General features: G+C 40.2%; 1 pseudogene and 3 gene segments (V, D, J or C); all 4 read left to right on the plus strand.

The window, feature by feature from the left end:
• Nucleotides 1-1,140: 1,140 nt before the first annotated feature.
• On the plus strand, nt 1,141-1,939 carry LOC132360120 (T cell receptor alpha variable 12-2-like). The segment is given in 3 exon segments: nt 1,141-1,199; nt 1,412-1,700; nt 1,879-1,939. Coding segments are annotated over 3 exon segments (402 nt in total).
• Nucleotides 1,940-6,455: 4,516 nt separating this feature from the next.
• On the plus strand, nt 6,456-15,727 carry LOC132360121 (T cell receptor alpha variable 8-6-like). The segment is given in 3 exon segments: nt 6,456-6,501; nt 6,631-7,001; nt 15,638-15,727. Coding segments are annotated over 3 exon segments (507 nt in total).
• Nucleotides 15,728-21,945: 6,218 nt separating this feature from the next.
• Nucleotides 21,946-25,026, plus strand: LOC132359570 (T cell receptor alpha variable 17-like; the record flags this gene model as incomplete). The annotated part of the segment is given in 3 exon segments: nt 21,946-21,997; nt 22,179-22,451; nt 25,010-25,026. Coding segments are annotated over 3 exon segments (342 nt in total), but the record flags the coding sequence as incomplete, so codon positions are not given.
• Nucleotides 25,027-57,503: 32,477 nt separating this feature from the next.
• Nucleotides 57,504-58,228, plus strand: LOC132360122 (T cell receptor alpha variable 8-4-like; annotated as a pseudogene).
• The last annotated feature ends 13,861 nt before the right edge of the window (nt 58,229-72,089 follow it).

Below are 72,089 nucleotides of genomic sequence, written 5' to 3' on the forward strand. Positions count from 1 at the left end.
TGGGAATCCATGTTGAACAGCTTCCATGGATGGTGTCAAGCACAGCAGAATAGTCCAGGACAAGCCGTATTCATATGAGTTTTTCTGTTTTCACAGACCATATGGTTGTTCTGATAGGCTGCAGTGCTGGGTCTAGCATACAAAGATGGCATTAATCCCTGTCCCTGCCACAAACACAAACTTTCCAGGGTCTAAGTTTCTCCCTTCCTTGGTATCAGGGCTGTTGCTCTTTTCTACCACCACAAAACTGGTGTGACCATTCTAGCCACTATAACTTTGTCATTTTTTCTAGTCATTTCCTAATCACACTCAAAACTTTTGTATAGGAGGATAAAGAACAAGAAGGACAAGGGCATTTTCATGCCATTTACAGAGACCAATTATATTCACCACCTTGGGCCTGCTGGGCCACGGTAAGGAATTCTTAGAGCGGTGTACTCACATAAATGGTGGTTATCTTCATGATCTAGGACCACATTTATCCAATGATCAATCATGATCATGCATAGTCATTTATCCATGATCTAGGAGCAGCCATTTATTCTAGATGGCTGTACAAGAATGAAATTTTAATGCCATTTTGACTGGGCTACTACCAGTAAGGTGTATTAACCAAGCTGGTCACTTGATATAACTGCTTTTGCTCACACAAGCATTGCCATTTGATGTAAAACACATACACATCCACGTCAAGCTCTCCCCACACACATTGACTTGGACCATATGCTTCTCAAATTTTTAATTTAACGAAAGTGGCAGATTTTTACTTTCATCAGTTCCCAAAAAAAGGGTTTATGTTTTGAATATTTCTTTGATCACTGTCTTGAGTCCACAAGATGGCAGTGTCTTCTCAGAGACTCTGAGGAGAGCTCTCATGTATTCCTCCGTGTGTGTGTGTGTGTGTGTGTGTGTGTGTGTGTGTGAGAGAGAAAGAGAGAGAGAGAGAGAGAAATAGAGAGAGAGAGAGGTATATGAGAGGAGGAGCTCGGTGGTGTAACAGGGGTGGTGAAAAGAATTTCTTTTTTTCACTTGTAGAACAGATTCCTTTTATGATTTCTAAGGCAGAAGAGTTAGAAATGTCTGCGTTCGACTCATTTTTTTTTTAGGGTTTAAAATTTGAATCCTCAGTGAACCAGGGGAGGAAAGAATGATGAAATCCTCAAGAGTTTTACTGGTGATCCTGTGGCTTCAGTTAACGTGTGAGTTTGGGGCATTTCTATGGGAACGTAAAGTAAAGTATTTGGAGTCATTCTGTATTGTAGGCCCCTGGATAGAAACATGATGTTATTCCCCTTAAATAAGGGAAGGTAGAGGTGGGAGGCCTGTGGAAAGATGACTTACATTCTGCAGAGGAAGCATCCATTACCCAGCCAATCTTCTTCCACTGACCATTCGTTGTGTCTTTGCACAGGGATGAGGAGCCAACAGAAGGGAGTGGAGCAGAGTCCTGCATCTCTGCATGTTCCAGAGGGAGCCGTCGCCTCTCTCAACTGCACTTATACTGACAGAGGTTCTGATTACTTCTCATGGTACAGACAGTACCCCAGCAAAGGCCCTGAGTTGCTCCTGGACGGATACATGAATAATGACAAAGAGGAAGGAAGATATACAGCCCAGGTCAATAAAGCCAAGCAGTACGTCGCCCTGCTCATGAGAGACTCCCAGCCCAGCGACTCAGCCACCTACCTCTGTGCAGTGAGCACACAGTGCTCCCCAGGCACCTGCAGTCGGTACCCAAACCTGATGGGGCCCCAGCACTGCCTGATGCAGAGCTTAGGCTGCAGGGCACAGCAGTTCTGTTTGCTTTCCAGATGAAAATGAGAATTAAGAGTTAACAGAGGGAAACATTTTTATGATTCTGAAAACAATTGGCCCTGAAGGGAAATTAAAGACACATATTGGTCTGAATGACTGCAATATTTTCCAGTCTTCTCTTTGAACTCTAGTTTTATACCACAAATTTATTCAATGGGGTTGGTGTTACAATGCTCTTATATATGACAACAGTATTTTAATTTGATAACTGAGATATCCCCTCACTGTCCTTAGTCCCCCTTGCTCTTTCCCCATGTAGTTATTCAAGGTGTTTGATATTCATTACTTTAAACAAGTATGGAAAAACAGAAATGCAAAAGAAAGGAGTCTTAAGCAACTACTTTAAAAAAGTTGTAAGTCATGAGTTATGTTCTTTACAGATCTCCCACCCCATCTCCACCCTCAACTGCTACCCCACTGGTGGATTAGATAAGGATACATTTGATGAGTGGATGGAAGGACTAGAGCCAGAAGGTGAGAACTGGTTGAAACAAAAAGCCTAGACAGTTGCAGGGGCTCACATCAGAGAACGCTTATGTTACCATTTTTGAGTAAGGCTGAGTAGAACTCAAAGTTCCTGGCTTGAGGCTTGTGGGAGAGTGTGTTGGTTCCTGTGTACTTGAGTATGGCTGGAGATGGTAGAATTAGCTACAACTATAGAATGTCCCATACCCGCAGAAGGGCATGGGAGCACGGAATGACTTCAGATTTCCTGAGAAGGATCTCTGAGGAGCATCTGGAATAAAAAATTCTAGACACCAAGGAGCTTTGTGATTAAAGACCTACATGGATCAACTGTCAAAGACCATATGGTACTGAGGATGTTTGAGAAAATGTTGATGAGGGGAGTTGAGAACACCAACAAGGATATGAATATTCCCCCTCTTCTGACTCACTTGCACTGTGGAATTGTCCTATAACTTACGCCCAAGTCCAGGAAAAATGTTTGTGGCCTGATGGAAATTCAGCCTTATAATAAATCTAAAACTGAGTTAGAGGGAAAAAAATTAAAAGTCACACTCACTGTAAAGCTGAAGCTGTGGTCTGTTAGACATGACATTGTTTATGTACTCCAAAGAGTGGGACAACTTGGTAATGAGGAATTAAGATTTTTATTCGGTTTTGTTCACATAGTCCCTGACTAAAATGATGCAATCCAATCAGAATTTGCTTCAATTTCTCAGCCTGCAGACTTATGACTTACAAATATTTCCAACTCGTGGAAAAAACATTTGAAAGGCAATGAGAAATGGCATGAAGTTGTGCTGGAAGCAAGATGGTCAAATTCTCATCCCGCTTTTCTTGTGTGCCTTCTGGTGCCACTGGAAAGAAAGTAGTTTCTGGTGCTGGTTTGAATATCTTTTGTCACTAATGAGCCATTTGATTTTAGGCTGTAGTATTATACATATTTCAGGATTGGTTTAGGATTGAGTGAGGTAACATATTGTCTTGAGTTCCTTAAAAGCAAAGTCTAAATTGGGGTTTCCTGTATCCATAATTTTTTGAGAAAAGCAAGTTAAGACGGAAGGGAAAAGGCTAGGCATGGATGTGGCTCAGCTGGACTCTTGATCCAGTGTGACCTCATGGGGATCTCTGGAGCATGTAAAGCATGAAAAGCACCACAGAATTGATCCCTCCCACCGTGAATCAAGGGGGCCAGACAGCTGACCTCTGTACCCCAGAGTAAAGCAGTCATTTGAGCAGGGGTATACCCTACTGGAGAATGGTGACCTTTATTGGCATAGATCAGTTTTCTGGGGAAGAGGGCAACTGTGAGCCAAGTGTAGCCAACACTTGCAATCGCTGGGGACTGGGTACACTGGCCTGGAAAAGGGCATCTAGGCTGGGCACCAGCAATGTCTACAACTAACATGGAACTCTCTTATCACATGGTTTGCATTCAGGTAGACTTTATAATTATTGTATTTAAAATGTTAATTTCTTTCTTCATTTAAGGAGGTTTAAAAAGCTGGTCTTACAAATGTGGAAGAATTGAAATAATGTAGGGTAAATCACTTAAGAGAAAAAAAATCTAAATAAATGTGAAAATTATTATTCAAAGCCAAGACTCAAGATTTTTTGAGAGTAGTGACCAAGACACCAGCATATTATTCTCTTAGTTCCTTTGGTCATTCTCGAAATACTACATTCCCATACTAGACCATAGAGCATGACATTCCACCATAACTTTGGTCCAGGTATAAGCGACTCTGATGATTCACAGTTGAAGACTCTGGGCTTCCAGGAATGGAAAGAGATACCATATCTATACTTATAAATGACTAGTGTTACTTTGTTCTTGGTTTATATTTAAGAATGAAGGGCTGGGTAGCAGGATGGACTCCATATTTCATTGTGTCCATGTTCTCCACAAGGTTTCTTCCTGAGTGGGATGCTTGACCAGTAGTCCGCGCATGTGGACTTACCATGTTACTTGGCAGGCTTCTTTTTAGGATGACTGAGCAGAGAACTGGTTATTAACTTGTTCCTTCTGCTCCCCCCACACCTAATATCAGTTTGAAGGCGGCTTAACTCTGTCAACTACTCACAGGAAAAATTAGCATTCCAGGTGTTTTACTTCAACTTTAGTGAACATCAAATGCCCACGTACAGGCTGGCCTACTATGCTTCTCACGTATAAGCACAGTAGCAGGATGGAGGGTACAGAGGGAGACTAGTATAGCTATTCCAAATATTGACCTTCAATTTGCCCCCATGTTCTGTCCCTCCTGCTCTGCATCATACCTATTCTCTTTCTCAGTCCAGAATCTCTACAGTTTCTTGAGGAGTAAGTTTCCTTCACTTGCATTTGCAATAAAATCTTCTCTTAGTTCATTCTAGGCTGTGTTTTCTCCCTCTCTGTCTCACCCATCAGTATGCTCACATCTACTTTCTATCTTATGGGAACTGTTGATATTTTTCACCTTTTTATTATTTTCACATTATGGATTTAGCATTACCCTGTTTATACTTGTAAATTTTATCTCAGTGGGAACTTTGATAAGAAGGGAGGCGAGTACATATGCTTGATTAGATATTTTGAATCATTTAAAGTTTCAAACTGACCATATGATTTGGTCTTACATGTGAAAGAAAATCTATGGACAGGGTCAAGAAGTGAATAGAAGCATAAGGGAGAAATGATTTCAAGCTGGTAAAAGTCAATGGAGTATTCAGAAAGGAGGAAGTTGTTCTGACCTTGTGAAAAGGACCCCAGCTGGCCAGATTCTCATTTCACCGGAGAATTCTCTCCTTAGTTCTTTCAATTTGAGGTTTCAGTGGTCTGTGTGCTAAAATAAGTTGGGTAGGGAAGTCTTTTCCCTTCAGAGTTTCATCTTACTATTAGACCACAGAGGGAATGTCCCTTGATTGACAGATCTTGTCTCCTACCTGCATGGGATGCTGCTTGCTTCGCTACCTTGAGTGTCACTGTCAATCTACTCCCATGTCCTCTGTACCTGCAGACATTCTTCTTATTCCTGCTCTGCTGGTTGCACTCTTTCCAGCTTTATGGAGTTCATGTAGGTTTCTTTTTCTTTTTCTCACAATTCTTTCCAGAATCTTTTATTTATCTGCCATATTTTCCTTACCTTGAGAATTTTGCTCAGGTTTCTCTGCAGGTACTCCTCTGTTGGCATTCTTCTTAGTGTGAGGTCCCCTTAACTTGGCCTAATATGCCGGTCTATTCTGACCATTGTCAATTGGAACAGGACTCTCACTTTCTCCACTTAAGCATGTGGTGCCCAAGTTATTTTCTCATAGTTTTATCAAATGTCAAAGTTGTTCATCTGAGCTCAACGAGTCATCTTCAGACTTTCTTCCTGACAAAGAAAACTGTTGTTTTCATTAGTTTGCATTGATTAAATAATTAATGTCATGTGTTCCAGGCTGATTTTAAGTAAAAGTCCCTGATCTAATTTGCTTTTTCCCTCTTACCACCAAATAAAGGAATACTCTCTCCCCCTCCCTCACCTGCTATAATGCTCACATCCAGCAGCACAAGGCCATATGAAGCTCAGCTCATCTGAGGCAATTGATCTTTTTCCTTCTGCCTCATGAATGGCTTTAAAAAAATAATAGTCTCTCAATGATATTCCAGAACCTAGTATATGGTCTTCTGTAACAAATTTCTCAGTGAAGTAAACTACTCTTCTGTTACAAGCCCCCATTTCTCATTTACTTTAGGATTAATACCATGTACTCCAGGAGATGACATCGTCACAGATTCAGGAAGGAAGAAACACGTTCTGGTGAAGATTTGATGATCACATCTTTGAAATGCCAAGAGTCAGCTCTTATGGATTATTGGTTCTCCCTCTGGCCTCCAGAGGGCGATGTTCCACAAAGGAGACATTTGTTTTTGTTGCCCATCATCACCATCCACTGAGCCCCTCCTCCTGCAGCCAGCTGCTGTATCCTCACTGATGTCTGAGTTGATAGGAACCTGTGACGAGAACAAGAGGCCAGAAAGGATCCAGACTCATCAAGAGAAAGACTTTCTAACAGTTCTTGAACCTTGTTAAAGCAAGGGACTTGTCCAGCTCAACCTTCCCTCTCCTCCTATAGCTCTGAAGGCTCAGTGACCTGGGCCTTACCTGTCTTACCTGCTCAGGAGCCTGCAGTGTTTCCACTGCTCAGCCATGCTCCTGCTGCTTATCCCAGCGCTTGAGATGGTTTTTGCCCTGAGTAAGTAACATCCCATTCCCTTTTCTACTTTCACAAAAGTGACCATGTTCTAACTGGAGTCTGAATAGAGACACATTTTCTTATAGCCAAATCTGCCCTGCTTCTACTGACACAGCATTGATGTTTCAGGAGGAACGGGAGCCCAGTTGGTGACCCAGCCTGACGGCCGCATCACTCTCTCTGAAGGAGCCCCTCTGGAGCTGAGGTGCAACTACTCATCTTCTCTTTCAACCTATCTCTTCTGGTACGTGCAGTACCCCAACCAAGGGCTCCAGCTTCTCCTGAAGTACACATCTGGAAACAACCTTGTCTCAGGCATCAAAGGTTTTGAGGCTGAATTTAGGAGGAGTGAAACCTCCTTCCACCTGAGGAAACCCTCAGCCCATTGGAGTGACTCGGCTGAATACTTCTGTGCTCTGAGTGACACAGTGCCTGAGTCTGCAAGGGGAACTGAACACAAACTTCCTGAGACCTTGGGACTTTTTGTGACTCAAGAACTCGTGAGAGTTTTCAAGAGGGTCTTTTTTTCTGGGAAGGCAAATAGGGCGGGCTGGGCTGGGCCCTGGGGAATTCTTATCTCTGGAATAGTTGCTTCAATATCAGTGCTGTGCCACATTCAGATAGACTTTATGTGGGATGGAGGTCTTCTGATGAATTTCTCCGGAGGGATGCCCCCTCAGCAACTCCCCTCCCCATCCCCCCACACTGAAGAAAATACATCAGAAAGCGTCAGAGTTCTTAAGTCAAAAAGGTGAAGACTGATTTTTATTAAAAAATCATTCCTAGCATTCTTATGATAATTAGCACAGCCTCAGGTGTTGATCATGTGTGGAAAACTGAAGCACTTGGTTATAATATCAGCTGACAGGCAGTGCCGCATAAATTCTCAGTTAGGGCAACCTGTACAGCATATGTTCCCAACGAGTGCTGTATAGATTCTCAAACCAGATTTGAAGCTTAACTTACAGCACATACATAATATTTCACAGTGTGATACTGACATATTTTAAAATAAATCAGCTATCGTGATACCTAGATTTCCAATTTTGCGAGTGTTACAGAAAAATAATGAACAAACTGAACATAATTTGTAATGTAATATTGAAAATCTAAAAGCCACCCAGTTTAACTGTTTTTTGAAACAGTTATTCCAGTTACTTCCAAAATAAGAATTTGAGGCCACTCCCCCCCCCCCAAATATAACAAATACAATGGATTAAACTACTGGAAATCTCTAAGACATTTTATAAGGAGTCACACCAATTCACGATATAATATAAAATTACACATTCAACAAAAATTTCCAGTCTTTCACAGCACATTAGCGAAGTTATAGGAAAATAGACCTCCACTACCAAAATTCACAATATCAAATATTACATGAATTCTAATAGGGCTATCCAAGAGCGGGGAACATATTCATTTCCTCTGAAACAACTTTACCCAAAAACTGATACACTTAAGATATTTTATATACATGATTATGACTCCAAATTATTATTTGTGATTTGATTCATATGATATGCTTAAAAAAACTGCCCTCCAAAATATTGTAAAAAGTTTCCACACACAGAAGTTAAGCCTCCCTGAGTTCAAAATTTCCTAATTCCTAGTGACAGAAATTATGAAGTGAATGATTTCACCTTCTAAAAATTTTACAATTACCTAAATCTAATTTCTTTAATGAGATGAGATGAGGTAGGATTCCCTCCTTATTTTAAATGTGTCTCTGGAAGTATAAAGAATGAATTTAAAAATAGCTTATAAAGATGATTCTATGAATTGAACAGAAAGGGGATAGGGGGTTTATGTTCAAAGCAAAATGGACTTGGCTTTTTCCTCTATCGTTGCATCAAAAATTCATTGTTCTCACTTTTAGGTTCTTGGGCTGCTGAGTCCTTAGTTTCTAAATCTTAAGGTGTCACCTCTTCTAGTTTTTCTTTTGTTCCCCTTGTCATTTTTGTTTGGAGTTTTTATAACAGAAGATTTGTCCTTTCCTTGTACCTTTTCTAGTCCTTTAGTTTGCTTGGGTCACATTTTCCAGGCACAGGAGTCTTACCGTTCTCTTGGGCTCCTCCTTCGTTTGTCCTTCTCCAGAACTGACCTTCCTCTTGAGCATCTTGTTGAATGTGATGCTCACAGTGGGCATGGAACTGTCTGAGTCCAGCAGGGAGCCTAATCACACACTTTTAACACTCTGTCGCTTCATTGCATGTTTTTATGTCTCCTAACCAAGATTTGAAAATCATTCAGATTGTCTCTGTATCTTAGCAGGAAAATTTGGCTAGTTACATTTGTGTTTACATGCATTTATTGGTACAACTAGTATTTTATTTATTTATTTATTTATTTATTTACGGCCGTGTTGGGTCTTCGTTTCTGTGCGAGGGCTTTCTCTAGTTGCGGCAAGTGGGGACCACTCTTCATCGCGGCGCGCGGGCCTCTCACCATCGCGGCCTCTCTTGTTGCGGAGCACAGGCTCCAGACGCGCAGGCTCAGCAATTGTGGCTCACGGGCCCAGTTGCTCCGCGGCATGTGGGATCTTCCCAGACCAGGGCTCGAACCCGTGTCCCCTGCATTGGCAGGCAGATTCTCAACCACTGCGCCACCAGGGAAGCCCAACTAGTACTTTAAAGTTATTTGGAGTAGTGTCTTAGTTTGGACAAAAGTGTCATAGACTAGGTGGCTTACAAACAACAGGGGTTTATTTCTCAGAGTTCTGGAGGCTGGGAGTCTGAGGTTGGAGTGCCAGCATGGTCAGGTTCTGGTGAGATCCCTCTTCTGGTTTGTAGACTGCTGACTTCTCATTTTTATCCTCACATGGTGGAGAGTAGAGCAGAGAGACAAGCTGTTTGCATTTCTTATAAAGGCACAAATCCCACAGTGAGGGTTCCACCCTAATTTCCCCCCAAAGACCCCGCCTCCAAATGCAATGACGTTGAGGGATTAGAGTTTCAACATATGAATTTGGGAGGGAAACAAACCTTCAGTTCATGGCAAAGAGTATTGATTTGACATTATAGAACACTCCTTTAAATTCTTTATTTAGGTTTAAGAGACCCAGCACTTTCTTGATTTTCTTCCTATATTATCAGTTGCTCCTTCTCAGTCTCCTTTGAGGGTTTTTCCTTCATCTCCCTGATCTCTAAACATTGAAATGTCTCAGGAATTTATTCTTGGAACTCTTTACTTTCTACCAACAATTTATTTCTAACTTATTTAATCCAGTCTCTTGGCTTTAAAAACCGTTTAAATACCAAAATTGATATCTGAAACCCAAATGACTCCTCTGATTTCTGGACTCGTATATTAAATGACCTATCTGACATCTCCATTTGGGCATCCCCTTCTTGGTACATCTCAAGGTGATCTCCTGATTTCCACCACTCCAGCTACTCTGCCCTCCTTACTTCCCACCTGCTTCTTGTGAAGTCTTCCTCATTTAGGCAATAGGCAACTCCGTCTACCAATTTCTCTGATCACCTTGGCCAAAACCTTGAAGTTGCCCTTGTCTTCCCAATTTTTCTCATATCCCCATTTGATCTATTAGGAAATTCAATCAGCTCTTTCTTCAAAGCAGGCCCAGAACTGACTACTTTTCACTACGGCCACTGCTCCTACCTGATCCAAGCCACTCTCATCTTTTGCCTGGTGGTGGCAATAATAACCCTAACTGATCTCCCTTCTTTCATCCTTGCCCCTCTTTGGTCTGGTCTGCACCCAGCAGAGAGATCTTTTGAGAACATAATTCAGATCATGTGGTTTCTGTGCTCACAACTCTCTAGTGGTCTTCCATCTCACTCAGATAAAAAGCAGATTCTTTACTACAACCTACAAGGCTGACTCCATCTGGTTCCCTGCCACCTCTCTGACATCAGCTACTGTCTCCCCCTTACTAACTCTCTCCAGCTTCACCGCACTTGATGTTGCTGTAACACGGCAATCGTTTTCCTGCCCTGAGGCCTTTGCAGGTGTTCTTTCCTGTACCTTGAGTGCTTTTACTCCAGGTAGCCACCTAGCTTATTTCTTCACTTTGTTCTGACCTCTGCTTGGGAGACATGCTCGAAACATTTATTGCAGCATTTGAGGGTGGTAATAGTTGGAAAAAAAGAAATACACATAAAAGGAAATGAAATTGAGTTATTTGTAGTGAGGTGGATGGACCTAGAGTCTGTCATACAGAGTGAAGTAAGTCAGAAAGAGAAAAACAAATACTGTATGCAAACGCATATATATGGAATCTTAAAAAAAAATTAATGGTACTGATGAACCTAGTGGCAGGGCAGGAGTGAAGACATAGACATAGAGAACGGAGGTGGGGACACAGGGTGGGAGGGGGAAGCCGGGGAGAAGTGAGAGTAGCATCGACATATATACAGCATCGAATGTAAAATAATTAGCTAGTGGGAAGCAGCAGCATAGCACAGGGAGATCAGCTCAGTGCTTTGCGATGGCCTAGAGGGGTGGGATGGGGAGGGTGGGAGGGAGGCTCAAGAGGGAGGGGATATGGGAGTATATGTAGGCATATGGCAGATCTGTTGTGTTAACACAGTATTATGAAGCAATTATACTCCAGTAAAGATCTATTAAAAAAACACACAAAGCGTTTCTCAGAAAATGGATACAGAAGCTGTGATACAGCTACTGTGTAGCTGGGGTGTTGGCATCAATAGGTCATCAGGATGTATAACTGAGGACCGTAACTCAAATTGCAAACTGTGTAGTATTATATCTATATATCTATATGTATTTATATAGATATATATAGATTGATTAATAATATATTCATATGTCCTTTAAAATTTCGAAATAAATAACAGAGCAGAACATTTAGCTTCATACCCCCCAACTTATTGCCACATCTCTGTCCATCTTCTACTCTTTTATTTTCATCTAGGAAGTGTCTCTATTCTATTCCCAACCTAATATCTCTACTTAATCTCTTGATAACATTCCTTTCTATCGTTCTCAGGAAAAAGACAAAGTGATTATGTTCTCATTAAATTTTTGTCTGACTGTTCTCTGTTATATGTCTCCTTTTTCCTGGATTCATTTTGTACTATTTGATGTGCCACTTTGTATATGAATACACACACACATATACCGTTGTCTTTTCTATCATGCTGCAACGTCTCGTGAGTAGACAACGCTGCGTTCAGTTTTAATTTTTTAAGATGTAGCACAGGATCTAGCTTACAGAAAACCTTTGATAAGTTGCTGTGGACCTATTTTGAAATAGATTGGAGAAATCACATTCAACCCTGAAGATGCAATTTGACAAAATATTTTAAGATAGTAGGCTCCATTAAATGAAGAAGAAACCAGTTTACTTAAAAAAAAAATCCCCATCCAGCCTGAGAGTTGTTTTGTTCCTGATAATTTGTAGATGGTCCTCAGGAGAAAATGGAACGAGGGTTCTGGGGTTCTGGCGGCTGCTGATGAGCTAGTTGACTTAACAGTTTTAGACCACTAGGTGGCACTGTAGGCTACTCTTAATGAGGAACTTTTTTCTCAGGTTCTGAGATAGTTGAATCTTAGTGAAAATTTGAATGAGGGTTCCTGGCAGTTAGGAGAGCATCTGAACTAGTCAGATGGGGAACAGGGGCATCTCCATATATTCATCTGCGAGGAAGGTCTGTTGCTTTGATTGGTGTAAAGAGATGATTCCTCAGCAAAACTGAGCGTCAAATAGGGCCATGGTAAAACTGGAAGTTCAAGAAGACAACACATGCATTACCTATCTACAGTTTTGATTTCCGTGACTAAAAATTCTAAACTATGAGCCTTTACTCTCACTTCAAAATTATTCCAATGATTTCTACCTTCTATTATACCTCTGTTTCTCTCAGAGGCAAAATCAGGAAAAAAGGAGATGAGAAAATGAAATGGGAGAAAGATGGTGAACATATGCAGAGAAAGAGGAGAAAAGAGAGAAAAGAAAAGAGAGGTTAGGAAGAAAGAAAGAGGACACAGTTATTTGAATTGTGGCCCCTACTTCATAGTCACAGAGCAGAATCAGCCAGGCGAATGGGGAAAGTGCTGCATAGGAGAAGAAGGGCCGTAGAAAGGAGGTCAGGTGGCCAGCGTATACATGTCCTATTTCTCTTTCCAGCAACCAGAGTCTTGTTGGAGACACTGTATTTGTTTATGGTGATTATGTGCCTGAGGGTTACAGAACTGTCCTAATTTCATTTAACTGTATTTACTCCTTTAAGGCGGATTCAATAAATAAAGAACGCATTCAGTGAGATATTCTTTCTTTGTGAGAGCTTCCTTGTAAACGAATTATGTTTTTACTGGAGTGTTGCTTTACACTGTTGTCTTAGTTTCTGCTGTACAATGAAGTCAATCAGCTATATGTATACATATGTCCCCTCCCTCTCGGACCTCCCTTCCCTCCTTTCCACCGTTCTAAGTCATCACAGAGCACTGAGCTGAGCTCCCCATGCTATATGGCAGGTTCCCGCTAGCTATCAATTTTACACATGGTAGTGTATTTATGTCAAACCTAGTCTCCCAATTCATCCCACCCTCCCATTCCCCCCTTGTGTCCACATGTCCATTTTCTATTCCTGCCCTGCAAATAGGTTCATCTGTACCATATTTCTAGATTCCACATATATGCATTAATATACGATATTTGTTTTTCTCTTTCTGACTTACTTCACTCTGTATGACAGACTCTAGGTCCATCCACGTCTCTACAAATGACACAATTTCATTTCTTTTTATGGCTGAGTAATATTCCATTATATGTACCACATCTTCTTTATCCATTCAACTGTCAATGGACATTTAGTTTGTTTCCATGTCTTGGCTATTGTAAATAGTGCTGCAATGAACATTGGGTACATCTGACTTTTTGAACTATGGTTTTCTCAGGGTATATGCCCAGGAGTGGGATTGCTGGGTCATATGGTAATTCTATTTTTAGTTTTTTAAGGAACCTCCATACTGTTCTCCATAGTGGCTGTATCAATTTACATTCCCACCAACAGTGCAAGAGGGCTCCCTTTTCTCCACACCCTCTTCAGCATTTATTGTTTGTAGATTTTTTTGGTGATGGCCATTCTGACCGGTGTGAGATGATACCTCATTGTAGTTTTGATTTGCATTTCTTTAATAATTAGTGATGTTGAGTATATTTGCATGTGCCTCTTGGCCATCTGTATGTCTTCTTTGGTGAAGTGTCTATTTAGGTCTTCCGTCCATTTTATGATTGGGTTGTTTGTTTTTTGATGTTGAGCTGCATGAGCTGTTTTTATATTTTGGAGATTAATCCTTTGTCAGTTGCTTCTTTTGCAAATATTTTCTCCCATTCTGAGGGCTGTCTTTTCATCTTGTTCATAGTTTCCTTTGTTGTGCAAAAAGCTTTTAAGTTTAATTAGGTCCCATTTGTTTATTTTTGCTTTTATTTTCATTACTCTAGGAGGTGGGTCATAAAAGATCTTGCTGTGATTTATGTTAAAGAGTATTTTTTCCTATGTTTTCTTCTAAGAGGTTCAATAAATAAACAATGCATTGAGTGAGATATTCTTTCTTCGTGAGAGCTTCCTTGTAAATGAATTCTTGATCACTGTCAAACTATATGTCCTGATTTTTGGCTAGGGAAATTGGGTCACTGATAATTTTTTCAGACTATATTTTCCCCAGATGAAGCCGTTATTTTTTCTCTGAGGTATCCTTTCCCTTTCTTTACTCCTTCCTGACATGTCTGATTACTGGGGCACTTTAAGTGGAGGCAATGTTGCGAGGGTGGAAAGCCTAGATATTTCTGTACCTGTGATCAGCAATGTAGCAGACAGTAGGGTACTGGTCTCAGCAGCAATGCCAGTACCTTGCTGAAAAACTAGAAGGAAATCTCTTTGCTCTCCAATCTCCTTGTACTCCTCTTCGTTAAGGACAGCTGGGACTCAGCATACCTGTTACTTTCTTCTCAGCTATTTGTGGGCTAGAGGAAAGGCTTTCCCCAAACAACTAGTTTCCTTCTTAAATGTCCATTGATCTGTGCATGTCAAGCTTTCTCTACAACCTATTGTTTTCTGCTCTTCATCCTGGAGTTCCCTGCTACTGACCCCAGATTTATATATGAGCCTCAATGGGACACCTCACTTAAGGTCTGTTGGCACAGCATGGCTGGCTTCCACAGAAGCTCCTTGGCTAAGCACAGAGGATCAGGGACATTTTAAGTCTACTATCTTTCTAGAATTGCCTTCTTCTTAGGTCAAATGATTTTTACTTTGTTTATGGTCTATTTTAAAAAAAACCTGTAGAACTAAAATTCTAAAGGGTCATTCCTGGTGTGAGGAAGGTCAGAATCAATGATGATGAATGGAAAATACTTTGATATGGTAATGTTTACACATTTCATTAACATACTTGTACAGAAGCTTAAATTTCTGTGAAGTCTGATCTATCAATATTTTCCCTTATTCTTTCTGACTCTCATGTTTAGAAAATTCATGACCATCCTAAATTTATAAAAATATGCTTTTATTTTATTTAAAATATTAATTATCTCTATTTGGAATTTATTTCATAGCTGATGTTAAGGTTTGCAACCAAATTTATTTGCTGATCTCTAGATAACTCTCCATTCATGAAGGCATATTTTATTGAATATAGCATCTTTTCCCTATTTTTTGATAACTAAATTTCCATAAATAATTTGTATGTTTGGACTTTCTATTATGTTCCGTTGATATCTCTATCTGGACCTTTCTGGTAACATGCTTCTTCACTTAGTACAACATTACACTTCGTCTTACTAACTGTGGAGGAAATCCCTCACCATTCTGTTTCAGAACTGAAGGCCTCCTGAAGCCCGAGATTATCTGCAGTATCAGATAGGGCCTCTAGAGGAAGATGTTACACAACTTGAACTTGATAGAAAGCCAGAAAGCAGCCAGGCCTTTGAGGAAGTGCTTTTACTTTGCATGCCGTGTAAACTCACTCACTGCTCTGTCACGGTGTCCATGTGGCTGAATTGTTTCCAGGAAAAACCTGCAGAAAGGAGCTTCCTGTTTCCTCACAGCTCAGACATGAAGTCCACCCTCATCTCAGTGCTTGTGATGATATTCACACTCAGTGAGTAAAGTCTCTTTTTATTCTATCTTTCTCTGGTCTTCTGATTTAGAATCAGTTTAACGAACTATTCTCCTCTGTCTGCAAGACAATCCCTGATCCAGAATTGGTGTTACAGGAGGAACAAGAGCCCAGACAGTGACTCAGCCTGAAGACCACATCTCCGTCTTCGAAGGGTTCCCAGTGCAGGTGAAGTGCAACTACTCATATTCTGGGAGCCCTGAGCTCTTCTGGTATGTCCAGTACCCCAAACAACACCTCCAGTTGCTCCTGAAACACACCTCAAGAGAGAGTATCAGAGGTTTCACGGCTGACCTCAACAAGGGTGAGGCATCCTTCCATCTGAAAAAACCCTCAGCTCAAGAGGAAGACTCAGCAGTGTATTACTGTGCTCTGAGGGACACAGTAACTGGTTTTACAAAGGAAGCAGAGCACAAACCCCTTAAGAATTACTGAAAATATTTCTAAGTTCCCTATTTGGCCACAGTGGGGCATTCTCTCTAGAGACTGACACTGAGTTTATCTCTCAGATACAGTTGTCAGTTAGCTATAGATTAACCTCAAAAATTTGTTCAGGGAAATTCTCATTACCTACAATGCCTAAATTAATTTTTAAAATAGTAAGTGTATTTATTCTATATATTAGTACCTGGAAAAATACTTTTGAAATAAAACTATGTAACGGCATAAAAATCCTTTTCTTGGCCCAGAGGGGCTCCCCAGGCTTAAGTGGTGCAGTCCCTCCTCTCTAACTCCTCTGCCATAGCATCCGCCCCCACGTGTGCTCATCACCACATACTGAAGCACAGTTCCTGAAAAGTAAGATACTCTTTCCTGGCATGTGGTTGCTGATCTTTCTACAGCTAATGCCTTTCCTCTCATGCACTTCATGGACCCATACTACCCAAATCAAGTGCAATCAGGAGAAAAATCACAGCAATTTGAACAAGGAAAGTTTATATATATTTATAATTGTTATATCTTCTTCTTGGATTGATCCCTGGATCATTATGTAGTGTCCTTCCTTGTCTCTTGTAACATTCTTTATTTTAAAGTCTATTTTATCTGATATGAGTATAGCTACTCCAGCTTTCTTTTGATTTCCATTTGCATGGAATATCTTTTTCCATCCCCTCACTTTCAGTCTGTATGTGTCCCTAGGTCTAAAGTGGGTCTCTTGTAGACAGCATATATATGGGTCTTGTTTTTGTATCCATTCAGCCAGTCTATGTCTTTTGGTTGGGGCATTTAATCCATTCACGTTTAAGGTAATAATCGATATGTATGTTCCTATGACCATTTTCTTAATTGTTTTGGGTTTGTTTTTGTAGGTCCTTTTCTTCTCTTGTGTTTCCCACTTAGAGAAGTTCCTTTAGCATTTGTTGTAGAGCTGGTTTGGTGGTGCTGAATTCTCTTAGCTTTTGCTTGTCTGTAAAGCTTTTGATTTCTCCATCAAATCTAAATGAGATCCTTGCCGGGTAGAGTAATCTTGGTTGTAGGTTATTCCCTTTCATCACTTTAAGTATATCCTGCCACTCCCTTCTGGCTTGCAGAGTTTCTGCTGAGAAATCAGCTGTTAACCTTATGGGAGTTCCCTTGTATGTTATTTGTCGTTTTTCCCTTGCTGCTTTCAATAAGTTTTCTTTGTCTTTAATTTTTGCCACTTTGATTACTATGTGTCTCGGCGTGTTTCTCCTTGGGTTTATCCTGTATGGGACTCTCTGCGCTTCCTGGACTTGGGTGGCTATTTCCTTTCCCATGTTAGGGAAGTTTTCGACTATAATCTCTTCAAATATTTTCTCTGGTCCTTTCTCTCTCTCTTCTCCTTCTGGGACCCCTATAATGCGAATGTTGTTGCGTTTAATGTTGTCCCAGAGGTCTCTTAGGCTGTCTTCATTTCTTTTCATTCTTTTTTCTTTAGTCTGTTCCGCAGCAGTGAATTCCATCATTCTGTCTTCCAGGTCACTTATCCGTTCTTCTGCCTCAGTTATTCTGCTATTGATTCCTTCTAGTGTAGTTTTCATTTCAGTTATTGTATTGGTCATCTCTGTTTGTTTGTTCTTTAATTCTTCTAGGTCTTTGTTAATCATTTCTTGCATCTTCTCAATCTTTGCCTCCATTCTTATTCCGAGGTCCTGGATCATCTTCACTATCATTATTCTGAATTCTTTTTCTGGAAGGTTGCCTATCTCCACTTCATTTAGTTGTTTTTCTGGGGTTTTTTCTTGTTCCTTCATCTGGTACATAGCCCTCTGCCTTTTCATCTTCTCTATCTTTCTGTAACTGTGGTTTTTGGTCCACAGGCTGCAGGATTATAGTTTTTCTTGCTTCTGTTGTCTGCCCTCTGGTGGTTGAGGCTATCTAAGAGGCTTGATGGGAGGCTCTGGTGGTGGGTAGAGCTCAGGAAAGTTTAATATAAAGAATTATTAACTAATAACAGGGGGTTATTTACTAATGAGTAAAAAGAACCCCAAAGAACATAAGAATAGCTTAGGTAAGGGAGACGCTGTTATCTCTAGGAATAAGCCAGAGTTCTGAGGAAACTAACACATTGTAATCTGTACCCCCTTCTCCTACCAAGCCAATGACTCAGGCTTCACTGGGGAGTGTGTGGCTGCAGCCTGCTGGATGGGGAAGTTTGCTGAGGTGCCAGAGGACAAGGTTGACAGGCAGAAGAACACCTCCCAGGCTTCCAACACAATTTATAGGAAGCTGGCAAGGGAGTGCTGCTGAATTTTCTTGGGTGCTTGTGAAACTTGCCGAGAAACCACCTGGGGGACTGTCATTAAATGTTGCTGGAGGTGAATATGACTGGTGTCCCACAGGATGGCCAAGCACTGCAGGAACAAGAAGTGTGGAAAACACGCCAGGACCTGGAAGAGATGCTGTTCCTTCCTGCAGTGTCCTTCCAGTCCCCTCTACTGACAAAGCTTAACATCATGCCAGCTGGCAAAGGAGAAATGTTTACAAGGTCCATGTCCAGAGTCACCCTCTGAATCCATGAAGGGTGGATTTATAATTGAAAGGCAATAAATTGATAAGTGGCACGACCCATCTTTCTGGTTATTGATCTTTCCTACACACCCCTCCATACACATTTGAACTTCCAAACAACAGTGAAATGACTCCACGTTTCTATCTAACAAGCTAAAGCTGTCCTTTGAACAAGTGAAGATGTTCTCATCATTTCCTCCAAATGAGGAGACCCATAATCCCAGCAGTCACTACGGATCACTGGCTCTATTAATTACTTCTAAAATTCAGAGGAAATTTCACTGAAAATGCTGTTATACACAGACTAAATTGTAAAGTTAATTTCTGACAATCTGCATAAAAAATAATTATGGTGAGGAGAAAGAAGAAGAAAATGGCAATGTATACAAAGGAACACACATATAAAGAGCAAAAAGAAAATATAGAAAACTACTACATTCTTTGATTCCCAATTTGGTCACGATACTGCAATTGACATGGATGGCTTCTTTCTTTTATTACACATTTTATATTTTCCCTGCCCTCAGCCATAACCTCAGTGGATTAGGTTTCTTCCCTAGTGGTGTGATCCAAATCTTCATTCGCAAAGGATCTGAGTACTCAAAAATCTTGTCTTTTTATTGCTTGCTGTAATTTAACATTAACATTTAGTATCAGGCTTGGAAGTGCCAAGAGGCTCCCCTAGGAAATCTCCTGGGTTCCAGACATAGTCCTCTTTATATCTGTTGTGTAGCAGCTACCTAATTCCTCCTTGGTAATTGGTATCAATCACTCCAGTCAGTAGAGTAACCTCATTTTCTATTCATTGTTGTGAGACATATGTAGCCCAAATGGCCACATGGCTGTCTTATCTTCCAATTCAGTGAAATTATTGCTGTGTCCCCTGGTGAAAGCCTTCCTCCTTTTAGAGAATAAGACCTCCAAACCAATACAGCTCAAAGTTACAAACATTGGGAGCAAAAGTACTGCTAGTGGGTTACTGGTAATAATAGTGAGAGCGTCCACTCCCAGAGCCACTTCCTTGATTCCTGGACCCATGCATTCTGGGTATGGGGGAGAAAACATCATATAATAGTCTCTGCTATAAAGCATATATTGCATCATATAAGACAGAATCCCATCTTTTTACAGAGTTGTTTTCCAACTGGTGCTATAACGGAACCAATAAGCCATTCTACATTTCAACAGGCCAGCCACTTCTGGGTGACGGGGTATGAGGTAAGATAAATAATCCCATGGGCATGTGCCCACTGCTGTAATCTTTTGCAGTGAGAATAGTTTCTTCCTCAGAAGAAATACTGTGGGCAATACCTTGATGAAATTAGGCATTCTGTGAGTTTATAAGGATGATGCTGGCAGAGTACGATGAGCAAGGAAGACAAATCCAAATGCAAGTATATGTGTCTACTCCTGTGAGAACAAATCTCAGCCATCTCCATCATGGAAGATGTCTAATGCACTCCACTTGTCATCAGGTGTCTGGGCAGTCTCTCTGGGGAATGACACCACATCAGGGGCTCAGCATTAGTCTCTGTGTTTGACAGATTAGGCACTGAGCAACAGCATTAGCTAGGTCAAACTTGCTAAGGGGAAATCAATGTTTTTGACCTCATGCATATCTTCCATTCCTGCTAGCAAGGCCACTTTGTTCATGGGATCATTGACCAAGCATCGGGGTGTCTGGGGAAAGATGTTGACACATCCATAGAGTGCATCGTTTTGTCCATTAGTAAGAGCTTCCATTTCCCTTGGCCAGTATCCACATAATGCATAATTATCTTGACAGTCTGTGCCCATTCTGAGAGGTCCATCCAGATACCTCTTTCCTAGATTTCCTTGGCACTAATCTTCTGATCTTGTTCCTTCCAAGTCCCTTACCATCCAGAAGAATCATTAGCAACTGCCCAAGAATCACTGTAGATCAGTACCTCTGGCCATCTGTCACTCTAGATAACATGCATAACCAAAAGGTATCACCTGATGATTTGGAGGGATGGTCCTTCATCTTCATCCTTCAGTGGGCTATAGTGCTAGTTTTGTGTGGTACCAAAATAATGTGCAAATCCATATGAAAAATAGGCTTGATTTTCTTCTTCCTTAGTTAACTGATTATAAGGAACTCGCCAGGAGGTTATAGGCATGGTTAAGGGAGAGTATACAAAACAAGAAGAGTTTGTGTCAAAGGAATCTGAGGTGCTTACTCATTCAGCTTACCTGGATCTTCTGGGGCTGCCTGAGCCCAGTCTCTTATATACCATTTCCACTTGATGATAGATTGCTGCTGGGCATGACCAACAGTGCAGGTATGTAGGTCGGACAACACTTGGTTCATGATGGAAGTTCAGGCTGCATGGTCACTAAGTCAGTTTTTTCCTAAGTTAGATATTCAGACTTTGCCATGGTCAATTAGCAAGTCAGAAGCTGTTTCTTAAAAGGAGAATCAATATTTAAAGAAAAGGGCATAGATTCCCCCCAGCCCCCAATACTAGTGGACGATGCTGCAATTTTCCTGTTGGTGTTTCCCATCTCTCCATCCTGTTTGCCATGGAAACTTCAAGCATCATTTTTGGATCTGCTGGATCATAAGACCAAAGTGATGAAGCAGATAGCACTGAGATGTTCCTTCCTCTGCAATTTTTTGGAATAGTTTAAGAAGGATCAGTGTTAATTCTTCCTTAAATGTTTGGTAGACTGACTCAATAGCTTTTGACTCCAGTTATTTGACCCGATTGGAGTTGCTGAGGCAAACCCAATATTAATTAACTTATTCCTTTTTTACTTAATTCAGCCAGAGTCAGTTCCTGTTACTCACCAATAAGAACCCTGACTTATATACAATCTCATTCCAGCATTAGGCAAATTAGAAAAAAAAGAAAAGAAAGCTCATAGATAAAATACCAGAAGTGATTGTAAGAAACCTAGCAGTGGTCCTCACAGGTATTCTGTAAATACCAGGCGTCAATATTCTTTCTTAATTGAGTTTTTACATGAATTAAACTGTATCTGTTCTTACTCTAGGCTGGAACTGGAGTGTAATAAAGGCAGAGAATAGACTAGCTTTGTAATTTCTTCTGTATCAGCTCTAACACACTTCATCTTCCACAGCCACTCTATTAGCAGGATGATGTGGCCACCACAAGATGGCAGTACCCTCTCTCCTCAGACTAACTTGGGTTGAAATCAACATGTTTGTATTGAAAGCACAAGATTGAGCTTCCTCTGATTGGCTGGGTAAGAAGCCTGAGACTCTCTCTGGGATCCAGAGGGACTAGATAAATATACCCAGAAAAAAGAACTAGACTGAGAAACCTGGCTTCATTTCAGGCCCCAGAGCTGAGTCTCCCGTGATCCCAATAAGGAAGAAGAATGGAGAAACTCCTGACCGTGTCTTTGGTGATTCTGTGGCTTCAGCTGGCCAGTGAGTTGGGGCTCTTGGCGATAGGAAGAGGGTGACCAAAATTCCGAGCCCACAAGACAGAGGGGCAAAATCTTCTTGTTAATTGGGAAATGTACCCCCAAATTATGGAAGGAAAGGCAAACACTAGAGAGTGAAAATGCAGTGACTGACTCCTGGCCTCTGGCCTTGTGTTTCTGCCTAGGGGTGAATAGCCAGCAAGGAGAAGAGAATCTTCAGGCCCTGAGCATCCAGGAGGGTGAAAATGCCACCATGAACTGCAGTTATAAAACTACTATAGACACCTTACACTGGTACAGACAGGATTCAAAGAGAGGCTTTGCCCACCTGATTTTAATACGTTCAAATGAGAGAGAGAAACGTAGTGGAAGACTGCGAGTCACGCTAGACAACTCCATCAAAAGCAGTTCCCTGTCCATCACGGCTTCCCAGGCTGCAGACACTGCTACTTACCTCTGTGCCACAGAGACACAGTGTGCACCAGGCAACTGCAGCCCCAACGCAAACCCTGCCAGAGCTGCCTCTTAGAAGCCGCGACAGTGTGTAGAGTTGGTGGTTATGTCTTCCCACAAAGGAGAGTCTACAAACAGCTGGCAACAGGAAAGGGAGGCCTGTCAAATTCCTGATGTTTTTGACAGCATGTTAGACTAAGGTAAAGGGCATGAGATTTAGAACGGGAAACTGAGATACCAGCTTCAGCTCTGCCCATCCTGGCTCTGTGTCCTTAGGCATATCATTGGTGTAGCAGCCTTCAGTTTCCTCACTTTAAACAAAGGATTTGGACTGACGAGCCTAAAGACCCTTCAAGCTCTAATTTTATCAGGTCACTTGTGGAGGATGAGTAAGGACTTGTCAGTATTAGAAGGTCTCATCTGTTGTATGTGCAGCCCCCTCAAGACTTAGGTGGGGCTTTGAGATGCATGAGATGATTTTTGCATTTCTCTAATTCCTGTATAGGAAACAGTAGATTCATCAGACATTAGAGTGAAAAAGGATCTTAGGACTCTTTCAACAAAACTTTTCCTTTTAAGGCTGAGGAGTGAAAACGTTGTATAATAATAGACACAAAGATCTGAACCTTTGGAGTAGTAGAGACAAAGATCTGAATCTGATTCTCCCATTTACTAGTTGTGTGATTTCCAAGCTTCAATTTCTCCATTAAATAGATGGGAATTTATCAGAGAGTCATAATCTTCCTCATACAAGTGAGAGATGTATGTTCTCGGCTACCAGGTCCTAAAATGTTGTTTTTTGAAAGTGGATACTTCTATTATCACATATATAACAGTTATTCATCCATTTTATTCTTGTTTCTGGTAAAAATAGTTTTTTGGATACACTTTTGATGCTACTGAAAATGTGTTTGTGGAGAAAGCGCATTTGTACTTATGTGATGCTTGGTGGAAAAGGTGGGGGAGGGCAGGCGAAAGGTTGGTAGGACTGTGGTTCCCACATGCCAAAACTTCAACCACCAACATCACCTATATCAGAATCACCCACAGCACCTTGAAGATCTGGGTTATTAGGCACTTACTCAATCAGACTCTGATGCACTGATGCATTGTATTTTTAATGAACATCTTCTATATCAGTTAGAGACTGGGTCAGCTTCAAGTTACAAAAACTTCAAATAATAATGTTTTTAACAAGGTGGAGTTTACTTTCCTCTCACGTAAAGAAGCTCTATCATATGTATCATATGCAGTCCAGGGTTGGTATACAACTTTCATCATGTTATAACAAATCAAGGGTCTTCCTTCTAGCTCTCTGTCTCTTGTCCTTAAAGTGTCACTTTTGTTTATATACTTGACAGAAACTGCTAGAGATCCATCCACTTTATACACCTTCCAGGCAGAAAGAAAGAGAAGGTCAAGGGGCAAATGAGTACATGCTGGCCAAGTCAATCATTTCCGGAAAATCCACCCAACAGCTGCTTACATTTCACTTACCCGAGTGTTATTCCATGTCCCCACCTTTCTCCCGGCTGCAAAGGAGTCTGGGATGTCAGTATTTTTTCAGTCTCAGCATGTTGTCACTCACATCAAAACTGTGGTTCTATTAGTAAGAAATAGGAGAGAATGGACATTCTTTAGGCAAATAGCAATTTCTGCTACCCTCAGTTTAGGGTATATTAAGACTCATATGGGGTTTTTTGCTTCATAGTTATTCATTTTTGAAATACTGTATCCAGTCTATCTCCCAGTTCTGTTGACTTTGCTTCCTAAAGGTCTCCAGAAGATGTTACAAACCCCACACGCTAATTCACCTCCACCATCCTAATTAAAAATCCATTTTAGTCCCTTGCTCCCCAACACGTGACACACCCCCTCATTCTTGAATGTAGTCCTCTGTACCACAGTGAGAATGATCTTGTCAGAATGCAGATTTGAGCATGCCAATCACCTGGATCCCCATTTGCTCTTAGAATAAAGAGAAACTTCTTTTTAAAATTTTATTTATTTTATTTTTGGCTGCGTTGTGTCTTCATTGCTGCGCGCGGGCTTTCTCTAGTTGTGGTGAGCAGGGGCTACTCTTCGTTGCGGTGCGCGGGCTTCTCATTGCGGTGGCTTCTCTTGCTGTGGAGCACAGACTCTAGGTGCACAGGCTTCAGTAGTTGCAGCATGCAGGCTCAGTAGTTGCGGTACACAGGCCCTAGAGTGCACGGGCTTCAGTAGTTGTGGTGTGTGGACTCAGTAGTTGTGGCTCACAGGCTTAGTTGCTCCATGGCACGTGGGATCTTCCTGGACCAGGGCTCAAACCCGTGTCCCCTGCATTGGCAGGTAGATTCTCAACCACTGCGCCACCAGGGAAGTCCCAAAACTTCTTAATATGACCTACAAAACCTTGCATAATTTAGGATCTTGTTTCCTCTCCAACCTCATTTCACAATGTACTCCTAAGCTCTCTCCCTCTCTGTCTCTCTCTTCAACAATACTGGTATTATTTAAGTTTCTTTTTTTAAAATTAATTAATTAATTTTTGGCTGCGTTGGGTCTTTGTTGCTGCTTTCTCTAGCTGTGGTTAGTGGGGGCTACTCGTCGTTGCAGTTCGCGGGCTTCTCATTGTGGTGGCTTCTCTTGTTGCGGAGCACAGGCTCTAGGCGTGCGGGCTTCAGTAGTTGTGGCACGTGGACTCAGTAGTTGTGGCTCGCAGGCTCTAGAGTGCAGGCTCAGTAGTTGTGGTGCACAGGCTTAGTTGCTCCACGGCATGTGGGATCTTTCTTGACCCGGGCTCGAACCCATGTCCCCTGCATTGGCAGGTGGATTCTTAACCACTGTACCACCAAGGAAGTCCTTAAGTTTTTTAAAAGTACCTTTTTCCTCCTATATGACCCCTTCATAGCAACTGTAGGTGATTTCTTATTTATTTTCCTTTTCCTAAATATTTTTCCTCCCTTCAAAAGAGTAAAAAAAATGTAAATGCCTATTCATTCTTATACATCTGTCCAAGAGTCAGTAGCTGAAAGAAGCTCAGGGGGCATTTTTAGAATTATAGACCTCTGCATTTTCACATTTTCAGTTTCTCCTTTATTTCTTTGACTATTTGATTAAGATCTATTTTCACTACTACTTCTGTGTGTTCCTTAATGTTAGCGTCCATATCTGTGTGTCTCACCCTTGAAAACTCAGCATCAATGTATCTTAGGCATTAGAATCATCTAACTTCCTTCTTCTTCTTTTCTATCCATTAATGTATTCTTTATTTTAAGTCTCCTCAAAAAGGTATGATAATATTTATTGAAAAAAAAGAAATCTTTGGAAGTTTATGGATACATTCTTATGGCATAGCAGGGACTGGCAAAGCACAGCCCACAGGGCAAAGCAGCCTGCCACCTGTGTTCGTAAATAAAGTTTTATTGGAAAACAACCATGCCCACTTATTTATGCATTGACCATGGATGCTTCGTGTTATAACAGCATAGTTGAGTAGTCACGACAGAGACTATATGACTTCAACACCTAAACTATTTACTATTTGACCCTTTACAGAAAAAAAGTTTGCCAACCTCTGGGGTGTAGGAATTACATGGGAATTTTTAGATTTGGAGTTTTTTGTTTGATAGCAACAAATGAAATAATAAAAGCATATTTCTAATCATCTGTATGGCCAACTTAGAATACTCCCCTTGGTTTTGAGGCTTTTGTGTTCTTTACGTTATTTTTATCAAATTAAAGACAAATGGAATAACGGCACTTTACAAATAAAAGCATCTCAGTTCTTTAAATGGATAAAAGTGTTAAGAATATTTTTTAAACATTTAAAAACATTTTTACTGAAGTATAGTTGATTTCCAGTGTTGTGTTAGTTTCAGGTGTACAGCAAAGTGATTCAGTTATACATACGTATCTATTCTTTTTCAGATTCTTTTCCATTATGGGTTATTACAAGTATAATAATATACTTGAGTATAGTTCCCTGTGCTATACAGGGATCTTGCAGGGCAGTTTGTCTTGCATAACACATGAGCCAAGATTTTCCTGACGATTCCACCAAAGGATCAAGAAACTAGAGGAATAGTTCTGTCAACTTTTATGTAACTCCAAACAAAACCTCCTGCTGCTTCTCAGCCAGCCATGCTGTTTGCTTTCTGCATACTGCATAATGCAGAATTTAACAGTTATAATAGTTTTAATGGTACTGGAGGATGTATTCACTGTCCTCACCTAACAGGGTGGATGTCTGGCCACCCACCTGAAGGTAAACACTGCCTTCTTCCCTAACATTCTGGAGTCCTGCACACTGGGTGTTGGACACCTGAGCATTGGGAGTTTAACATTGGGATAAACAGGCCAAAGAAATGGAGAGGGAGATGAAAGAACAAAAATAAATCTAAATAGTGGAAATAAAGTATTCAAGCAGGTTTTATTCCCCTGGCGATAACTGCATCAGCTCTCTACTTCCAGTCTGACCCCTCATTCCACATGCCTGGGTCCAGGCTAGTGGGAGTACAGGCAGGGCATAAGATTTGTTTTACTTACCTGCTCTTCACTGAACTGAAAGCAATTTGAGATAGGAATCGTGTCTGGTTCTGGTTTACACATTGTAGATAACTCTGTAAATTTCCAGAATGAATGCTTGAGCCTAGGGATGCCTGAACATGCACAATAATATAAGAGTACCTAGGTGATCTGCTGAGCCAGAGAGTCTTGCCAGCAGGATAACTCTACTCAAGACCCTAATTTTAGTAAGAGCTAAAAAAATAGTTCATTTTAACTGGTGAGAAAATCTATGTAGGTGAATATGTATCATTTGAAGAAGACTATTCTTGTGTTCAACTGACTTAGTCATAGCCATTGTTACTAGATTGACAGCACTGCCCTGAGAGCCTCTGTAAGGTAACATCGCAGCTGTCTGCAGAAACAAAGTCCCCATGCCTTAAAATGGTTGATGTGAGCAAGTAACAATGTTTTGTCTTCTTGCTATAAATACAGTCATACTTTGCATAAAGTAAACCCAATCCTAGGGAAAGAATAAGCTATGAAATGACCCTGTCAAATCTTCTGCTGTGTTCACTTCACTAGCACAAATAATTGCACAAGAAACTAGACAAACAAGCTGACCGACATTGAGCAAACAGTTCTTTACATTGAGATTCCTGAATCCCTAATAATACAAATAAACAGGAGACAGATAAATACCACACACGTGCCTCTGGAATGAAGAGAGTCTGGCTAATATTATTAAGTGTCTAAACTCTACTTTCTTAAAAAATTACTTAGTTGAATTAAAACAAGAATGTGACAAGAAGTAAAAAGAAGGTGTTTCAAAACAACTAAATGAAGTGGAGATAGGCAACCTTCCAGAAAAAGAATTCAGAATAATGATAGTGAAGATGATCCAGGACCTCAGATAAAGAATGGAGGCAAAGACTGAGCAGATGCAAGAAATGTATAACCAAGACCTTGAAGAATGAAAGAACAAACACAGAGAAGAATTCAAGAACAAGTAAACAGAGCTGAAAAATACAATAACTGAAATGAAAAATACACTAGAAGGAATCGATAGCAGAATAACTGAGGCAGAAGAATGGATAAGTGACCTGGAAGACAGAATGGTGGAATTCACTGCCATGGAACAGAATAACAAAAGAAGAATGAAAAGAAATAAAGACAGCCTAAGAGACATCTGGGACAACATTAAACTCACCAACATTCGCATTATAGCGGTCCCAGAAGGAGAAGAGAGAGAGAAAGGACCCAAGAAAATATTTGAAGAGAATATAGTCGAAAACTTCCCTAACATGGGAAAGGAAATAGCCACCCAAGTCCAGGAAGCACAGAGAGTCCCAGGCAGGATAAACCCAAGGAGAAACATGCTGAGACACATAGTAATCAAACTGACAAAAATTAAAGACAAAGGAAAATTATTAAAAGCACACAAGGGAAAAACAACAAATATCATATAAGAGAACTCCTGTAAGGTTAACAGCTGACTTCTCAGCAGAAACTCTATAAGCCAGAAGGGAGTGGCACAATATATTTAAAGTGATGAAAGGGAAGAACCTACAGCCAAGATTACTCTATCCAACAAGGATCTCATTCAGATTTGATGGAGAAATCAAGTTTTACAGACAAGCAAAAACTAAGAGAATTCAGCACCACCAATACAGCTCTAAAACAAATGCTAAAGGAACTTCTCTAAGTGGCAAACACAAGAGAAGAAAAGGACCTACAAAAACAAACCCACAACCATTAAGAAAATGGTAATAGGAACATACATATCGATAATTACCTTAAATGTGAATGGATTAAATGCTCCAACCAAAAGACACAGTCTCCCTGAATGGATACAAAAACAAGACCCATATATATGCTGTCTACAAGAGACCCACTTCAGACCTAGGGGCACATACAGACTGAAAGTGAGGGGATGGAAAAAGATATTCCATGCAAATGGAAATCAAAAGAAAGTTGGAGTAGCAATACTCATATCAGATAAATAGACTTCAGAATAAAGAATGTTACAAGAGACAAGGAAAGACACTACATAATGATCAAGGGATCAATCCAAGAAGAAGATATAACAATTATAAATATATATGCACCCAAAATAGGAGCACCTCAATACATAAGGCGAATGCTAACAGCTATAAAAGAGGAAATCGACAGTAACACAATAATAGTGCGGGACATTAACAGGTCACTTACACCAATAGGCAGATCATCCAGAAAGAAAATTAATAAGGAAACACAAGCTTTAAATGACACAATAGACCAGATAGATTTAATTGATATTCATAGAACATTCCATCCAAAAACAGCAGATTACACTTTCTTCTCAAGTGCACACGGAACATTCTCCAGGACAGACCACATCTTGGGTCACAAATCAAGCCTCAGTAAATTTAAGAAAATTAAAATTATATCAAGCATCTTTTCCGGCCACAATGCTATGAGATTAGAAATAAATTACAGGGAATAAAACGTAAAAAAACACAAACACATGGAGGTTAAACAATACGTTACTAAATAACCAAGAGATCACTGCAGAAATCAAAGAAGAAATGAAAAAATACCTAGAGACAAATGACAATGAAAACACAATGATCCAAAACCTATGGGATGAAGCAAAAGCAGTTCTAAGAGGGAAGTTTATAGCAATACAATCCTACCTCAAGAAACAAGAAACATCTCAAATAAACAATCTAACTTTACACCTAAAGGAACTAGAGAAAGAAGAACAAACAAAACCCAATGTAGGTAGAAGGAAAGAAATCATAAAGATCAGAGAGGAAATAAATGAAATAGAAACAAAGAAAACAGTAGCAAAGAACAATAAAACTAAAAGCTGGTTCTTTGAGAAGATAAACAAAATTGATGAACATTTAGTCAGACTCATCAAGAAAAAGAGGGAGAGGACTCAAATCAATAAAATTAGAAATGAAAAAGGAGAAGTTACAATGGACACTGCAGAAATACAAGGTATCATAAGAGACTACTACAAGTAACTCTATGCCAATAAAATGGACAACCTGGAAGAAATGGACAAATTCTTAGAAAAGCACAACCTTCCGAGACTGAACCAGGAAGAAACAGAAAATATAAACAGACCAATCACAAATAATGAAATTGAAACTGTGATTAAAAATCTTCCAACAAACAAAAGTCCAGGGCCAGATGGCTTCACAGGTGAACTCTATCAAACATTTAGAGAAGAGCTAACACCCATCCTTCTCAAACTCTTCCAAAAATTGCAGAGGAAGGAACACTCCCAAACTCATTCTATGAGGCCACCATCACGATGATACCAAAACCAGACAGAGATACTACAAAAATGAAAATTACAGACCAATATCACTGATGAATATAGATGTAAAAATCCTTAACAAAATACTAGCAAACAGAATCCAACAACACATTAAAAGGATCATACACCATGATCAAGTGGGATTTATCCCAGGGATGCAAGTATCCTTCAATATACACAAATCAATCAGTGTGATACACCATATTAATAAATTGAAGAATAAAAACCATATGATCATCTCAATAGATGCAGAAAAAGCTTTTGACAAAATTCAACACTGATTTATGATAAAAACTCTCCAGAAAGTGGGTACAGAGAGAACATACCTCAACATCATAAAGGCCACATATGACAAACCCACAGCAAACATCACTCTCAATGGTGAAAAACTGAAAGCATTTCCTCTAAGATCAGGAACAAAACAAGGATGTCCACTCTCGCCACTTTTATTCAACATAGTTTTGGAAGTCCTAGCCACTGAGATCAGAGAAGAAAAAGAAATAAAAGGAATCCAAATTGGAAAAGAAGAAGTAAATCTGTCACTGTTTGCAGATGACATGATACTATACATAGATAATCTTAAAGATGCCACCAGAAAACTACTGGAGCTAATCAGTGAATTTGGTTTAGTTGCAGGATACAAAATTAATGCATAGAAATGTCTTGCATTCCTACACATTAACAGCAAAAGATCAGAAAGTGATATTAAAGAAACAATCCCATTTAACATCACATCAAAAAGAATAAAACACCTAGGAACAAACCTACCTAAGGAGACAAAAGACCTGTACTCAGAAAACTATAAGATACTGATGAAAAAGTCAATGATAACACAAACAGACGGAGATATATACCATGTTCTTGGATTGGAAAAATCAATATTGTGAAAATGACTATACTACCCAAAGCTTGATAGGGATTGCACTGAATCTACAGATTCAATGTAATCCCTATCAAGCTACCAATGGCATTTTTCACAGAACTGGAACAAAGAATTTCACAATTTGTATAGAAACACAAAAGACCCTGAATAGCCAAAGCAATCTTGAGAAAGAAAAATGGTGCTGGAGGAATCAGGCTCCCTTACTTCAGACTATACTACAAAGCTACAGTAATCAAGACAGTATGGTAGTGGCACAAAAACAGAAATATAGATCAATGGAACAGGATAGAAAGCCCAGAGATAAACCCATGCACCTATGGTCAACTAATCTATGACAAAGGACGCAAGGATATACACTGGAGAAAAGACAGTCTCTTCAATAAGTGGTGCTGGGAAAACTGGACAGCTACATGTAAAAGAATGAAATTAGAACACTCCCTAACACCATACACAAAAATGGACTCAAAATGGATTGAAGACCTTAATGTAAGACCAGACAATATAAAACTCTTAGAGGAAAACATAGGAAGAACACTCTTTGACATAAACAACAGCAAGATCTTTTTTGACTCACCTCCTAGAGTAATGGAAATAAAAACAAAAATAAACAAATGGGACCTAATGAAACTTAAAAGCTTTTACACAGCAAAGGAAACGATAAACAAGATGAAAAAACAAGCCTCAGAATGGGAGAAAATATTTGCAAACGAATCAACGGACAAAGGATTGCCTGTTAGATTGTAATCTAAAAAATATATAAACAGCTCATGTAGCTCAATATTAAAAAAACAAACAACCCAATCAAAAATGGGCAGAAGACCTAAATAGTCATTTCTGAAAAGAAGACATGCAGATGGCCAAGAGGCACATGAAAAGCTCCTCAACGTCACTAATTATTAGAGAAATGTAAATCAAAACTACAATGAGGTATCACCTCACACTGGTTAGAATGGGCATTATCAGAAAATCTACAACAACAAATTCTGGACAGGGTGTGGAGAAAAGGGAACCCTCTTGCACTGTTGGTGGGAATGTAAATTGATACAGCCACCATGGAGAACAGTATGGAGGTTCCTTAAAAACTAAAAGTAGAACTACCATACGACCCAGCAATCCCACTACTGGGCATATACCCTGAGAAAACCATAATTCAAAAATACACATGCACCCCAATGTTCATTGCAGCACTGTTTACAAAAGCCAGGTCATGGAAGCAACCTAAATGCCCACTGACAGACGAATGGATAAAGAAGATGTGGTACATATATACAATGGACTATTACTCAGCCATAAAGAGGAACGAAATTGGGTCATTTGTAGAGACGTGTATGGACCTAGAGACTGTCATACAGAGTGAAGTAAGTCAGAAAGAGAAAAACAAATATCCTATATTAACGCATATATGTGGGATCTAGAAAAATGGTACAGATGAACCGGTTTCCAAGGCAGGAATAGAGACACGATGTAGAGAACAAATATATGGACACCAAGGGGGGAAGGCGGGGTGGGAGGGGGTGGTGGTGGGATGAATTGGGAGATTGGGATTGACATATATACACTAATATGCATAAAATAGATAACTAATAAGAACCTGCTGTATAAAAAATAAAATAAAAGAAGGTGTTCCAAGGACCAAGACACCTAAGTAAGGTCACCTATCCCTCATAAGGCTAAAGGTGTAAGGCTGCTGTTATCTAAGTATGGTTCATGGGCCCAAAGGAGACCCTTTCAGGGGGGTTTACCAAACTCGATGAGTTTTCTCTCTTTTGTTGCAGATTAGTACTCCGCCCAGGATTCACAGCGACCCCCCTGCCGTTATCCCTCTCTCTCTTTTTGTACACATCCCTCCTCTCTGGTCCACTGGTCCACAAATTCTAGGTGCTTCAAGATCCCCAATCTCCTATTCCGTCTCAATCTCACAGTGAGACAGCTGGGCTATTTTTGGTAAATCCCTCCTGCACTTGTGCCAAGAAGCTGCCTCCATGAAGTAAGCTGGGCAATGTTTGGGCTCAACTCATCTGTTTTCCTTATCTCTGTGCTACCTGTAGTCCAATGTCCAAAAGTTGTTTCATATAGTTTGTCCAGTTTTCCAGTTGGAAGGAAGGTCAACTCTACCTTTATCAGTGAAGAAGTCACAGTGATTTGTTTTTATTGTATTTTACAAATATGTCATTTCATGATGGATAGGGATAAAAACCTTTTCATCCAACCACACATTATTTGAGACCTGCCTTAGGTAATGTTTCCTCTGTGGCATGCTGAATGAGTCTTGGGGATGAATAGTAATTCAGGCAAAGGATTTGGGGAGATTAGGGAGCACTTTCTAGGCAGATGAATCCCTTTCTTACCCGTGGGAATCATGGAGACATATGTAAGGAAGAGACCTCTGACTATTCCAGTTAAAAATTCTGCCTGGGATTATTTGGGTAGCTAGAGATACTTGTACCATGCAGAAAATGATGGAAGCAACAACTGAATATTTCCCTAAGCATGCTCGTGTTTAGAGCTCTCTTCTGAGTCCTGTCCCATTCTCCTTTATCTATGCTTCAAGCTATTAATATTATATCAGGAGAAAGAGGTCAGATATAGCAGTGGTGCAATTTTCAGGATGACCACCAGAGAGCGGGGTTTCCTACAAATGTGGTTCCTCTTTTTATTCAGGTACTGGTTTGACTTGTTTACTTTGTAGCCACAAGACAGATTACTGTTGCTGTGCAGAAAGGGGCTCTCAGTTTCTAAGTGAGGAGTTTCTATAATATTCAGCTGCAAACTAGCCCTATTAGATCTGGTGTATTCTAGGGAACAAGGACCGTTGCCAACATGTTTTCTGCCACTCACTCTGTTCTTGTGATCTTCTTAATATTCAGTAAGTAACATTTTATCCTAAATGTTCACGATTTTTCATTTTCCTATAATTATAGGTAAATTTTAGTTTTCTTCTCTGGCTGAAAACTCTCCTTCTGTCCATTTCTAACATTAAAAAGTGATTCTCTTGTAGGAGGGACCAATGGAGACTCAGTGACCCAGACAGAAGGCCCAGTGACTGTCACAGAGGGGGCGCCTAGGACCCTGCACTGCACTTACCAGACCTCTGATTCAGCTCCTTATCTTTTCTGGTATGTCCAGTATCTCAACAAAGCTCCTCAACTCCTCCTGAAGGGCTCGAAGGCAAACCAGAGGGCAGAGCATCAAGGTTTTCAGGCCACTCTTGTTACGAGTGACAGCTCCTTCCACCTGCAGAAACCCTCAGTGCAAACATCAGACTCGGCTGTGTACTACTGTGCTCTGAGTGACACGGTGAGAGGGGCTGCAGGGGGAGCCGAACACAAACCCAAGGGGAGCAGGAGGGCTGAAGTGAGCAGCCTTGGGAGGAAGAGGTACATTCTCTCCTTGAGCAGTGTTTAGTTTATTTAGAGCTTTTCAGGAAAATAAATCAAGCTCAGATCTAATTCCTAGAAACCCAGGAGATTGGGACTTGTTCTACAGGGAGAATAGGGTGGATGTCAGTCTTAAAGAAGACCCAAGCTCTCTGATCCCCAGAAGTGCCCCTGTTCAGCCAGAAAGACTCCTCCCTTCTCTAGACTGACTTTCAAAAAAATCTATTTTCTCTTAATGTAAGATGGATGTTAGATGTCACGATATTAATATATTCATTTAGGGAAGGGAAAAGGAATAGATGACTAAAAGCTGCATCAGCTGAATCACAATCATAAATCAGCACAGGGATGCCAAGCAAATCATACACAAACTTCCACGTGGCTGAGACGTAACGCCGTTGAGGTGCTGCTCTGAGTGCAATGAGCCAGAGCTGCTGCAGCAGTGGGATGGAAAGGCATTTGTGATTTTTGAATGGCTACATTTTTGATATAAGGAACTAGGAATGCATGGTTTGGTGATTTTGCATTCATTTTGACTATAGGATGGGATACTTGAAAGCAAGGTTTTTCTAGCACAGACTGACTATTGATTGGCATTAGACACATACAGCTGGACAAATTTTGTCCTCCAGGAAACTTGCTGTGATAGCAGTAAGCAGACAAGGAACTTTATCCAGTGTAAATTTCCCCAGGAACCAATGCGTTGGAGTGAAGGAAGAAAAGTTATGATGACTGAGAGTAAACAGTTTGATCTTCCTGTCTGGAAGAAGAATCTGTGAGCCTATTTCACTGTAGATTTTAGCTGCAGGCCAAAAAAAAAAAAAGAAAAAAGAAAAAACCATACAAAAACATGGATGACTATTTGTTCTCAGAAGTCACCATAATCATAACAAATTGTATTGGTCATAAAACTTATGTCTACCCTAGATGCATTGGCTGAATATGGCAAATGGCTGCAGCACTGGTATAATTGTTGTCAACTTAATTACAATAAGTCTAAATAGGCAGGTTAGGCTCACCAACCATGTCAACAAGCCATGACATGCCACAGGCAAACTGATGGCAGCAAGTTACATTTCCTGTTCTGGTGCAGAAGCGTCTCACACTTCAGTACTTGTGCACGTGCCCTGTCAGACACAGGGCAGGCATTTAGACCTGAATTTGAGACAGAACACAGCACATTTCACCTTGTGTAAGGATTTTCTATCCCTACTATAGAAAAAACAATGATCCCAATACAGAACAACTTTCCAAAAAGAAAGCATAAGTGTGTGTGTGCGTGTGTGTGTGTGTGTGTTGGGGAGAGGGAGAGAGAGAGAGAGAGAGAGAGGTAGAGAGAGAGAGAGAGAGGGAGAGAGAGAGAGGTGAGAGGTAGAGAGAGAGAGAGAGAGAGAGGGAGAGGGAGAGAGAGAGAGAGAGAGAGAGAGACAGAGAGAGAGAGAGGGAGAGAGAGAGAGAGAGAGAGAGGGAGAGAGAGAGAGAGAGGGAGAGAGAGAGAGAGGGAGAGAGAGAGAGAGAGGGAGAGAGAGAGAGAGAGAGGGAGAGAGAGAGAGAGAGAGAGGGAGAGAGAGAGAGAGAGGGAGAGAGAACACGATAGACTTATGTAACCAAGTCATAAAGTAACTAAACAGTTAAATTTCATAAAACATATTGGAAGTAAGTAAAGTCTTTCAGAGAAAACTTTTAATGAAGAAAATAGATGTAAGTAGTTTACAAGGGAATAAATCAAAGATTTGAAGCAGGAAAAATGTATCTTAGAATCTGGTGCAGGAAGCAGTATTGGTGAGAGATACTCAAAGGAGGATTCCCAAAATTTAGCAAAAATTTTAAAAAACACCAGACCTAAAATAATCAATGACCTATCTTGCTTAACAATTATTTCAATCTATTTGTACTTTTAAAGTCTGAGAAATCTTCTAAAATGTTTTGGATAAGATGCATACCAGCTCAAACTGGAGCCGTTGTAAAATCATGGTCACTAGCCTCTACTTGATCCCTAACATCCCCCAAATCATATCCCGTTTCCTTAATCAATGAGCTGTCTAACCATAATCGCCTTTTAAAATTTTCTTGATTGTCACATAACTCTAATTTTTCTAGTATCTCCATCAGATTATTTTGCCAATGAATAAATAAATGCCATCTGGGAAGGAATGCATTAACAGTGTGCCTGTAACTTGTTTTCTGCTTCCTCTGAGGTCACCTGAGGCCTTTGGGGTTTCCTGAGCTGACCTCTTTGTGGACACAGTAATCGCCATTTATACTTGAAAGGTAAAGAGGAGTTTTTAGGAGTTGTTCTGTACTAAGTTCTTATCCAGAATGACCTTAGCAGGACATCCAGGGTATTTCTAGATTATTCATTGCAAATAAACTAGAATTTATGGACATGGGATATATCTGATTGGAAAATGGCAGTCAACTAATGTTGGATCTCTGGTACGTGATTAGCAAAACCTGAAAGACCCCAAACCTCAATGACTTCCCTGTTGCAACCTGTGTTGCTATAGTTGATGCTTGTCATACTGAACCCCAAATCTGTCCTGGTGTTAAAAAAGGGACTTTGTGAAGCTTCATTTGAACAATTCATGAGCTCCCAGAGACTGAAGCTGGGTCTGCTGCTCTTTCTTGCTTGTAGTTTTGCTCTTCAGAAGCCCCGTTATATCCCCTTCTGGTCACTACCATCCTTCCAAGGAAACCACAGTCCCATAGATAGATTGGTTTTGCCCATTCTTGAACATTATACAACTAGAATAATATAGTTTGGATTTTTTTCTATCTGGATTCTTCTCTTAATATCATTTTTCTAAGAGTCATCCATGTTGTATACAGTTTAGTTTGTTTATTCTCATTGCTGTAGGAACATACCAGAATTTATTGAGCTATCTGCTTAAATGGTTCTTTGGATTTTTCCAGCCTTTGGCTGTTATCAATAGTGTTATTGTGACTATTCTTATACACGTTCTTTGGTGAACATATTTACACACTGCTATTGGTCATATATATTAGAATTTCTGGATTAAAGGGTATACATATATCTGGCTTTAATTCCTCCACTAGCTAAGCCCTCAAAGAGTACTAATAACCTCTGTGTTGTAAATCAACCGAAATTTCCAAACCTCATCATTGCTGACCTCTCAGAAAATTTTGACACATGAGTTGTGACCATTTTACTCTTTTTAAAAAAATTTTTTTATTTATTATTTATTTATTATTTTTATTTTTGGCTGTGTTGGGTCTTCGTTTCTGTGCGAGGGCTTTCTCCAGTTGCGGCAAGTGGGGGCCACTCTTCATCGCGGTGCGCGGGCCTCTCGCTATCGCGGCCTCTTTTGTTGCGGAGCACAGGCTCCAGACGCGCAGGCTCAGTAGTTGTGGCTCACGGGCCTAGTCGCTCCGCGGCATGTGGAATCTTCCCAGACCAGGGCTCGAACCCGTGTCCCCTGTATTGGCAGGCAGATTCTCAACCACTGCGCCACCAGGGAAGCCTGTGACCATTTACTCTTGCTTCAAATCCTCTCTTCCTTAGAGAATGTTTCTCTCTTTCTTAGAGAAACAGCTTCTTCTCTGACAAAACACTCTCTGAGGTTTGTACCTACTTCTTGGGCTGTTTCCTCTTTCACTCCTGCACGCACTTTCATCTCCCTTCCAGTCATTAACTATTGCGCGTCCGCAAGGTTTAGAGCTAGACTATGTCCTCTCTTTGTGTTATTCTCTCTCTCTCTGACATTTTACTCATGTCTACATGCCTCTGTATCATACCTCATCATCTACTTCCTCTAGCTTTTCACTCAATTTAAAAAGTATGAGCCATGGGCTTCCCTGGTGGCGCAGTGGTTGGGAGTCCGCCTGCCAATGCAGGGGACGCGGGTTCGAGCCCTGGTCTGGGAAGATCCCACATGCCGCGGAGCAGCTGGGCCCGTGAGCCACAATTACTGAGGCTGCGCGTCTGGAGCCTGTGCTCCACAACAAGAGGCCGCGACAGTGAGAGGCCCGTGCACCGCGATGAAGAGTGGCCCCCCACTTGCCACAACTAGAGAAAGCCCTCGCGCAGAAACGAAGACCCAACACAGCCATAAATAAATAAATTAAAAAAAAAAAAGTATGAGCCACCTTTCTGTCACATATACACAGAGATAAAAATAACAGAGTAATCAGCATTCTGGCCATAAGTATAGTAAAGTGAGAGAAATTGTCATTGCAACCTCGTGTGACCCTCTAAATCCTCCAAACTCCAGGGGATTCATTTCAAACTCTCTGAGCCAATCTTCTGAATCTCCTCTAACTTGGCTTGAGGAAGACTGAGGAAGACACACCATCACAGCTTCACTTCTGTTTGCTCTAACTCTTCAGTGAATTATCAGTTTTCTCATATATCATTACTCTGCATAATAGGCTAAGGAAAGTTGAATAAATGCACTTCATATATGTTTTGTAAGTGTACCCAAGCATGTATTGTGGACTCTCTCCATGGGTTCTCATGTACTGAAGGCTCTCTTCCAAGTCCAAGACAAAAGGAAATGTTGCAATTAATATGTTTTTATAACCTACATCTATATCTATACTTATGTATAGACTTTTAAAATTCCTGTTATGCCTATAACTGTGAGCTCCATACAGTCAGGAAACATGTATGTATTGTACATTACACAGTACATGGCACATAGTGGTTGCACATTAAATACTGGTTAACTGAAGAATGAATTAATTGATAATATCAACAGATACAGAGCTTCTACCCTTTGGATGCTGTTAGATAATTGTGGATCAATTAGTTCTTGTATTCGTCCAATTCTCATCACCATAAGAATACTTCTAGTTCCACGTACCATAAATCCCCTTTCTGTTTGTACAGATTTTTGTCATATGGTACTATTTTCAGGTTTGCAATTAGATGGTCTCCCTCTTGTTGGCATAGACAGAGCCATCTTCCTCACCTGAGTGAGTCTATAGGAAGATGTATAGCTAATTCATTTTCTTGTGGACTTGGAAGTCCCTCTTTTCGGTGATTCTTCCAGTTTCACCTGGTGATGATGTACTCCTGTATTATGTCTTTTCTGCTTTCTTCTCTAGAGCTTTTATCTTAGAATTTCAGCTTCAAATATTTATTTCCTGTGGCTAGAGATATGAGTCCTATAAAGCTAAGGGTGGTAGTGGCTGGGGAGTGGGAGAGTGGTCCAGGCCAAAAGAAAATCACAGTTAACTTAGTTCTCTTTGAGTCCCAATACTTTTCCTTTCCATCCTAATTCCTAGGGTCAAAGGAAATGACCTTTGTATAATAGGTGTTCTCCATACACTAGATGTTGCCCATGAGTACAATTGGATGGTGTTAAACTATCTGTTTCTATTTATCTTTACCATTGCCATCACTTGTTCTGCTTCTTTGTATATTTTTAATTTCAAGTCTAGTGACCTAGTTTTGGGGTAGATATTCCTACCATTGGGAGTCCTAGCCTGAGACAAGAAAAATGTCCTGTCTGTTTTTCTAATTTCCTGATTCTGGTTCCAAGGGCTGAATTATTTTAATCAAGAATCCTTTTAAGTTCCTGGGTTCTCAACCCTTAAGAAAACTTTTAGGAAGTATTATGCTCAATTGTAATATTGGTATTTAAAAAATTCTCCTATTAGAGCAAAATCAGGACTCTGCCCCTGGCACAGTAGAAAGAAGAATCACTACATCCTTGACCTTGGAATGGTGACTGTGAAAAAAGGTAGATGGAAGCATGTAATTTTAGCAAAAAGTAATAACAGAAAGAGGGAATTCTCTTTCTTGGGACAATTTGTAGAGAATATTCTCTTTTTCAAGAAACATGCTCAATTATAGGAAAGAAGTTATAGACAAGGAAGAGACTCTCACTTTAGTTTACTTTGATGACTTAAAGATTAATAGGCATTGTTTTTCTCAGAGAATTTTAAAGTTTAAAAGAATGTGAATTTTAGGAAAGATTACAGTTATCCTTGATCATAAGATAGATGTAGCCATTTTCCAAATCTATACTAGAAAACATTGCCCTGTAATACATGATAGATGATTTCAGAGGCTGTTATGTTGAGAAGGGTTTGGGTTTGTACTATAGTTTTAACTTTACTTTTAAGTTAGAGAAATCACAGTAAGTACAAAAAGGGAAACTCAGAGGCTCAAAGCATAAAAGTTTTTTTCAGTCTTCTATGAGAAGTGCTCAAGCTACATTTTGGTTATGTTGCTTTGAACTAGTTACTTGATTACAGCAAATAGGTAAAGCTTAAGACAAAGATGATGACAGCTTCCTCTTTTCTAAAAAAGATCTTTTTAAAAATATACATTATAAAGATCAACTCAAAATGGATCATGGACTTAAATGTAAAATATAAACTATGAAATTTGAAAAAAAATAAGAGAAAATCTTCAGGCCTGGGGCTAAGTAAATCTTAGATTTGACACCAAAAGCATGATACACACACACACACACACACACACACACACCCCTAACTGAATCAAATTTAAAAACTTCTCCTCTACAAAAGACCCTGTTAAGAATATGAAAAAATAAGCTACAGACTGGGGGTAAATATTTACAAACCATGTATCTGACATAGTACTTGTATCTAGAATATATAAAGAACTCTAAAAGCTAAATGGTATAGAGAATGAACAACCAATTAGAAAAACGGGTGAAAGACTCAGATTGATATTTCACCAAAGAGGATATACAGATTGCAGATCAGCACATGAAAAGATGTTCAACATCATTAGCCATCAGAGAAATGCAAATTAAAACCACAATGAAATATCACTATACAACTATCAGTGGGGCTAAAATAAAAAATAGTGACAACACCAAATTCTGGCAAACATGTGGGGAAAACTGGATCACTCATAAATTGCTGATGGGGATATAGAATGATACAGGCACTCTGGAAAATAGCTTGGCAATTTCTTATAAAACTAAACATGCAATGCATACTTGGACACTTATCCTAAATAAATAAAAGATTTTATTAACATAAAAATCTGTACCTGAATATTTGTAACAGCTTTATTCATAGCAGCCAAAATATTGAAACCTGATGTCCCTTAGTAGGTGACTTGTTAAGCAAACTGTGGCACATCCCTATCATGGAATACTACTCAGAAATAAAAAGAAACAAACAGGTTGGATGCACACTATTACCTGGACAAATCTCATGTTTTTACTGCTCATTCTGAGTGAAAAAAATCTCAATGCTTACTTCTATATAATTCCATTTATATAACATTATTAAAATAACAAAATCGTAGGGATGAAGAACAGGTTAGTGATTGTCAGGGGTTAATGACTATGGAAGGGGTGTCATGAAGAAGCCTTGTGGTTATGAAACAGTTGTGCATCTTGACTGTGGCAGTGAACCTATACATGTGATATACATGAATGCATGAATCTGTACATGTGTAAAATTGCATAGAACTACATGCACACACAAATGGCTGCATGTAAACTGTGGAAATCTAGTAAGCCCTGTGGGTTGTACCAGTGTTAATTTCCTGGTTTAGAGACCACTGGAGGACACAGGGTGAAGACCACACAGAGCCTCCCTGTATATTTTTGGAAACTTCCATGAATCTATAATTATTTCAAATTAAAAAAAATTTTTTTAATTACAAACAAATTTCATAAAAATCACAACTGTAAATCATCTCCTTGGTTTCATTACACATCACACATTCAGCTTCTGGGTTCTTTTAGAATCTATCCTACAAAGAGCTCCTGCATTAATCTTGCAGTTATCTTTTTCACATTCTTTCTGAGATACACATTCAGAAACAGAGAAAAACAGCCTTTTAAATATGATTTGTAAGAGTCAGAGTTTGCTAAGTGTGACTAGAATAAATCAAATCAAAGGATGAGAAAATGGATACAAGTTAGTTTAATGACTTTTAGATCACTGAGAGATTATCAGATTTTCAAAGAAAAAGTCAAAGAACAACAAACCCCTTACCTACACTGTTAGTGCAATAAATTCTGTGCAGCTTATTCTTTTCTAGTCCCTCAGTGGGTGAGGGATGAAGTGACATCAAAGCAGTGCGTCTGAGAGTTGATGTTCTTTTTCTGGGTTGTAGCTAATGGGGGTAGAGTGTGCTCTTCGGACAAGTCTGAAGAGAGCTTATATAAATGGTGGTCAACTCTGCAACATCAACACATGTTCAATGACAAAACCCAATGGAGTGTCCTAGAACCAAGCAAATTAAACAATACTAGTTTTGCTATACGTATCTTCCTGTTCCCCACTCCGCCCTGTGATGTTCTGATCTCTCCAGGGTCTAGAATGGAGAGCTTTTCTTTCCCTCTGCCATGCTCTTCCCTCCTGTCCTCCTAAGATCTATCAAGTTCGTGACCCTGAGTTTTAGTTACACTTGGTGCCTGTAGACAGGCATAAAATTATTTGAAGCAATGGATTTCTTAACTTATGTTCCCAGTTCTCTGTCAAAGAGGTCTCCAGACATATCCACAGCTATTCTATCCCCCCCCACTTTTTTCAGCACCCTAGTCCTTTTAAGGTCTCACCTGCTGAGATTCTTGTGTACTCTAAAGGGAAACACAATCCATTACACTTATGCTTGGGTTCAACTTTTACAACCTCTGGTAGCAGTTTAGCTTTAAAGGCCAAACGAGGAACAGTGAAACGATTCAAATTGCAGTCAGAGAAGGCTTTTCTGATTACTGCTTTAAGCCACATATGCACTGTGCCCACCAATATAAAAAATGTCCTTCCCTGAATTTTTGTCTTTGTAGGGGGCATGGAGCGTGTCCTGTGAGATGTTTGTGTCTGTGACCACCAGGTGGCAGTGGTTCCATTCCTCTCATTCCTCCAGCGCCTTCACCGTCAAAAGCATGACAGCTACTAGAGGATTTGCTCTTGATTGGCTGAGCCACCAACGGAAAGGCTATCTCGTGCATTAGAGAAGGAGAACTAAGACACAGGAGCATCTCCTCGGGGGAGAAGACTTGGAATCATTAAAACTGTATCAAGAGTGTGATATCAGGATGGAGAAGATGCTGCAATGTGCATTCATAGTCTTGTGGCTTCAGCTTGGATGTAAGTTGGAGGTTAAGAGATGAGAACCATAAGGGCACATTTATCCAAAGCTGGAGAGAAGAGAGAGAGGGGTTTAGTCTCAGCTCTTCCCAGGTTTCTTGTTGGAATTTTTCAAAACTGCTGAACTGAAAGCTTTGTATCATTTCTGATTTTGTTTTCCTGAACAGGGTTGAGGGGAGAAGACCAGGTGGATCAGAGCCCTCAGACCCTGAAAATCCGGGAGGGAAGCAGTCTCACCCTCAACTGCAGCTACACGGTCAGCAATTTTAGAGGGCTACAGTGGTATAGACAGGATCCTGGGACGGGACCCGAACTTCTCTTCCTTCTTCACTCAGTTGGGGATGAAAAGCAGAAAGAAAGACTAAAAGCCACCTTGTTAAAGAAGGGAAGTTCTCTGCATATCGCAGCCCCTGAACCTGAAGACTCAGCCACTTACCTCTGTGCTGTGGAGACACAGTGTTCCCCAGACACCTGCAGCCTGTACGCAAACCCTGCAGCTGGGGCTCTGGGATCGGGGCATCTTTGTTGTTTTCCCTCCTCGAAGAAGTAGTTACTTAGCACCCAGAACCTCTTTCCAAGTGGTCTTATGGAGAATGAAATCTTGTGACATAGCCAGACAGCAGAGATTACTCTTCATTCTGTCCAGGATCCTGAGTGATACTGGCATTCAACTTTTTCTTTCATTAAAATGTTTAGGTCAGGGCTTCCCTGGTGGCGCAGTGGTTGAGAATCTGCCTGCCAACGCAGGGGACACGGGTTTGAGCCCTGGTCAGGGAAGATCCCACATGCTGTGGAGCAACTAGGCCTGTGAGCCACAAGTACTGAGCCTGCGTGTTTGGAGCCTGTGCTCTGCAACAAGAGAGGCCGCAACAGTGAGAGGCCCGTGCACGGAGATGAAGAGTGGCCCCCACTCGCTGCAAATAGAGAAAGCCCACGCACAGAAACGAAGACCCAATGCAGCCAAAAATAAATAAATAAATAAATAAAGTGTAAAAATTAAAAAAAAAAAATGTTTAGGTCAGATTTTGGTATCAAGATTATAATAGTTCATTAGATAAGTTGCAATTTATGGCTCCTTTTCTATCTATAGAAGAATTTGTGTAGGGTTTTTAATAATTTTTTTTTTAATTTTCAGAAAGTTCACTAGTGGGCCATCTAAGCATAGAGTTTCACTTATGGGAGAAGCTTAATAATCCTTCAATTATGGATTCAGTTACTTTAACAGGTAAGGAGTTCTTTATATATTTGGTTTTTTTCTTGTGAAAGTTGGTCAATTTTGTTTTTTCTGCTCATAGTTTATTATTTGCTACCTTTACTTTCTTTTATTTATCTTGCTACTTTTTCTAGTTCTTTGAGTTACAAGTTTGACCATTGATTCTCAACATTTCTTCTTTCCTAACAAATATAATTTAAATCCATAAATTTGCCTCTAATTACAAATATTCCTTGACTTCCAGTGGGGTTACGTCCCAATAAACCCATCATAAGTTGAAAATATCTTAAGTCAAAAGTGCATTTACAGTGTGTGTGTGTGTGTGAAAAAAAAAAAAAAATAAATAAATAAATAAAAAAAAAAAAAAAAAAAAAAAAAAGTGCATTTAATACACCTAAACTCCGGACATCGTAGCTTAGCCTAGTTTACCTTGAACGTGCTCAGAACACTTATATTAGCCTACAGTTGGGCAAGATTATCTAACACAAAGCCTATTTTATAATACGGTGCTGAGTATCTCATGTAATTTATTGAATACTGTACTGAAAAAGAAAAGCGGAGTGGTTGTCTGGGTTCAGAACGGTTTTTTTTTTTTTTTTAACATCTTTATTGGAGTATAATTGCTTTACAATGGTGTGTTAGTTTCTGCTTTATAACAAAGTGAATCAGTTTTACATACACATATGTTCCCATATCTCTTCCCTCTTGCATCTCCCCCCCCCCACCCTCCCTATCCCACCCCTCTAGGTGGTCACAAAGTACGGAGCTGATCTCCCTATGCTATGCAGCTGCTTCCCACTAGCTATCTATTTTACGTTTGGTAGTAGTGTGATGGTCGTTTACCCTTGTGATCCAGTGACTGGCTGGGAGCTGTCCAGCATCAAAAGAGAGCCTCATACTAGCCCAGGAAAAGATCAAAATTCAAAATTTGAAGTGCGGTTTCTACTTAATGCATATCAGTTTCATACCATCATAAAGTCAGAAAACCGTAAGTCAGGGACCTTCTGTACTGCTTTTGCTGTATCCCACATGTTTTGATATGTCATATATTCATTATTATTCAACTAAAATGTTTGGTAACTCCCATTTGGAGTGGGGATTTTATGTCTCATGATGGTATTTCCAGGGACGTAAGAATGGCCACATCCTGCCCTGCTCACCACTGGGAAGATTCCTGAGGATGCTATATGTATTAGCTTAATACAAATGGAAAGTGAAGAGGGACTTTTAGCTGAACCAGGACCTGATTACCTCCAAAGCAGGAAAGGTGGGTTGAGGTTCAGGCCTAAGTGGAGTTTCCTACTTCCTTCTGAATCCAGAAAAGCAAGCGCAGAACTCCTTTAAGGATGAATAGGAGAGATAGGCCACGCCTCAAACTGGCCAAGCGTTGACTTGATTTTCAAGCATCTGAGCTGAAATAGAAAGAGAAAGAGGTAGCCAATCACAGGGTACTAAATTAGCTCTCCTTAGATTTGCTTATTATCACAGGTAGGCAAAGACTTAAAATGCAAGAGACATAAGCAGAGTGAGTGGAGTCTCGAGTCCTACATTTTAAGTTAGACTAAGGACTAATTTCCTACTCATAAATGGACTTTGAACAACAGAATCAGCCCTCCTCACCCCTCCCGTGTAGAGAGGGGAAGAGGGAAGGTCTACAAAGAAGGGAAGCAGAAGTGGAAGTTTCCTGATTTAGGGAAAGAGAGGTATTCTTTTATCCACACCATCTGGTCTTGTTTAATTTTAATCTTTTGGGTTTACAGCTTTAAAGTCTGCCCAATGTGTTCAGGGAAAGAGATCAGAGAATTATCATGGGATCCTTGTTTGCACCTGCCCTTATTTTGTCATTCTTATCATTACCACAATCATCTTTATTATCATTTATGGAACACTTACCATATGCGGAGTCCATTGCTAAGCACTTTATATAATCATTTTATAATCTAAAAACCACAAAGTAATATTAACCCATCATCAGGTGAGGAAACTGAGGCTTAAGAATGTTTAAAGATGAAGGGATTTCTAAGATAAAGTAAATGCTGCAGGCAATATAAGATGAGATTAAAAAAAAAAAAAACTCCAGAGTTAACCAATTGGACAGTATTTCTCAAATTTTACTGTACATTTAAGAATCACATGAAGAAAAAATATGTCTTATTCTGTTCAACAGATTCTGATTCAATAGGTCTGGCATGAGGTTGGGGGTCTACTTTTTTAGTGAGTTACTTGATGATTTTGGTTCAAGTGACTGGGAGATTTTGCTTTGAAAAACACTATAAATGGAAGACTGCTGAATTTCAGGAGGATGGATGATATGGAAATGTATGTGTTGTGTATTCACTTAGATGTTAGGTGGTTAGAGAATCTCAGAACCCACCTGGGGACACCTAATGCACGTAACACCTTATTCTGATTAAACCATATCCTATTTTGATTAGTTAAAAAAAAAATCTCTTTTTTAATGATAAACAAGGTAATGACTTTTGTTTTCAACAACAGCAAAAAGAAATTTATCCATGGTTTAATGAATGGTGAGATTTGGTATAAAACTGATGTAAGTGCAAGTTTTTGTCACGTTAATAGAGCTAGGCCAGCTGTTAGTGGAATGCCTTTTGTAACTGCGGGTACTCAAACGTGAAATGGGGAAAGTCTTAATTCTATGACAAGGGCTATTGTTATGATGATGGATGCTGTTGGATAAAAGATTTTTGTAAGTGTTCGTTCTTTATTTTTATTTATTTATTTATTTATTTTTTATGGCTGTGTTGGGTCTTCGTTTCTGTGCGAGGGCTCTCTCTAGTTGCGGAGAGCGGGAGCCACTCTTCAGCGCGGTGCGCGGGCCTCTCACTATCGCGGCCTCTCTTGTTGCGAAGCACAGGCTCCAGACGCGCAGGCTCAGTAACTGTGGCTCACGGGCCTAGTTGCTCCGCGGCATGTGGGATCTTCCCAGACCAGGGCTCGAGCCCGTGTCCCCTGCATTGGCAGGCAGATTCCCAACCACTGCGCCACCAGGGAAGCCCTTCTTTATTTTTTTCATTCTTTATTTTTAATTAAAATACAAAACCTCTCTATATGTTAAAGGCCATGAGTCAGTTATTTCTTAATATTTCCTCCTCTGTTCTAAAGTTTAAATATATTCTACTTCATAATTTTAATTAATCTTTCTACTCTTTCTGGATTCTTTACAACATTTAAAATTCATATTGAAGAAAGCAATTTACAACACTGATAAAATTTTGTTTATTGCAAAATATAGCACAATAATTCTCTAACCTCTGCCTAATAATTTCCAGGAGAGACCACACTGATGACTTATAATTGTTTTATGACCATGTTTAATCTTCTGCCATACCCTCATAGCCAGGCTTTCCTTTTCCTGTATCTATGGTGATTTGGTTGGTGTGGGGCTTATTATTGAATTTTGTTCCTCAAGCTCATCTAATTGGTAAATATTAATTGATATTACTAATATTATTGGAATATATTTAATTATAATATATATTATATTTATAAATTACACAATATAAAATTATTGGACTATATATGTATATATTTTTATTTTGTCTTAAGAATTAGAAACCTTTATTTAGCATCACTTATAGAATCAAAGAGATTTTTTTTCCATTTAGATGAATAAGATGTACTCTGGAGCATTTTTCATTGTCACAGATTTGGCAGCTGGGACCCAGAACTAGGGACCGAGAGGCATTAAGCATTCACCATTTTCCATTAAGAACAGCTCACAGCCAGGCACTCTAGGATTTATGAAGAAGCAACTGTACTGACCCGGCAACCCCTGATCTTCACTCCTTTAGCTGATGTGAGGGATGGAGCAGTCAGGAGAAGAGTATCATCAGAGTGTTCCACTTTCCCCATGAGCCCACTTCAGACATCGATATCCTAAAATACTTGCTTTTAAAGACAGAGATCGTCTGAATAAAAAGGAAAATTGCATGGCATTCTGACTTTGGATATCTGTTTCCGGAGCAGATTTTGATCTATTTTTGCATCTACTTAAGCAGAAGATGAGGAAATCAGAGAAGGATGGTACAGTGAAGGGGGGCAGCAGTTGGGGCTGCCTGGGTTTCTCCATGAGGCACGGTGAGGAGGAGTGAGTGCTGTGACCCACAAGTGCCACCTCTGAAGGCAGCAGGCCTGAGTCATCAGCCAGTGCTCCAGCAGGAAAAGGGGAGACAAGAGGCCATGGGGAGCGCTTCCTGAATGGGATCTGACAGGGAGGGGGGGGATCCTGCCTTGAGGAGCTTCCTGAGGGCCCCCGGCTGCTCTCTCACAGGGATACTTGCCACAGCGAGGCCATCAGTGGTTGGGCAGGAAAGCAGTGACACCCAAAGATGCACACCAGTTAAATAAGAAAGCGTCTGCCATTTAAAAAAAATTCTTCTTAATTTTTGTTTCTTCCCTAACCTGAAGGGAATTAGAACCAAAGAAAAAAGGCAGAGGAAGAGAACAGAGCAAGCCATGCTGACCTTACTACAGCCAGGAGTCAAGCCTCAGGTTCAGAGAGCAGAAGAGAGAAATGAAGATGGAAGTTTTAACCAGGGCTGCACTGAGATTTATTTAATACATGAAAGTGGCCCAGAGGTCTTGTGGTTTTCTTTCCAAGATGTCTCTAGGGGATAAGGTTCAATGTTCCTCCAAGGACCCATCGACACTTTTATGCCTCCTTGCTTTACTCGGATACTCTCTCCTCTCCCCCTTGCTCCACTTAGAAAATGCTTATTTTGCCTCAGGTAGGCTAACTTGTATTATTTCAGCGTACCATCTCCTAAATCTGTAGCTGATGCTTGTCCTTTGATTTGCCTATAGGACTAAAACTTTTGAAATAAAATAGTAAGCAAGGCAGCTTTATTTTTTTCCCAGCAGTACATCCTTTCCTTGAAGTGATGAGCTGAGAATCACCCATCTGCCTGAATGGAGGGAAGATCACGTGGTTTTAAAAATGAAAAAAAGCAAAAACTCTGTAAACACTGCAACAATTGTCTTGTTACACACAGTGATCATTCTAAAAACTCAACTGACCAAAACTGTCCTATCTGTAAGATGAGATGCACATCTAAGCTGTTCTCTTCCATATCTGTGCAGTAACTTTACAAAAGCTGGTAGGTGGACTTTCTTGGGATCTGCTGACGGAATTCATGTGTTTAGTCGCAAGAGGGGCCTGCTGTATCCGTCAGTAACGTCCCTGATCAGATGGGGAAAGAGTAGTTAGCTCACATGCAATATTGAAGTCATGTGGAAACTATGACAAATGATATATTTTATTCTCTTTGTTATAAGCAGAATAGTCTGGGCACAGCTTCCAAACATTCAATGATTCCTGGCCTTGTCCCAATCCGTTATGAAAGGTTTTCTTTCTACTTAAAATGGGATGGCACACAAAGAGGAAGACAGGAAGTGGCTATGCAGCTTTCCAGCTTAATTGATCCATTTTTGTCAATTTTTTGTAGGAACAAAGAAAAGTATAATTTTTTTTCCAATGGGAAGAGAATTATTTTTCCTCAATCTCTTTTAGTTCTCTTAAACTTGAGAAGTTAACAAGAAAACGTTTTCAAGGCTACTCCCCCTTCTTTCTTACAGTGCCTTTCCTTTTTTCCCTCCTTTCTCTCCTGGCCAGTCCACTCTGTGTTGGGACCACTAGGCACACGCAGAGAATGGGGAAAGACCAGTTATGAACAGGGTTTGTGGAGTGTAAGGATGAGTGCCAGGTCTACTGTTTCCTTTATACCAAGACATGCCATCTATAAATGCCCTCCTAGTAACACATGATCCCTAGAAACATTTTAGGAGACCAGAGAATCGGGCAACTTGGCTTCTAGATTAGGATCTGACCTTAACCTTCTCAATCACTTTGAGCACATCACCCTCTGTATCTGAGTCTCATTTACTCTTTCTTGTCATTTAGGGAGACTTTCTCCCTCCTCTCAAGGCTGTATAAGACTTGGTGTTCTTCCTGAACGTAAAGAAAGATCCTTTGACCTCCTCAGAGCATTAGCTCACCAGTAAGATTTTTTCTTTCTCTGGGGTTGTGAAAAAGCAATAAGAAAAGGGTTCTGGGTGGATCCTGGCCTTGAGTTTTTATTTTCCTCTTTCCGAATCAGCCCCTTAGAGTTTAAAACTTAGAAGTGCTCTAAGGGAACCCCTGGGTTGAGAGTGGATGCCTGTTTTATATTTTTACCCTAGTTCTAGGGACATGACTAAGCCTGAGGAGGATGTTATCAATATCAATGAAGGAGCTACTATCTCATTGGCTGACTCCAGGCCCGGGGATTCCCTGGGGTGACAGCTGTCAAGTGAAGGGCTGGGCTGCAGCAATGCAGCTGATATGTCTGTTCTGTTACCTCCCCCAGCCCAGGTTCAGACACAGGGGCTGAGTTAGGGGCCCTGGATTCTAGTGTCTGCTTGAAGTATGAGGCTGGTGATGGAGTGACTGTGCTCCTGAACCCGAGTGAGTGTTCTGAGCCTAAGAAAGGATGGTGTCTGAAATCAAAGCATCGGAAAGGGGACTTGGTGCCTCCATTTGTCCTGCTGTCCTTCACTCAAGATGCTTAGAGCAAGAGTTCAGATAACACCTATATACTTTATGAGGAAGTCACATCCCCAATATGAGGGGTTTCATTGCACCCAGGCCATTAGTTTGCTAGGGCTGTCATCACAAGTGCCATGGGCTAGGTGACTTAACCAACAGAAATGTACAGTATTGCTTCACAGTTCTGGAGGCTAGGAATCTGAAATCAAGGCGTTGGCAGGATTGATTCCTTCTGAGGGCTGTGAGGGAAGAATTGTTCCAGGTTCCTCTCCTTGGCTTGTGGAAGGCCATCTTCTCTGTGTATCTCTTCACATCATCTTCCCACTATGTGTGTCTCTGTGTCAAAATTTCCCCATTTATAATAACACCAGACGTATCGCATTAGGGATCATCCTAATGACCTCATTTTAACTTGATTGCCTCTATTAAGACCCTATCTCCAAATAAGGTCATTTTCTGAGGTACTGAGGGTTAGCACTTCAACACTTGAATGTGAAGGGGACAGAATTCAACCCATAAGTCTCAGTGATCACAGAAGAGTTTTCCCTGCTCTAAAGATTTTCTTATATTCATTGAGCCTAAGGGAAAATGGGAGAAAGCAATGGAGTCCTGCCTCTTGAGCCGTGAGTCTAGATAATTCTAGTGATATTCTGCTCTTTCTGTAGGATGGAAATGAGAGAAAATTGAAGTAGCGGATGGGAGTCAGAGAGGAAAGTTCTAGAGACATTGTATCTTGATCTTCAAAATCTGCCTTGAGGGTCTGGAGACAATTATATAATTCCCTCCCTTGCTTAGGGATTTTGCATAATGTTAAGACCACACAGCCCAAGTCCCTGGATAGTGCTGAAGGAGAAGTGAACATACCCTGTTCCCACTCCACCATTGGAGGAAATGAGTACAACATCTGGTATTGACCATGGTATAACCAGGGCCCACAGGATCTGATTTGAGTTTAAAGAACAATAACCTGGCTTCACTGCCCCTCCCTGTGGACAGAAAGCCCAGTACCCTATCCTGCACTGGGTCATCCTGGAAGGTACCATTGTGCATTATTACACTGTGAGAGACACACAGTGGGGCAGACTTGGCCACACCTGTGTCCCTGGTGGGGAAGGGGAGATAACTCCTATTTAAAGAGAACATTACACAGAAAGTGTGAGCTTAATGGAAGAAGGTGGAAAACAAAATAAGAAGGAAATGGAAAAAAATTAAGGAAAATTTACATGAAAATAACTGGGGCAGGAAGAAGGAGGACCCTGGATACGTGTTCTTTCTCCAATCTGATATTCTCATTCTTGCTGAAAGTCCAGTGTGAAGATTGTAAGTTGAACATTACTCCTCTGAGAAATGTCTGGATTCTCTCAGTTTTTTCAACTGCAACACATGCATTTGAGAAATAGATAAATCTTGAAAGTTTGCTAGAAAGAGACAATTATATTAATATTTCTCATTTCATTTTTTTCCCTTAGTTTTCTTTTTGGCCATTAAGCTCTCTATTTGTTATGATTAAACGAGTTATAAATTAATATTTAATTATTTAAAATGGTAAAGCAGTTTTAAGCATGTAGAATAAAAAGTGATACTTCCTAGATTTGTCCCTGGTAAGTTCTCAATTACTGATAGAGGTTTAGTGAGTGCATTTCAACTGTTTCATTTACATACATACCCATAGTAAACACACTTTTTAAAAATACAAATGGAGTCACACATATGTAAAGTATTGTGATTTGCTTGAATAAGTCTGAAAAATCTTGGCGTGGCAGAAAATTTGTCTACTTACTCTTTTTCACAACTGTATAGTATATTGCAATATAGATCAACCATAACATATTGAATATTTGTATTGAAGGATATTTAAAATTTTTCACTTTTTTGCTGCTGCATTCAATGTGTAATTTTATAATGTATTTATAAGGCTATTTCTTAAGAAAAAATTCCCAGACAAGTGGAATTTCTGGCCTCCAATTATATGTAAGTAACACGTATGAATCTTTATTAGCTTATACTTCAGGTATTGGATATGAGTGCTCATTTCCTGATATTATCACACACACTGAATATTAATATTATGATTCTTAGCTCTTTTTGCAATCTGACAGGTGAGAAGTGATAGAAAGGGATTTTCAAGAAAGTGTGAATTAAAGGCAACCAGTCCTGAAGGGCTGAAGTGGCAAGAGGAGGGAGCAGTTATAGGAATCTGAAGAGAGCACCTGCAGCTGTGCAGTAGAAATTGAGATTTCTTCTTTTCTAATATAAACATTTATGCTATACATTTCTCTCTATGTCCAGACTTAGCAACATTCTACAAATATGATATGTTAAAAATTGTTTTCCTCTAGGAGGAGGAGGAGAGATCAGCATTTCCCTGGTAATGCTGAGCTTGGTCCTGACATGATGGTGTTTCCATTGCCACTTCCCATTCTTTGCAGATGGGCATCTGTGTGTGCGCCTCCTTGCTTTTGTGACTTGTCTCTCATTGGCTGGGCTGACTCTATGTTTCCTGTAGAAATGTTTGAACATAAGAGACAGCAAAGCGGATCATTTATCGTGTGAGCCCTTGCTAATATTACAGATACTAGAATTCAGTTCTCAGTGAGTCTAAGTGACAGAAAGAATGGACAGATTCCTGGGCCTGCTCGTCCTTTGGTTACAACTAGACTGTGAGTTAGAGGGATCCAGAAATGGGCAAAGAACGGGCAGACCCCGGGATATTTCTCCCCAGGGAAAAGAGAGGAAGATGGAGTGGTACCTGCATCGTTTTCTGGGAGCTGCTGTGGAGAGTGAAAAAGTTAACTTAAAATTAGTTTCCAAAGAATAATGAGCCGCTAACCAGTCTGTCTCTCTGTTTTCTCTTTCTGAACAGGGGTGAGCGGTAAACAGGACGTGAACCAGAGACCTGATGCTCTGACCGTGCGAGAGGGAGAAAGCTTGGTTCTCAACTGCAGTTACACCGATAGCGCTCCTTACTTCCTTCAGTGGTTTAGGCAAGATCCCGGGAAAGGGCTCACATCCCTGTTGTTAATTCAGGCGAATCAGAGAGAACAAACAAGTGGAAGAATTAAACCTCGTGTGATAAATCATCAAGACACAGTGCTTTATACATTGCAACTTCTCAGCCCAGCGACTGGGCCATCCGCCTCTGTGCTGTGAGGCACACTGCACAACAGGCACCTGCCATCAATATGCAGACTCTGCAACTGGGCCTCCAACCATGTCCTGTCTTGATGCTGGGGAACCTTTTTCCATTAAGGGTTTTTCTACATTGACTCTCCCTCCAGACAGAGGCAATTAACTGTACAAAATCTGATTAAATGATCTGAAATTAAACTGTGAATTCTTTGATCTTTAGATTTTTATCAACTTCAATTTAAGTAATAATTTTCTTGAGATTAAGCAATATTCCACACAGTTCACTCTTTTAAAGTGAACAGTTAAGTGGCATCTAGTATATTCACAATGTTGGCAACTACTACCTCTATCTAGTTTGAAAACCTTGTCATCACCCCAAAAGGAAACCACATACCCATTAAGCAGTTACTCACCATGCTCCCCTTTCACATGCCCCTGGCAAAAACCAACCTGCTTTCCGACCATGGATTTACTTATTTTATATATCTCATACAAATGGAACCATACAATATGTGGCCTTTTGTGCATGGCTTATTTCACTTAGCATAACATTTTGGAAGTTCATCCAACTCAGGACCAACTGGAGAAAGACAAATGTTCACCCTTAACCAATCACATAGGATGCCCAACTTCTAATTAGCTTGCTTGCATTGTGCCTGGTTATTTTTTTCCTTTGTCTGTTTTGCTAGAAGTTTGTCAGTTTTACTGATCTTTTTAAAGAACCAGCTCTTTGTTTCATTGATTTTCTCTATTGTTTTTCTATTTTAAACTTCACTGATTTCTCCTTTTATGTTCTTCCTAATATGTTCTTTGTTATGCTTGTTTTGGATTAATTTATCTCTTCTTTTCTTAGGTTCTTCAGGTGGAAGCTTAGCTGATTGATTTGAGATTTTTATTCTTTTCTAATATTTGCATTTAGTGCTAAAAGTTTCACTCTAAACACTTCTTTGGCTGTGTCCCCCAAATTTTGATACGTTGTATTTTCAGTTCCATTCAATTCAATGTGTGTTTGATTTCCCTTGAGTCTTTCTCGGTGACCAATAGATTATTAAGAAGTGTGTTGTTTAGTAGCCAAATATTTGGAAAATTTCCTGTATCTTTCTTTTTCTTATTTATAGTTTTATTTCATATGTTCAGAGGACATACTCTTTATGATTTCAGTTCATTTACATTAAATTTGCTGAGGTTTGTTTTAGGCCCCAAGATTTGGACTTACTTGGTATATATTCCATGGGCACTTGAAAAGAAGTGTATTCTGCTGTGGTTGGGTGGAGTGCTGTATAGCTGACTATTAGATCCTACTGGTTAATTGTGTTGTTGAGTTCTTCTATATACTTGCTGATTTTCTGGCAAGTTTTTCTACCAGTTGTTGAGAGAGGGGTATTGAAATCTCTAACTGCAAATCTAGATTTGTCTATTTTTCTTTTTAGTTTTATCTATTTTTGTTCCACTTATTTTTCAGCTCTGTTAGTTGGTACATACAGATTTAGGATTGCTACATCTTCTTGGTAATTTATCCTCTTCATCAGTATATAATGTTCCTCTCTGTCTCTGGTAATTTTCTTTGTTCAGAAGTCTATCTAGTTTATCTGATATTAATAGAGCCATTACTACTTTCCTTTGATTAATGTTTGCATAATATATCTTTTTCCATCCTTTTACTTTCAAGATGACTATGTGGTATTTGAAATGAGTTTCTTTTAGACAGCTATAGTTGGGTCATGTTTTTTAATCCACTTTTTGTCTGAACTGTCTTGTCATTAGTGTATGCAGACCAATCTCTGTGTCTTAGTTTGTGTATGTAGATCATTTGCATTTAACGTCTTGATGTTTTAGGACTTAATCTTCCATTTTATTTGATTTTTTGTTCTCACTGTTTTTTGTTCCCTGTGTTTTTTCCTCTGACTTCCTGTGATTTATTCAACATTTTCTAGAATTATATATCAATTTACCTATAGTGTTTTAGATGTGCCTTATTGTATAGTTTTTTAAAAATGGTTGCTCTAAGTAGTACATTATATATATATAACACAGTCTATTGGTAATATCATTTTACCTATTTGAATGAAGTATAGAAATGTCACCTCCCTTTACACCCATTTATTCTCCCCTATTTTATTTATTCATAAAGTAATTTTCTTTAATATTTCCTCCATGTGTGTTTAGAACCTCATTAGACAGTGTTATATTTTTTTCTGGATCCACCAAATATAATTTAGGAAATTCAAGAGAAAAAGAAAAGCTTATTGTATTTATCCAATTTTTGCTTATTGTGTTCTTTCTTCCTTCTTCTTGTTTCAAGATTTTTTCTTTTATCATTTTATTTCTGTCTAGAGAGCTTCCTTTAGACATTCTTTCAGGGAAGGCCCGCTGGTGACCAGTTTTCTTACTTTTCCTTCATCTGAGAATGTCTCAGTTTCTCCTTTATTCCTGAAGGTAATTTCACGTGTATATAATTCTGGATTGATGACTCTTCTCTTTCAGCAGTTGAAAAATATTGGTTTATTTCCTTCTGGCTTCATAGTTAAATCTGGATACTAAAAAAAATATGTAATATGTTGTGATTTTATTTCTCATTCTAAAAATTATTTTGTATCCAGTTTTTTAAATTGAAGTATCGTTGATTTACAGTGTTGTGGTAATTTCTGCTCTACAGCAAAGTGACTCAGTTATACATGTATATACATTCTTTTTTATATTCTTTTCCACTATGGTTTATCCCAGGACATTGAATATAGTTCCCTGTGCTATACAGCAGCACAGGGAAATTTTAATTCACAATTTTGTGTTGTTTTAAAAAGCCCAATTTAATACAATTCAGGGCCTACAGAACATAAATCCTCTTCTGTACATAATCACAGGGCATTGAAATTCAACCATAGAAGGGCAGAAAGGAGGCGGGGCAGGTTCACAAAAATTGTGAACTTCTCCATAGTTCCCTCTTTGGCCCCTGGAGGGCGCTGCTGCCTAAATTGGAAATGGCTTTTCTGTAAAAGACCAGAATAAGCTCACACAAACCTTCCTTCCCTACAGTTTAAAGAGATATTCTGGCAACATTTTTTTATACAATGACATGTAAAGCGTCTCAGACACCAGAGGCAGACAGTGTTGTTAAGACAGCCTCTCTCCATAATACCCCCTACAACGTCCATCAGAAGAAGAAATCTAAATCCTGTGTCGTTCCTTCTCAACCTCAGAGCAACCTGGGTTCAAGTCCACCAGTCATCAGACTTGTTTGTGGGGAATATGCTAGAAAGGAGCTCACTACCTCCTCACTGCTCCACCATGACCTTGGTGTTCACCTTGATGCTTGAGGTCCTCCTGTTCCTGAGTGAGTACTGTTCCATTTTACTCTCTTGTCTGCACATGGAACATTGTTCTGGACTGACTTTGAATAGAGACTTTTTGTTCTGGCTGAGTTCATTGATTCAGCATTGATGTTTCAGGAGGAACGGGAGCCCAGTCGGTGACCCAGCCTGACGGCCGCATCACTGTCTCTGAAGGAGCCCGTCTGGAGCTGAGGTGCAAATACTCATCTTCTGTTCAACCGACTCTCTTCTGGTACGTGCAGTACCCCAATCAAGGACTCCAGCTTCTCCTGAAGTACACATCTGGAAACAACCTTGTTACAGGCATCAAAGGTTTTGAGGCTGAATTTAGGAAGGGTGAGACCTCCTTCCACCTGAGGAAAACATCAGCCCATTGGAAAGACTCGGCCAAGTACTTCTGTGCTCTGAGTGACACAGTGCCTGGGACTGCAGGGGGAGCTGAACACAAACCTCCTGACACATAGTAGCTTAAAAGACTCAGGGTCTCAGTCTGTGTTATTTTCAGGAAGTTGGCATGTTCTGTGAAGGCAAGCAATACAGAGAATATAGAATTCTGGAAGTATTTGATTCCCATGGGCATCTTAGATTTTTCTTTTCTTTTCTTCTTTTCTTTTCTCTTCTATTCTCTTTCCTTTTCTTTTCTTTTTCATTTTGTAACGGAACGACTCCTGTTTTCTGAAGTCTGGCATTTTTATCCTCTAGAATCAGGATTCTAGAGGGAATGAGGCTATAGCATTTTCAGCAAGCTGGAGAAAGTTACTTGCTCCCATGTCATCTGGAATAGTGATGGGCTGAGATATCTTGAGGTTGGCCATGTGAGTTGGTATAAGACAAGTCAGAGAATTTGCTTTACAGTATTAATCTCATCTCTCAAGCAATCAGAAAACCCAGGACAATGGCTTATTTCTAACTGCATTATCTCCAGACTATTTTGCTAGTATCCTGAGAGGCTTCTTTCTTTAAAGGACTTCAACTCTTTGACTAAATCATATGGGACTGGTGCACTTAATTAGAGCTGGCACTTAAGGATGTATACAGGGTGACCTTTCCAAAGACAATATAGTATGAAGGAAAAAAGGCCTTCTTTACCCAGTGGTTCCCAGTAATTGGCATTCTAAGTTAAACACAATGCCATGCCAAAGTTCCACGTGGAATCTTGGGTTTGGTGGTTCTGAGTATCCCACCCTTTCTTTATCAGACTCACCCGGGCTACCTCTATCCTCTTTTTCTCCCATCTAATTCTATTTCTTTAATGCCCACTTTGCCCAATGATAATTAGTGATCCCTTGATCATCTTTACTTATTTTTTTACATTATTTCTCACAGTGCCTTTAGTAAACATTTGCAACATTCTTGAACAGTCTAGCTGAACTTTAGTGGCAGCAGATCACTTTACCTCTTTCTTCAGTGAAAATTTACAGGTCCTTGTTTTCCATCCCTTTTACCTCCAAATCCATCTACAAAGAATTATCATTTATAGAGTCTGAGAGAAAAGCACAAACCAAAATTATTTTCATGTGTCTTTAAAAACAGTTCTTTTTCTTTTTTTTTTAAGAACAGTGTACTTTTATTTACTTATTTATTTTTTCTTTTCTTTTCTTTTTGGCTGTGTTGGGTCTTTGTTGCTGCACGCGGGCCTTCTCTAGTTGCGGTGAAAGCAGAATATACATGATAAAAATCAACAGGTTTTTAAAAAACATTTAAAAATGAAATTTTATTTTAAATTTATTTTAAAACAATTACACCTTTATAAAAATTAAACCATTGAAAATTCTAGTTTCCATATCCATCTAGTGGCTAAAGTAAATATCAGCTTTATTCAGGTTCAGTCTAGAAGAAATATATATAATTAAAAGTAATATTGTTTAGGGCTTCCCTGGTGGCGCAGTGGTTAGGAATCTGCCTGCCAATGCAGGGGACACGGGTTCGAGCCCTGGTCTGGGAGGATCCCACATGCCGCGGAGCAGCTGGGCCCGTGAGCCACAACTACTGAGCCTGCGCGTCTGGAGCCTGTGCTCCGCAACAAGAGGGGCCGCGATAGTGAGAGGCCTGCGCACCGCGATGAAGAGTGGCCCCCGCTTGCTGCAACTGGAGAAAAGCCCTCGCGTAGAAACAAAGACCCAACACAGCCATAAATTAATTAATTAATTAATTAATTAATTAAAAAAAAAAAGAGCATCAGCTTTAAAAAAAAAAAAATATTGTTTAATACGGCAAAGCGTTCCAGCCAACGTGAGAAACTGCTGTGGACACTGGGCTGATTCATGAACACCCTTCAGAACCACAGATGTGTACGTGAGAGAAGCAAGAAAATGGATCCTCTGTGCTCCTGGGAAACAATATTTTATTATGCAAGAATTTATTGCATCTGTGCCATCTGAGAGGAAAGATGGGGCTAGATAATTAAGTTTTCTTTTATATTCCCTAAAATGTCTCCAATTTCCAAATCAGAATCTGCCTTCTATGTGCCTTCAGCACAACCCAGGAATTTTCAGATATTCAAATGTATTTTTAAGGACAACTGTTAAGGTATGTGAATAAGCATTTTCCTTGAGCCTGAATGGTGTTACTAGTTATTTAAGGTGACAGACTGTACCCAGACCCAAGTGACAGAGACACCTAGTGTCCTTTAGTGTATTTATTCATGTGTGTATGTGTGTATTTGTGATGGGTGGCCCTGTCCACGTACGTACTCATTTTCTCTGTTCCTTGTATTTAAAATAAAGTGTCCCCTTTCAAAGATCACACATCCTTGCTTTTGCTACTATCCACTCTTGTCACCCCCACAGAAGGCATAGAATAGAGTAGAACATCAAATCATGTAATATAGGCTTAATGTAACTGTTACTGCCTTGGCATTCTTTTACTATGGCATCCTCTAAGCCCTTATCACATTTATAGAGATATTTGTCTCTCCCACAATATCTCAGGCTCTCTGCAGGAAGATTCAGGTCTAATTCATTTTTGCATCTTCCCAGGTCTAAAACACTCTTAAATGTATGGCTAAACTGATCAAGTCACGTTGGAGGGCTCATTTTTTATAAGTTCATAAGTAATAATTAAATGGATTATGTTTATATCATTATATAAAATTACATCATATAAAATCATTTATTTTCATAAAAAGGCACTATGGGGACCCATGGTCTTATTTATGGTCCTCTCCATTCTTGTCAAGAATTCTGTGGCTTCAAGTCAATTCACAGGTACAGCCCTGGAAAAAGATGGCTGGGCTGTGCTATGGATATCTGCTGAGTGAGAAGTGAAATGGAGCAGGAAACTGCGTTGCCTTTCCAGATACAAAAGCTCCTTCTTGTTCCTGGTTTCTTATTTGTAGAAAAAGGCTGTAGTCTCCTACACCTTCCCTGAATTCCAAAGAGCAGACTCAATCAGTTACTAATTAGGGAAGGGAGGGAGTGTAGAAACAAAGGAATAGCAGTCAAGCAACAATAGTTCAGTGATAAGAGTCCTCATTTCTCCTCAAATGATATACACAATAATCTGACACATGTCTTTGCACTGTTCTGCAGAAACTAAGGCCCTTCACCCAGGTGGAAGAAGGTGACCGTGTGCTGACCCTGAGCACATAGAGCCCAGATTGGTTGGAATCGGAAGGTTGATGAGTAAGATTCCTGAAACACCACCCTGTTACCTCATCACCTACCAATCAGAAGAAAGGCTACAAGCTGCAACACTCGCTCCGAATGATCTTCAAATTTACTCAATTGAATTCTGTTTTTCAACAAAGAATTTGAGAAATTCTTGAACCTCAGAGAGGCAGCAGTGAGCAGTCTTGAAGAGAGATCTTAGTTCCCTGTCAGGAATGGAACCTGGGTAGCCTGGATGAAAGCTAGGAATCCGGGCCACTAGACCACCAGGGGGGCTAGAGGCTAGAAGCAACGTTCCCCTGGCTCTTGCCCCATTTGAAAAATGAATTTCTCAAGGAGGCAAAAACAGGAACAAAGTTTATTATCAGAGACACAGCATAACATGTGGGAGAGCGCACAGAGAAACAGATCTTTTGTTTTTTTTTTTAAGACAGGAGCAAGGCAGAAATGCACACCAGGAGAGAAAGGGTGTGGGCGTCCTCCCTGATGAGGAGGACCACAGCAAAGAGGCAGTTAAGTCATTTATATACGGCAGTTCTTCTGGGTCTTTATTTACCTTTGGCCAATTATCTCACTTCTTTTCCTGCATCTGACCTGTTCTAGGACACTCCCCAACATGCGTGTGCATCTTTCTGCCAAGGCTTGTGAGAGGCTTGGCATCGCCTCTTAGGGGGTGCTGCCCCCTCCTTTTTCGCCCCCAAGGAGTCTTTCTGTGACTGTGCAGTTGGGGAGTATTCCTTGACCTCAGGAACGGTCTTCTTATCTCTTTACTCCAGCAGAACTCAGCTCCTGCCATTAACTTTGTCCTTGGAGTGTCTAGGGAAAACAAAGCTTCAATTTTACTCTGCTTGACAAACATCGGCTGTCTAGCCCAGGGGCCCACCTACCTGCTACCTCATTCTGAGTGTACAAATGGGAGCTAGTAATAATAAAGAGGGGAGAATGTGTGTGAAGAAAAACTAAATTATTATCAGCATATAAGAAACGTGCTTCTTGCTGAATATTCCTTTCAATTAATAGCTCTGCCGTATTCCCTGATTCAAGCACTAGACATTTCTGGCTGTAATGCAAACTGTCTATATTTACATTGTTATTATTATCTTTATCTATGTCATTATCTTTATGCATATCTCTCAGAAAAGTCCCCTGGATCAAACAGGGAATCATAAACAAAAGGGAAGATGGAAAATTTCAAAGTATAGACATCAGATTTTTCTGATTTTTTTTTCACTTTTATTGCCTAAGATTTATATATATCAGGGAAAAATATAAACTTCCATTTTACAGGTTTGTTGCCAAAATTTTGGCTCTCTGTGCACTAGTGCCAAACTGAAATACGGAGACAGAGTTATGGAGGAGAAAGAAAGCATGGCTTTATTTCTTTGCCAGGCAAAGGGGCAACACAGTAGGCTAGTGCCTCAAGAACTGTGCCCCCCTCACTGGGGAATAGGGAGAGGTTATATAGTCAGGGGTAGTGGTCAGAGGTATGTGATAGGGGTCAAGGCAGTAACAGTCTTGCATTCTTCTTTCTTCTGCAAAGTTTCAAAAGGGTGGGGTTGCTGACAAGATTAGGGTGTGTGCAGGGTCTCAGGTGGTCTCCTAATCTTGATGAGCTTCTCTGGTCCCTTTATTTTTTTATTTTTTTGAATTTTATTTTATTTATTTTTTTATACAGCAGGTTCTTATTAGTCATCCATTTTATACACATCAGTGTATACACGTCAATCCTAATCTCCCAGTTCATCACACCCCCACCCACACCCCCCACCACTTTCCTCCCTTGGTGTCCATACGTTTGTTCTCTACATATGTGTCTCAATTTCTGCCCTGCAAACCGGTTCATCTGTACCATTTTTCTAGGTTCCACATATATGCATTAATATACGATATTTGTTGGTCCCTTTAATCTTGCCTCAGGTTGTTGCTCCCCCTTGATTAGCAACTGTTCAGAATCTGCCCTTTGGAACTCAGGGAAGGTTATGGAGGCTGGAGTCTTGCCTACAAGAAATGGGGGACAAAAAGACCTCCATGCCCGGGAGCCCCACAGGGCCCTGCTCGGCATCAGGTTCAAAATTATATCTAAAACATTGAACATCACCTTTTTTTTTTCCCCACTCTTACCCCTCTCTAGCCCTTTCTCAGTTCAGTTGAGGCCAAAGGGTGGGGCTTCCTGTCAGTGTCACCTGAGCAGGGTTTGCTGGGTGAGCTGATTGGCTGCAGGAGCAGGAACATTTCTGGGACAAGTCATGACACTCACTGCCCAGGGGTCTAGCTATGTATCTTAAGGTGAAAATTTCCCAGCAACAAGGCAAAGAGTCATGCAGCGGCTAGCGGGCGCTGCGCTGGGGCTTTTGTTTGCTCAGGTTTGCAGTGAGCTGGGGCTGCCCAGTAAGGGAATCGGAAGGACTGAGCAGCTGCCGTGCTACTGAGGGAGGGAGGGGGAGGGGCCGACAAGTTCTGCAGACTTCCTACCCTTCTCATCATCTATAGGGACACTTTCAGGGTTTTGTAGGAGTTCAGCTGTGACTGTTCCTCTGTTTCTCATCAGGTGTGTGAGGGGTGGATGTGGAGCAGAGCCCCCCAGCCCTGAGTCTCCAGAAGGGAGCCAGCTCCACGCTGAGGTGTAATTTTTCCACCTCCATGGAGAATGTGCAGCGGTATCGTCAGAACCCTGGGCGGCTGCCTCATCCATCTGTTTTACATTCTTTCAGGGACAAAGTAAAATGGAAAATTAAATGCCACGACAGTCCCTAACGAACGCCGCAGCTCATTGTACATTTCCTCTTCCCAGACCACAGACTCAGCCATTTACTTCTGTGCTGTGCTGCACGGTGCTCCAGGTACCTGCAGCCTGTACACAGACCCTCAGCGGGGCTCAGCCCCTCCTCCAGCCATGATCACACCCTGAGGCCACCACGCCACATTTGCAATGCTTAGTGTTCCTTACTTACATCAGTACAGTTTTAACCACAGACACTTCTTTGGCCCTACAGATTTGGGACTTCGGTCTTTATCTTCCCTTCTCAATTTATATCTCCTTCTGCACTAGAAACTTCTAACTTAGAACTAGCAGAGTGGCTGATAAGAGGATTATAATAAATATTTAACCACAGTATGCTGGACTCAAAAATGGTAAAAAGTGAAAGGAATTAAAAGAAAATAAATCACTCCAATAAAGATGTTATCCAGCTTAGTTGGGTGTCTCAAGAATGTTCAAGTCTGCCTCACCACGATGTGTCCCAACAGACAATTGCAAATACTTGTATCCCATCCTGCTAGCGCAGCAAAGCAAACAAAAAATGTTTTCTCAATGTTTAATATGAACTTGGTCACGTAAAACAGATTTATTCTCTTTTAGTACTGGATGCAAGAAATCTGAAATCAATTTCACTGGCTACAGTCAAGGTCTTAGCAGGGTTGAGTCCTTCTAGAGGCTCTAAGGTAGAACCCATCCCTTGCCTTTTCTAGCTTCTGGAGACTACCTGGATTCCTTGGTTCCTGACCCCTTCTTGAATCACTGCAACCTCTTGCTTCCACCACCCCAGCTCCTTCCTCTTCTGGAGTCAAATATCCTTCTTCTTCTGTCTTATAAGGTGTAAAAAATTAATAAACAGAAACTCAATTAAATAGAGTTGGGAGACAAGGGGGAGCTCTCACGATCTGTGAAGACAGCAGAGGGCAAAGGGAAGAAGAAAGATTCCTCTTCTTTCCTGGCAAGGACCTGGTCAATGAAAAGCCATGGACTCTGTTTACTATAGCCCTCCCAACTTTCTTTTCCTCTCTATGAAAGCATTCTCCTTCCCTTGCTGGATGTGGACTTGCATGTGGCTTGCCATGGTTGCAGACACCGAATTGTTATCCTTTGCTGCTCCCAAATAAAACTCACCTTAGCTAGAGAAATATCTGACAGTCTATTTTTTTTCAGGTCAGCAAAGGATGCCTGTGATTATATTTCGGGCCTACCCAGATAATCCAGGATAATTCAAATCAAGATAATTCAAATCAAGAATTTTTGACTTTAAATCAATCATACAGAACATGTGTAAATTTGCCTAAAGTTGAAAACTCGCCCCCTAATAAAAGTGGCAGTTTCACCTAAAGATGCTCACATCACAAGCCTAGGTCTAGTTATCTGGAACCGACATGAAAATCATTTCCTTAGTCCTTTCATCTTAGGCTTTGTGTCAGTTAGGGTACAATCAGAGAAGCAGAACCACCAGTGATATAGAATAAGAGTTTAGTTATAAGGATTACAACTCATGTAATTGTTAGAGCTTGTGGAGGAGTCTATTCAAAGCTGTTATCTTTGCATCTGGTATTGAACCTGAGTTCACTGTAAGTCAACTAGAGTAACATTTGTGGAGGAAATTTGAATGTGGACAAATGCATGGACCAACTGTGACTCATAAGGAAATAGAACCATGAGGACAAGAGGAACAGTAAAACTTGTTTGTCACCTCCTTCAGTCTCACAATGGTGGGTGACCTTCAGGAGAAGTCGGTGTCATTTGCCATCATGCTACATGCATACTTGGCCCAAGACAAAGAGAAGATGAGGAGGAGATCTGGTGGGAGGTGGAGGAGTTGTGAGTCAACAATAAGATGAGCTAGCAGATCAGCAGCCACATGTGTGAGTTGCCCCAGTGCCTGGAGCCCTGCATCAACCAGCAGAACATAACAAATATCAGTACTTCATCACAAGTACCTTCCAAATTTTGCACAAATCTCTTTCGTGGCCAACCCAAACCCAGAACGATACAGAGAAGCAAATTCTGGGAAGTAGATTTATACATACTTAAATTAAGAGTGCAAAGCTACCACAGTACCCTCCTTGTCAACTTGACATCCATCTGTACCTCTTAACAATGCAACTTTCAAACAAAGACAACAGCAAAACTATGCTTCCTTCTAATATGATGAAATTATTCCTCATTCAGACAAAAACAAACTAACCCTCTTTTGCTAAGAGTATACCAATTTCACTTATCCATTTTGGGGTGATGTTCTTTCCTCTTCTATCTGAGTCACACTCTCCCATTGAATCCTGTGTCTTAACTACAGAGATACAATGAAATATAAGATTAAGTTATATTAGGGCATTTTATGTTACTACAGGCTGGCAAATGGGAGAAGGGTTTTAAAAATTGTTAATGTGTACATAAATATACTCATATCAAAATGAAAAAGAAATTTTTACGACTATTACAGTTCATGTGTCTGCAAATGACCACATGATTGTAGCTGGTATTTATAACTACCATTTCCATTACCCATTCCATAACCTATTTGCTCATAGCAAGCACCTCCACTCACTGCTATACTTGACTTCCTATAAAACAAGCTCCTTTTTCAGGAGCAATGCTGTGTGAAATGCTGTAAAGACAAATAAGGACTTCTGCAAGTCCACCACTGTGGTTTTGGCAGAAATTTGCAAGACATTTAAGGCAAATCCAAGGTACTATTTAATTAGAAACAATCTTGCTAATACCCAAGAAAACTGATGCATTGTATTCTGAAAAATATCATTAAAAATGATACTGACTTCACATCAGAAGCAATAGAAGTCACCAAGAGGAAGCATTTCTAAAGTTCTTAAAAAAAACAAAGAAAACTTTCAAGCTAGTTTCTTATGAACATGAAAATATATTTTTATTTTTAAAAATTAAAAAATTTTATTTTATTTTTTAATATATTTATTTATTTATTTATTTATTTTCAGCTGTGTTGGGTCATCGTTGTTGCACACAGGCTTTCTCTAGTTGCGCTGAGCAGGGGCCTCTCTTCATTGCTGTGTACAGGCCTCTCACTGAAGTGGCCTGGCCTCCCCTGTTGCGGAGCACGGGCTCTAGGCACGTGGGCCCAGTAGTTGTGGCTTGCAGGCTCCAGAGCACAGCCTCGGCAGTTGAGGCACACAGGCTCAGTTGCTCCGCGGCATGTGGGATTCTCCTGGACCAGGGCTTGAACCTGTGTCCCCTGCATTGGCAGGTGGATTCCCAACTACTGCACCACCAGGGAAGTCACTGGAAGGCAGATTCTTAACCACTGCACCACCAGAGAAGTCCTGAAAGTATATTTTTAAATTGTCTCATTTAAAAATCACTGCTAAGAAGTTGTAAAGTCAATGCACAGACTGGTAAACTATATTTGCAATGCATATTTCTGAAAAAGGACTCAAATGCAGGATATATTAAAAGCTCACATAGAGGAGATTGGTTCAAGATGGTGGAGTAGAAGGACGTGTGCTCACTCCCTCTTGCGAGAGCGCTGGAATCACAGCTAACTGCTGAACAATCATCAACAGGAAGACACTGGAACTCACCAAAAAAGATACCCCACATCCAAAGACAAAGGAGAAGCCACAATGAGACGGTGGGAGGGGCACAGTCACAATAAAGTCAAATCCCATAACTGCTGCATGGGTGACTCACAGACTGGAGAACACTTATACCACAGAAGTCCACCTACTGGAGTGAAGGTTCTGAGCCCCATGTCAGGCTTCCCAACCTGGGGGTCCGGCAACAAAAGGAGGAATTCCTAGAGAATCAGACTTTGAAGGCTAGAGGGATTTGATTGCAGGACTTCGACAGGACTGGAGGAAACAGAGACTCCACTCTTGGAGGGCACACACAAAGTAGTGTGTGCATCGGGACCCAGGGGAAGGAGCAGTGACCCCAGGGGAGACTGAACCAGACCTACCTGCTAGTGTTGGGGGATCTCCTGCAGAGGCGGGGGTGGCTGTGGCTCACTGTGGCGACAAGGACACTGGCAGCAGAGGTTCTGGGAAGTACTCCCTTGGCATGAGCCCTCCCAGAGTCTGCCATTAGCCCCACCAAAGAGCCCAGGTAGGCTCCAGTGTTGGGTTGCCTCAGGCCAAACAACCAACGGGGAACCCAGCCCCACCCATCAGCAGTTCCTGTGAGTCACTGAGATTGTGAGGTTGTTTGTACTGAGCATTCCCCTAGTCAAAGTTGACTGATATATGAAGTCATATCAATTCTGTCTTCTAAATATTTCTCACATTCAACCACTTCTTTTCAATCCCCTTGTTACTATCCTGGTCCAGGTACTCACAATCTCTCACTGAGTTGGTGGGAATAACTTCTTAAATATATCCCCTATCCATGAGCTCTTACTTCCCAAATCTATCCCTGAAGTTATCATTCTAAAATACACATCAGATTAGATTGCTGTTCTATTTCAGGACGTTCTATAGCTCACCATGACCCCAAAGTTAAAACCAAGGTTTATGTGGCCATCTACAGTATTACTTCCAGTAAATGTTCATCCTCATCCCCATCATTACCCCAAGATTTCTGAACATCAGCCATATCAAATGAACTCACTCTAATCTTTTCTTCTTATATATGTTATTCCTTTCTCAAGTTGGCAAAATCCAACTCAACTTTCAGGACCCAGTAAATGTCACATTTACTTTTTAAAAGATTTTCCAGGTTACATAAATTATGTTTATTTGCCCTCTCCCTCTTTTAGTGTTCTGGACACAGTTTTGCAATAGCATATATCTACTATGTTATGGATATTTTTTGGTTTTAACTCTTCACTAGTCCAAATTCCTCAAGGATACAGGTCCTTCCATATTATTCCATATTATACTTTAATACCAGTGGTATTACTGTCCTTGATATCCAAGAAGCATTCAGTAGATGGGCCTACAGCTTGACCACAGTGTATTTTTGACAAGTGCACTGATTAATGAGAGCTGGTTTGTAAAGCTGGATTATATAGGTGGGCTGGAAACCTTCCACTGTGGGAATACGTGAAGGTACATCTATTTCATTATGTCCCTCAAGCCAACCCATGGCTATGTTTCCCACTCTTACACCTGTAAATTCTTACTTAAACCATAATCCCAGGTGGGCAACGTGTCCCATTCCAGCCATGTGTATCACACAGCCATACAGAAGTTTGTGTTCATATATTTGTGGTTTTTAACATCAATTGCAAGTGAAATGGTGAAATGAAAATCTTTTGTTTCTATAACCTATCATTTCTATACTTTACAATATCTCCTTTGACTCTCTACTTTCTTAATACAGCTTACCCACGACCTTTTGATTAGTCATGGTAGATGACCACAAAGACAATACATGTCATTAAATGAATCTTCGGATAGTCGGATCAGCAAGTGGTGTTGGGACAGTTGGATATTCATGGCAATTGAAACTTAGCCTAAGTCTCACAACTTATACAAAAAATTGAGGACAGTCTCAAAATGAATCATACATCCAGGTGTAAAATATAAAGCTATAAATATCTTAGAAGTAAATATAAGAGAAAATCTTCATGACCTATGGTTAGGCAAAAAAAAATTTTGACATGACACCAATAGTGCAATCCATAAAAAATTAAATACCTTAGATTTTAACAAAATTAAAAATATTTGCTCTGTGGGGACTTCCCTGGTGGTCCAGTGGTTAAGACTCCAGGCTTCCACTGCAGGGGGTGTGGGTTCAATCCCTGGTCAGGGAACTGAGATCCCACATGCCTTGCAGCGTGGCCCCCCCAAAAAATATTTGCTCCGTGAAAGACACTACTAAGAGAATGAAAAAGACAAACCACAGATTGGCAGGAAATACCTGCACAATATATTTTCATCAAGTGACTGGTATTCAGAACATACTGAACTCTCTAAATTCAGTGGGAAGTAAACAAACAATCCAATTGGAAAATGGACAAGGGACTTCCCTGGTGGCGCAGTGGTTAAGAATTCGCCTGCCAATGCAGGGGACATGGGTTCGATCCCTGGTCCAGGAAGATCCCACATGCCGCGGAGCAACTAAGCCCATGCACCACAACTACTGAACCTGCACTCTAGAGCCCACGAGCTACAACTACTGAGCCTGCACGCTGCAACTACTGAAGCCCACGCCTAGAGCCGGTGCTCCACAACAAGAGAAGCCACCACAATGAGAAGCCTGTGCAGTGCAATGAAGAGTAACCCCAGCTCGCCGCAACTAGAGAAAGCCTGTGTGCAGCAATGAAGACCCAACGCAGCCAAAAATAAACAAATAAATAAATAAATAAATAAATTTAAAAAAAGGACAAAAGACTCACACAGACATTTCACCAAAGAGGGTATATGGTAGGGAAATAAACATATAAATAAGCATATAAACAGAGGTTCAACACCATTAGCCATTATGGAAATGCAAATTAAAGCCATAATGAGATACCACTTCACATCTATCAGAATGGCTAAAATAAAAAATACTGACGATACCAGTTTCTGGTAAGGATGCAGAGAAATTGGATCACTCATATATTGCTGGTGGGTGAATGGTAGAGGCACTCTGAAAACAGTTCAGCAGTTCCACATAAACTTAAGTATCCACTTATCTTACAACCCAGCAATCACATCCCTGGGTATTTATGCTTGAGAAATGAAAAAGTTATGTTCACACAAAAATCTGCACATGAATATTTATGGTAGCTATATTTGTGATGGCCAAAAACTGGAAACCACCCAAGTGTTCTTCACTGGGTAAATGGATAAATATGCTGTAGTACATCCACACAATGAAATATTATTTATAGATTTTTCTCAACTTACAATGGGGTTATGTTCCAACAAAACATTTTAAGTTGAAAATATTGTGAAGATGCATTCAGTACACCTAACCTACTGAATATCATAGCTTAGCCTAACCTACCTTAAAGGTGTCCAACACTTACATTAGCCTAGCTGGGAAAAATCATCTAACACAAAGCTCATTTTATAATTAAATGTTGAAAGTCCCATGTACTTTATTGAGTACTGTACTGAAAGTGAAAAACAGAATGGTTGTATGGGTACAGTATGGTTTTAAGGTTGTTTACCTTCATGATCACAGGGCCGGGTGTGAGATCAGCTCGTTGCTACTGCTTAGCAAAACCAGAGAATATTATACTGCAAGTTGTTACCCCTGGAGAAAATCAAAATTCAAATTTTGAAGTAAGGTTTCTACCAAATGTGTATGGCTTTCTCACCACTACAGTCAAAAATCTTAAGTGGAATCATTATAAGTTGGAGACAGTCTGTAGTGATTAAAAGGAACAGACTATTGATACATGCAGTAGCCTAGATAGATCTCAAGCGTATTATGCTGACTGAAAAAAAAAGTCAGTCTCAGAAGTCTACATAGTGTATGATTACACTTGTTGCATTAATATGATTCCATACATAATGTATTGTCCTACTTATACAACATTCTCAAAAGGACAAAATAAAGAGATGAAAAAGAAATCAGCAGTTTCTGTGGGTTATCAAGGGTTGCAGGGGTAGAGATGGTCTGCAAAGGGAGTTCTTTAGGGTGATGGAACAGTTCTGTATCTTGATTTTAGTGGTGGTAACAAGAACCTACACATGTGATAAATTTCACAGCTATTCATAAAAAAGTGGATATAAAAATGGGTGAATCAGAGTAAGATCTGTATTTTAATATTTTATCAATATCAATTTCCTGATATATATATATATATAAAATCATACTGCTACCCAGACTGCTCTGGGCATTCGTGGTCTCCTCTGCCTAGTTACAAATAATTGCAAACCAGGGAATCGGCTGTCTGTCAGCACTCAGAGGTGAAATGGGACAGAGAAGCACATGTCTCAACTAAATATACGTTCTCCTCCATGTATCACTCATTAATGAGCTATTTTGACCTTAAAATCTAAGAACTGGCACTGTTTTAGAGACCTTGTCTATACTTTCTTTTCT

The sequence above is a fragment of the Balaenoptera ricei genome, chromosome 2 (genome assembly GCF_028023285.1).
Source record: "Balaenoptera ricei isolate mBalRic1 chromosome 2, mBalRic1.hap2, whole genome shotgun sequence".
In the NCBI taxonomy this organism is placed as follows: Eukaryota; Metazoa; Chordata; class Mammalia; order Artiodactyla; family Balaenopteridae; genus Balaenoptera; species Balaenoptera ricei.